Consider the following 72,089-nt stretch of genomic DNA (forward strand, 5'->3'; position numbering starts at 1 on the left):
GTCATACCAATACAAAAGTCAGGCCTTTGTGAATAGTTTTACCAAGAACATAAACAAGTCATGAGCAGTTATACTAATCATACATATTGGTAGTTCAAAAGATATGCAATGAATAACAATACCAATAATGCATGGCGATTTCTCTTTCGATTCACAAAACAAGTTCATGAATTTACTTCCTTAAAACAAATGTAAAACATTGTTTCCTAGGATGAAATCTTCACCTTATACCCATACATAATCACAATAGCATTCAAACGATTATGTCGATGTCTTATCTACAAAGTTGAATGGTTAAGCAATAAACCTCGTATTGTATTCCTTAATACTATGGCTAACTAGAGTATAATCATTCATGCTTCGCAGTTTTGTTTTCAATATGCACGACTTGAAAGATACGTTAGGGAATGAAATAATTCAAGTCAAATATCACTAACCTCAAGTGGAAGGATGATGTTGTCGTTGTAGCTCCTTACTTCTTCACTTCTTCAAGTCTTCGCAATACTTGTAATGTCCCATATCCTAATACTTTCAAGCTAACCTATACGAAGTTAACTCTATTACATAATCAAGCGACTCTTTAAATGAGTGTTGGCTCACTAAAATATGACAATCAAACTTGACATACCAACGCTTGGTGAGTTCAACCGAGCTATGCTCTAACAATCTCCCCCTTTGTCAATTTTAGTGACAAAACTCTTATATCATATGGATAACACAAATTACAAGAATTCATTACACATACGCTTGATTCCCGAATTCAACAACACAATAACCTGTATGCATTCAATCCTTAAATGCCGCTGTTGACATTCTATAACAAAGCTAATACTCCCCCTAAAGGTAAGATAGGTAGATTTTATCAATCTTCACGTCTTTGTAATTTCCTTTGTAGTCCACACAACTACAAGTATATGATATGTTACTCCCCCTTAGTCTATGCTTTTACTCTTTCGTTAGATAAACGTTTAAGCAGCAATGTCCTTTGCCTTAGTGATACCAATCAATACAAATCAATACCAATATCACTTGTTCCCCCTTTTTGTCACAAAATGACAAAGAAACGAGAAAATAAAGGACAAACCGAAAGGATCTTACAAATCTTAATAGACTTGCGACTTAAGCACGAGGGTTCCACACACCATTTTTGATAACAAATATCAAAACCGAAACTACACAGTAATTTTATTTTGATATGTTACCAAGAAAACAATTTCCCGAAGTATTTTCCCTGATAGTTTAGCGAACCAAAAATCAACTGAGCACCTTAGTTCCTTTGCTAAACCGATTGTACAAATACAATCGTTTGTTCGATAACACCAAAATAAAGGTAACTTTATTTTTCTCATCAGGTTCTAATTATCCGTATAACTTAGACCTTTAAATTTTAAACAAGACAGGTACTAGGTTAGTTAACTAGCATTTCTTGTTAAGGAATTCAGTTAGACTTGAATAACCGAAACCTCCTCTTTGATAAGTCCAACTAAGATCAGAATTAACTTAGTTTCTCTTATCCGGAATCGAATTGGACTAAAAAATTTATCCCGTAAACATTTTCTTTCGTTAACCCATAAACAATTCATACAAACCAAAGAAATCAACTTGCATAATTATTCACCTCAACCGGAAGCAATTTAAACAACATAGACATTGAAGCACCGCAATTGCACCGAAATTTTGTAAGCCTAAACAATTGATACCACACAATAAAGCAAGATAACAATAGGTTTTCTTAACCGAAACCAATTGAATCACACACACATCCATACACAAATACTGGAATAAAACATCAATTGTTCCGAAATTTTGTTAAGCAAAAGCAATATATATACGCAATGAAATCAGGCTTTTCTTATACAGGAAAACAAATAATTAACAAGATTGTTACCTCAAATTTCGCATCCACTTCTCCAATATGTTTGTATCTTCTTCCAGGGAGAATTGATATCGAAATATCATTATGTTGTTCATCCTTATGCAAAACAAAAGAATAACAACAACCAACATTTACCAGAGAAAGGTTGAAAACCGGTTTTTAACTATTGCAAGCAAAAGTTGAAAATCCCGAAACACATATGCTTTTATGCTAAACCAAACGATTCAACATATTGTGACTTTTTCACATATTGTTTCTATCAGAACCCCTCATGATCCTTTGATAAAGCCTACCAACATGGGCTAGAACTTAATCCTTCTAAACCAAAAAGTCACCCGAAACATAAGGGTTCACAACATTATGAGATCGAATATCAAGGTTAGAAAAACCGAAATCAAATATCCCATAAACATACATAGCAATAACATAAAGCATTCAAGCACATGCTATGTAAATCAAAAACTATCACAAGAAAAATTATAAATCAAATAATTTTATTCATAATAAGATAGTTTTATTCATGAAATAGACCTTACACAATTATTGAAAGAAATCAAACATTGATGTCTATTTTCCTTGATTAAGTATTATAGCATATAACTTAATCTCTAGTGGTGCTCTTGTTGTTCACTGAGGTTTCTTCAGTGTTCAAACTTTTAAAGCATGTCTCCAGAGACTTGTCTGCAACCACTTGTTGTTTCTCAAGCTTTTCAACTTGAATCTTCATATCAGCAATATCAGCTTTTGTTTCCTCAACCTTATCCTTGAGCAAGTCCTGATTTCGAACCGTTATTATGAGATTGGTTCTTAGTTCTTCAAAACCTTGGATATAATCAGACATGATTTTTGATATATTTTTCTTCTTCTTCTTTGTATTGATTCCTTGACAATCTTTAACCTTTTGAGCTTCCTCCTTATTATCCTTTGTGATACCGCGAGTTATTGGAGGCATGCTCGGTTATATAAATATGGATTGATCAGGGTTTCAATAATACAAGCAAGAGATAGTTTCCCTTTAAGAAGAGAGAACTCTCGGACCGAAAGTATCAGAAAATCCGAAAATATTACAGAAATATATTTCGTTTCCTTTGTCCGAACTTCTCATGCTGGAAGGTTTATTAAAATTCGAAAATTCTAAATAAAACCTATTTTTGGAAGAACATGATAACCATGAACATTTTTTCAGACAACCATGGATTCGCAGCTATCCATAAAGTGTCACAACTTTTCTGATAAACAGCTACACAAACAAATGTGCTCTAATTTTATTGTGCCTTTCCCATCCATGAAAAAGTGCACGAAAGAGGATGAGAGTGCACAATTTTGATACAACTAGGTTGCATCGGAGTAAGCTTTTTCTAGCTCATAGTGTATATCAGAAACATAGTTCATGTTTCTCTTCGGGAATTTCTGATCAAAATATTTCCTCCCAAGACGATAATATTTTTTAACTCTAGAGATATGATCATGTGGAGAAACTGTACTGACGTGAGAATTTTCTGAGATAGATAAATCTCTCTTAATTCTTTAATTGAGATTTTCATAAGCTTTCTCATTCTAAGGAAATCCTAATGATTCACATCAGTGTGATTATCTGAAACAATTATCAGAAATGACTGATTATTTCTTTTGGTAGAGATTCTCTTTTTGCCTTCTGTTAGAGCACTGCTCGGTCGAACTCGCATCCGTTGCTATCTCAAGCATGTTTGTCAATTTTAGTGATCAAAACTATAAGTCTTGATTTTTATTCTACTATATCTAAGTCTCGAAATAGGATAGAAAGTGTAGTTGAGCTCAAGAACTCCATGAAGATCATCATACAAGACGAAGAACTACTCAAGGAACTGGTGGAACTTCATCGACTAAATGGTATATGGAGACTTGAACTTATCTATCACTCAAAATTCTATCTACTCTATCACCTATCTTGAGACAAAAGTCGTTTTACTATATAGACTTTGATTATACACATTTGCTATTTAGAGCCGAGTTTATCTCGCCTATCTATTTCTCAAAATATGTATTGGTAAGCTTTCGCTTTGGCCAAGTTCATCTTTACCTAGTAACGAAAGTCATGTTAAGTTTCAATCACTTGAAAACGTTTTTGATGAAAAATGGTTTGTGAATAACAACTATATAACGTTCTCTAAGAATATTTCAATGATTGAAGTGAGAGTTTATAATATATAACCAATGTTGGATATAATCATTGTGTGGTAACACATATATGTATAAGTCCTTATTCCTTACCAAGGAATGCCATGTTATGTATACGGTGAGGGAAGCACGAAAATTGGGAAGCACAGATTATGTTTGGTAAGGCTGTAGAATTCAATTAGATTCATCTAAAAATGTATGTATATAAACTTGAGAAAGATTTGTGCTTTTATTTGCTTAGAGAACTTATAATGATTCACGTACATTTCTTATCGTTCTTTTCTACCTAACTTGATCTGTGTTTAAGGTTCTTCGCGATGTTTGGAATAAATGGTACACATACCAGGTATGCATATCATCATTTAAAATCAAAATCCAGGGGTTTAGGTACGCATACCCGTTTTCATACTGCTCCAGGATATGAAAATTCGTTTGCAAACTCGTATGCATACTTGACGTCGATATTCGGTAAATTTGTTTTGACCGTAACTTCTTCGTCCGAACTCGGAATGACCTCATTATTTTTGCATTCTATTCCTCTTTGAATTATCTTCAAAATGTTGATGATAAATCCTAAATGTGAATTAGTTGATGTTGGTTTTTGTCCCTATCTTGTTTTTGAGTGTTTTGCTATGTTTCGTCGCACTTGTTCTACTGGACTTGGGCACTTGGAATCTTGGAGTAATTATCTTCTAAGATCAATTGTAGCTTTTATAAGAATGATGTTGGTGAATCACAAAGAAGGAAATTCAAGAATGGGCAGTAGTACGCATTGCTCTGGGGATCTTGAATGTTCACAATCATATCATATGAACTATGATGCATGGTCTCTAATGACTTTGTATGTTCTTCTTTGTTAAGAAAATATTTTTATACGCTTTTGGTAACCACTCTTGGTGTAAATCCGTGCGAAAAAGATTGATTCTACCTTCTAAGGACAAAGATTGATTTTTGCAGTATTAATCTTTATGGTTTTGTATATTGCAATATGTTATGGGATATGTGTGTTTGCGTCCGTGAACTTTTATTGTCCCATACCTTGTCAAATTTTAGTCTTTCATAAGCCGATATGCATGTATTGATAAAAATAAAGGATGAGTTTTTGACATCACAAAAGTTTGAAGCCTATTATGTCATTATTGATGGAAGATAGGATGAACTTTTGTTTACGAGGATTATGTCTATTGTATGTCATTGTGCAAATAGTGATGGAAAATAGAATGAATCCTTGTCTATTCCGCAGTATTGATCTTCCATGATCCATATTTTTATGTATATACTGTGCGGCTCCGTACGTTTTCTTATGTTGAGCATTTCCGATTTATTTAATCATGGGTTCTCTTGTGGGTAATTGAATTGAGTGTTAATTGGATTCAAATTCATATTCGTATGTGATTTGTTATGTCCAAAGAAATCCTTCTTTTCTTACGAAATTAAGGTAGCTCTTGTTGTTCTTTCGAGAATGACATATTATGGGGGAGAGTTCATAATTGAACTTGTGCTTAGTTGCCAAATCTTTATCGGGAGTGCGGCTGTGGAATATTATAGGGGTTATCTCGTATCTTTGTAAACTCCTTGATGAAAACATTTAGATTAGGCTATATGATTGCATCTAAATAAGTTGATATGTGCTTTCTTTTGGTCATGAAATGTCTCTATGGAAATTTTCATTAGGATCCCGTTCTTGTACCTTTGCCAATTTTATTCACAAAAAGGGGGAGTTGATATGTGCTTTCTTTTGGTCATGAAATGTCTCTATGAAAATTTTCATTAGGATCCCGTTCTTGTACCTTTGCCAATTTTATTGACAAAAAGGGGGAGAATTAATATGTAGTTCACACTACAAATACATATGGTTTTCGGATCATTATGTAAAGGGGAGTGGTTTCCATGTGAGATGGAGTATTGACTAAGGGGGAGTGATACATATCACCATAGTATTATTTCGAAGTTGTGATACAATTGAACTTTGATACTACATAATGATACTATGACACTGTATAACAATGATCGAGAATTCTGTTTTCTCATTGTTATAGCTACGGATTTTCAACAACGATGATGCTGAACTTACAACCTTTAGAATCATTGGAGTACTTGGAAGTGGCGAAGATTTCGAGTAATGTTGAAGATTAGGCATGTGTAATAGGAGCTACAAAAGTGTATTATTTATTTTTGTATTCCATATGTATTAATAGTTGTCACTAAAATTTACAAAGGGGGAGATTGTTAGAGCACTGCTCGGTCGAACTCGCATATGTTGATATCTCAAGCATGTTTGTCAATGTTAGTGATAAAAACTATAAGTCTTGATTTCCAGTCTACTATAGCTAAGTCTCAGACTAGGATATAAAGTGTAGTTGAGCTCAAGAACTCCATGTCGATCATCATACAATACGAAAAACTACTCAAGGAACTGGTGGAACTTCATCGACTAAAAGGTACGTGGAGACTTGAACTTATCTATCATTCAAATGTCTATATACTCTATCTCCTATCTTGAGACAAAAGTCTTTTTACTATGTAGACTTTATTTATACACATTTGCTATTTCGAGCCGAGTTTATCTCGCCTATCTATTTCTCGAAATATGTGTTGGTAAGCTTTCGCTTTGGCCAAGTTCATCTTTACCTAGTGACGAAAGTCATATTAAGTTTCAATCACTTGAAAATGGCTTTGGAGAAAAATGGTTTATGAATAACAACTATTTAACGTCCTCTAAGAATGTTTCAATGATTGAAATGAGAGTTTAGAATATATAACCAATGTTGGATATAAACATTGTGTGGTAACACATATATGAATAACTCCTTATTCCTTGAACAAAAGTATGCGTACTTTGTTGATCAGGAAAACCTGAAAACCAGTCAGTGAATTCAGTCCACGAATTGTCGGAGGTTCTCGACCCGAGAAAATCTGCTGGAGTTTGTAAACTCTTCCGGGAACTTAAGCCCGCGTACTTGAGTTGGTTATTTCTAAAAACGATTATTCGTGAACTTAAACTTATATAAACTAAGGAATGCAAGTTTGCGAACCGTGGGTATAAATTTCATGAATTGATTCGAGTGAATCAAATCGTTTTTTCTTTGGTTTTGTCTTGTATACTTCAATAAGATCTAAGCAATTGAACAACTCTCTAACTAGTTCATTTGAGTCATTTGAACTATTTATGGTAAAGAAGAATATGGTTAATATGAAAGTGAACATATGGCTAACCATTTAGTTAACTATTGTTGAACCAACGAATGTACATGTTTGGGTACAGTTACACAAACCTAAAATCGTACATTTCATTTGTGCGTAAAAATCTAGGTTTTCGATCTAACGGTTGAAAGATATTATCTTGAATCTAATCAGGTTTTCATCTAACGGTGAATATCGAATGCTTTGTTACCAAGCTAACATTGATTGCAAACCCTGATTTGAAAGACTATATAAGGGAGAACTCTAGCAACTGGGAAACCTAATCGCCACACCTTACGTGTGATTCTAGTTGTATTAGCTAGAGTCGATTCTCCTTTAACCTTAGGTTTCTTCTTGTAAACCAGGTTAACGACTTAAAGAATTCATTGGGATTGTGAAGCCAGACCGATACTACTTTCTCGTAGTTGTGTGATCTGATCTTGCATATTCTATCGTACGAGTACAATCATAAAGATTGGATTTATATTGATATCTCCGATAGGCATGATATAAAAGTAATCACAAACATCTTCGTCTCATCGTTTGTGATTCCAAAATATCTTCTTTCACCGTATAAATTAAGATTATTGTGAGGTGATTGATAATTTTAGGTTGTTCTTCGGGAATATAAGTCCGGGTTATCAATTGGTTCCTGTTCACCTTGATCTATCAAAAGACGGAACAAAAATCGTAGGTATTTCTGTGGGAGACAGATTTATCTATTACTGTAGACTTTTCTATGTGATACATATTTGTTTATTAAAGTCTTTGACTTTGGGTCGTAACAACTCTTAGTTGTGGGTGAGAACAGTTAAGGGAATCAAGTGCGTAGTATCCTGCTAGGATCAGAGACGTAAGGAGCGCAACTGTACCTTGGATTAGTGTGAGATTGATTGGGGTTCAACTACAGTCCAGACCGAAGTTAGTTTGTAGTAGGCTAGTGTCTGTAGCGAGTTAATACAGTCTGTGTTCAATCTGGAATAGGTCTCGGGGTTTTTATGCATTTGCGGTTTCCTCGTTAACAAAATTCTGGTGTCTGTGTTATTTATTTTCCGCATTATATTTTGTTATATAATGGAAATATCACAGGTTGTGCGTTAGTTCAATCAATTAGAATATCCAACCTTTGGTTGTTGATTTACATTGATTGACACTTGGATATTGGTCTTTGGTACCATCCAAGTTCTCTCTCACATATTTAATCAGACTCGCAGATTTCTATTTCTTGAGTAAGGATTAAATTGAGAGATTGAGATATTATAACTCTTTGATATACTTTGTTAAGATTGAGTCTGGTTGATTCTCTTGAAAGTATATTGTAGTTAGTCCATACAGATTGCTAAGAGAAATATTAGGTGTGGTTGTTAGTCCCCCGCATTTTCAATTGGTATCAGAGCAGGCAGACACGTTAAAGACCTTATAAGTCTGTGTTTGTAGCGATCTGATTATAGACGAGTCTATATCTAATAACGTACCAGTTCACAAATTACCAGATGATTCTAAAAGATTGGATTCACCTGAGAGAACTGTCACGTCTAAGTAAATATCTAAACATTCTCTTGAAGTAAAAACTATTGATTGGGAAACTCTCCTAGAAGAACAGTTGGATGAACTTTCTGATGAAGGTGATTCAGATATTGATAGAGATGTTGATGAGGAAGTCTCGGACTATGTTAAGTTTTTGGATTCATGGAATATGAAGAAGATTACAACTTATCATGCCTCACCTATTCTGGCTGCTCTCTGTCGAGAAAACAAGAAATTGAGAAGATGTTACGCAGGTGTTTATTTTTCGAATCGTTCCAACGAATCGATCCTCGAGGATTCTGGGGAAAACCTACGTAATGTGATAATCTTTATCAAAAGTACTTTTTGTTGGAAGAGAAACTTGCAGAATCTAAAGCAAGGTTTAACTCTCAAAAAACTAGTTTTGATGACAGAAAAAGTGCTTGTCTCGGTCGACAAAAATGCCTTGAGGCTGATTTAGCTGCTGCTCTTGATAAAATGAAGATGTTGGAAGATGACTTGAAAAAGTTGAATACTAGTTCAAGCAAATTAACCACTATACTAGGAGAAAGTAAAAATCATCGTGATACACGATGATTGGGCCATAAGGTAATAGATGCTCAAAGTATTAGCAAAGAGGTAAAATTTGTCAAGTCTAGTGATTCTTCTCAAAAAAAGGCTTCCACTTATTGCAAAAGTTAAATACCTTCACCGGCAATTAAGGTTCGAAATACCAAAGTATATCAACCTCCAAAGTCAGCACATACGGATCGAGCTAAGAACATTCCTTATGTTTTCCACTATTGCGGAAATAAAGGTCACCTAGAAAGGAGATGTCGTTTCCTTATAAGGAATGAGAAACTTCATGATGTTCTTGTTTGGGCATCACAAGAAGTTGTGAAACCAAGATCATATGTTAAGGCTAATCCCCTTAATGCTATAGGTTGTAACTGTCCAACCTTTAGGCAAAGGAATAAGTGTTGTGATAAACCTATTTTTTCCTATAAACGTCATACAAATCTTTTTCACAATCGTAATGGTTATGAAAAAGATAACTTCGTAAAGACGAAGACAAGATCCGATGTTCCCGGTTGGAGAAGACTAACTTGCAAAAGAATACTAAATCCAATCCTATTTCGAGAAATCTTGAAGAGAGTAACGGGAAGAAGGTTCTGGTTGTTTCTAAACTCACTCATAAGTGGGTTCCAAAGAAAGTCAATGACACTTTGAGTATGAAAAGGAATGATCTACCAGAAAATTCCATGACTATGGAGAAGGAAGTATCCATGATGTTGGAACTTAAAAAGTACTTTGGAAATATGGATTTGGATGTGAAAGGTTCTAAAAGTGATCTCTTTCGTGATAATCCAAAAGTCACTTGTGGTGAGCAAGACATTGTTCACCTCAACACAAATTGATTGTGTTAAGTGCATCCTCACCAAGGAATGCCCTGTTATGTATACGGTTAGGGAAGCACGAAAATTGGGGAGCACAGATTATGTTTGGTAAGGCTCTAGAATTCAATTGGATTCATCTAAAAATTTATGTCTATAAACTTGAGAAATATTTGTGCTTTTATTTTCTTAGAGAAATTATAATGATTCACGTACCTTTGTTATCGTTCTTTTCTACCTAACTTGATCTGTGTTTAAGGTTCTTAAATGTTTAGGTTTGAAAATAATAGTTCGCGATGTTTGGACTACATGGTACACATACCAGCTATGCATATCATCATTTAAAATCAAAATACATGGGTTTAGGTAAGCATACCCGTTTTCATACTGCTCCAGGATACGAAAATTCGTTTGCAAACTCGTATGCATACTTGACGTCGATATTCGATAAAAAAATTTTGGCCGTAACTTCTTCGTTTGAACTCGGAATGACCTCAATCTTTTTGAATTCTCTTTCTATTTGAATTATATTAAAAATGATGATGATAAATCCGAAATGTGAATGAGGTGAGGTTGTTTTTTGTCCCGTATCTTGTTTTTGAGTGTTTTGCTCTGTCTCGTCGCACTTGTTCTATTTGACTTGGGCACTTGGATTCTTGGAGTAATTCTCTTCTAAGCTCATTTGTAGCTTTTAGAAGAATGATGTTGGTGAATCACAAAGAAGGAAATTCAAGAATGGGCAGTAGTACGCATTGCTCTGGGGATCTTGAATGTTCACAATCATATTATGTGAACTATGATGCATGGTCTTTAATGACTTTGTATGTTCTTCTTTGTTAAGAAAATATTTTTATACGCTTTTGGTAACCACTCTTGGTGTAAATCCGTGCGAAAAAGATTGATTCTACCTTCTAAGGACAAAGATTGATTTTTGCTGTATTAATCTTTATGGTTTTATATATTGCAATATGTTATGTGATATGTGTGTTTGCGTCCATGAACTTTGATTGTCCCATACCTTGTCAAAAGTTAAGTCTTTCGTAAGTCGATATGCATGTATTGATAAAAGAATGAATGAGTTTTTGACATCACAAAAGTTTGAAGCCTATTATGTCATTATTTATGGAAAATAGGATGAAATTTTTTTTACGAGTATTATGTCTATTGTATGTCATTGTGCAAATACTGATGGAAAATATAATGAATCCTTGTGTATTCCGCAGTATTGATCTTCCCTGATCCATATTTTTACGTTTATATTGTGCGGCTCCGTAAGTTTTCTTCTGTTGAGCATTTACGATTTATTTAATCATGGGTTCTCTTGTAGTTAATTGAATTTAGTGTTAATTGGATTCAAATTCATATTCGTATGTGGTTTGTTATGTATAAAGAAATCCTTCTTTTCTTACGAAATTAAGGTCGCTCTTGTTGTTCTTTCGAGAATGACATATTATGGGGGAGAGTTCTTAATTGAACTTGTGCTTAATTGCCAAATCTTTGTGGGGAGTGCGGCTGTGGAATATTATAGGGGTTATCTTGTATCTTTATAAACTCCTTGATGAAAGCATTTAGCTTCGGCTATATGATTGCATCAAAATAAGTTGATATGTGCTTTATTTTGGTTATGAAATGTCTCTATGGAAATTTTCATTAGGATCCCATTCTTGTACCTTTGCCAATTTTATTGACAAAAAGGGGGAGAATTAATATATAGTTCACACTACAAATACATATGGTTTTTGGATCATTATGTAAAAGGGAGTGGTTTCCATGTGAGATGGAGTATTGACTAATGGGGAGTGATACATATCACCATATTATTATTGTCGAAGTTGTGATACAATTGAACTTTGATACTACATAATGATACTATGACACTGTATAACAAAAATCGAGAATTCTGTTTTCTCATTGTTATAACTACGGATTTTCAACAACGATGATGCTGAACTTACGACTTTTACAATCATTGGATTACTTGGAAGTGACGAAGATTTCGAGTAATGTTGAAGATTAGGCATGTGAAATAGGATCTACAAAAGTTTATTATTCATTTTTATATTCCATATGTATTAATAGTTTTGTCACTAAAATGGACAAAGGGGGAGATTGTTAGAGCACTGCTCAGTCGAACTCGCATGCGTTTCTATCTCACATGTTTGTCAATGTTAGTGATCAAAACTATAAGTCTTGATTTCTAGTCTAGTATAGCTAAGTCTCGGACTAGGATACAAAGTGTAGTTGAGCTCAAGAACTCCATGGAGATCATCATACAAGACGAATAATTACTCAAGGAACTGGTGGAACCTCATCGACTAAAAGGTATGTGGACACTTGAACTTATCTATCACTCAAAAGTATATCTACTCTATCTCTTATCTTGAGACAAAATTCTTTTTACTATATAGACTTTGATTATACACATTTGCTATTTCGAGCCGAGTTTATCTCGCCTATCTATTTCTCGAAATATGCGTTGGTAAGCTTTCGCTTTGGACAAGTTCATCTTTACATAGTGACGAAAGTCATGTTAAGTTTCAATCACTTGAAAATGGCTTTGACGAAAAATGGTTTTTGAATAACAACTATTTAACGTCCTCTAAGAATGTTCCAATGATTTAAATGGGAGTTTAGAATATATAACCAATGTTGGATATAAGCATTGTGTGGTAACAAATATATGTATAAGTCCTTATTATTTGAACCAAAGTATGCGTACTTTGTTGATCAGGAAAACCGGAAAACCAGTACGCGAACTGTCGGAGGTTCTCGACCCGAGAAAATCTGCTGGAGATTGTAAACTTTTCCGGGAACTTAAGTCCGCGTACTTGAGTTGGTTATTTCTAAAGACGATTACTCGTGAACTTAAACTTATATAAACTAAGGAATGCAAGTTTGCAAACCGTGGATATAAAGTTCGTGCAACGATTCGAGTGAATCAAATCGTTTTTGCTTGGATTGTATCTTGTATACTTATATAAGATCTAAGCAATTTTACAACTCTCTAACTAGTTCATTTGAGTCATTTGATCTAGTTATGGTAAAGAAGAATATGGTTAATATGAAAATGATCATATGGCTAACCATTTGGTTAACTATTGTTGAACCAACGAATGTACATGTTTGGGTACGGTTACACAAACCTAAAATCATACATTTCATTTTTGTGTAACAAGCTAGGTTTTCGATCTAACGGTTAAAAGATATTAACTTGAATCTAATCAGGTTTTCATCTAACAGTGAATATTGAATGCTTTGTTACCAAGCTAATATTGATTGCAAACCCTGATTTGAAAGACTATATAAGGGAGAACTCTAGCAAGTGGGAAACCTAATCCCCACACCTTACGTGTGATACTAGTTGTATTATCTAGAGTCGATTCTTCTTTAACCTTAGGTTTCTTCCTGGAAACCAGGTTAACGACTTAAAGACTTCATTGGTATTTTGAAGCCAGAACGATACTACTTTCTCGTAGTTGTGTGATCTGATCTTGCATATTCTATTATACGAGTAAAATCATAAATATTGGCTTGATATTGATATCTCCGATATGAAAGATATAAAAATAATCACAAACATCTTCGTCTCATCGTTTGTGATTCGACAATATCTTCTTTCGCCACGTCGATTAAGATTATTGTGAGGTGATTGATAATTCTAGGTTGTTCTTCGGGAATATAAGTCCGGGTTATCAATTGGTTCCTGTTCACCTTGATCTATCAAAACACGTAACAAAAATCGTAGGTATTTCTATGGGAGACAGATTTATCTATTATTGTAGACTTTTCTATGTCATACCGATTTGTTTATTAAAGTCTTCGACTTTGGGTCGTAACAAATCTTAGTTGTGTGTGAGATCAGCTAAGGGAATCAAGTGCGTAGTATCCTGCTGGGATCAGAGACGTAAGGAGCGCAACTATACTTTGGATTAGTGTGAGATTGATTGGGATTCAACTACAGTCAAAACCGAAGTTAGTTTGTAGTAGGCTAGTGTCTGTAGCGGCTTAATACAATGTGTGTTCAATCTGGACTAGGTCCCGGGGTTTTTCTGCATTTGCGGTTTCCTCGTTTACAAAATTTTGTTGTTTGTGTTATTTCTTTTCCGCATTATATTTTGTTATATAATTGAAATATCACAGGTTGTACGTTAGTTCAATCAATTACAATATCCAACCTTTGGTTATTGATTTACATTGATTGACACTTGGATATTGGTATTTGGTACCATCCAAGTTATATCTCTTATATTTAATCAGACTAGCAGGTTTCTATTTGCTTGAGTAAGGATTAAATTGAGAGTTCGAGATATTATAACTCTTTGGTATAGTTTGTTAAGATTGAGTCTGGTTGATTCTCTTGAAAGTATATTGGAGTTAGTCCATACAGATTGCTAAGTGAAATATTGGGTGTGATTGTTAGAACCCCGCATTTTCAATTGGTACCAGAGCAGGAAAACACGTCAAAGACCATATAAGTCTGTGTTTGTAGCGATCTGATTATGGACGAGTCTATCTCTAATAACGTACCAGTTCAGAAATTACCAGATGATTCTGAAAGCTTGGATTCACCTGAGAGAACTGTCAGATCTAAGTAAATATCTAAACATTCTCTTGATGTAAAAACTATTAATTGGGAAACTCTCCTAGAAGAACAGTTGGATGAACTTTCTGATGAAGGTGATTCAGATATTGATACAGATATTGATGAGGAAGTCTCAGACTATGTTAAGTTTTTGGATTCGTGGAATATGAAGAATATTACAACTTCTCATGTCTCACGTATTCTGACTCCTCTCTGTCGAGAAAACAAGAAATTGAGAAGATGTTACGCATGTGTTTATTTTTCGAATCGTTCCAACGAATCGATCCTCAAGGATTCTGAGGAAAACCTACGTAATGTGATAATCTTTATCAAAAGTACTTTTTGTTGGAAGAGAAACTTGCAGAATCTAAAGCAAGATTTAACTCTCAACAAACTAGTTTTGATGACAGAGAAAGTGCTTGTCTCGGCCGAGAAAAACGCCTTGAGGCTGATTTAGCCGCTTCTCTTGATAAAATCAAGATGTTGGAAGATGACTTGAAAAATATCAATACTAGTTCAAGCAAATTAACCACTATGCTAGGAGTAAGTAAAAATCATCGTGATACACGAGGATTGGGCTATAAGGGAATAGATGCTCCAAGTATTAGCAAAGAGGTAAAATTTGTCAAGGCTAGTGATTCTTCTCAACAAAAGGTTTTCACTGATAAAAAAAGTGAAATACCTTCAACGGAAATTAAGGATCGAAAGAGCAAAGTATATCAACCTCCAAAGTCAGCACATGCGGATCTAGGTAAGAACATTCCTTATGTTTGCCACTATTACGGAAATAAAGGTCACCTAGAAAGGAGATTTCGTTTCCGTATAAGGAATGAGAAACTTCATGATGTTCTTGTTTGGGAATCACAAGAAGTTGTGAAACCAAGATCATAGGTTAAGGCTAATCCCCTTAATGTTATAGGTTGTAACTGTCCAACCTTTAGGCAAAGGAATCGGTGTTGTGGTAAACCTATTTTTGCCTATAAACGTCATACGAATCCTTTTCACAATCGTATTGGTTATCAAAAGGATAACTTCATAAAGACGAAGACAAGATCCGATGTTCCCAGTTGCAGAAAGACTAACTTGCAAAAGAATACAAAATCCAATCATATTTCGAGAAATATTGAAGAGAGTAACGGGAAGAAGGTTCTGGTTGTTTCTAAACGCACTCATAAGTGGGTTCCAAATAAATTCAATGACACTTTGAGTGTGAAAAGGAATTATCTCCCACAAAATTCCATGACTATGGAGAAGGCAATATCCATGATGTTAGAACTTAAGAAGTTCTTTGGAAGGATGGATTTGGATGTGAAAGGTTCTAAAAGTGATCTCTTTCATGATAATCCAAAAGTCACTTGTGGTGAGCAAGACATTGTTCACCTCAACACCACTTGAGTGTGTTAAGTGCATCCTCACCAAGGAATGCCTTGTTATGTATAGGGTGAGGGAAGCACGAAAATTGGGGCGCACAGATTATGTTTGATAAGGTTATAGAATTCAATTGGATTCATCTAAAAGGTATGTCTATAGAATTGAGCAAGATTTGTGCTTTTATTTTCTTAGATAAATTATAATGATTCACGTACCTTTCTTATCGTTCTTTTCTACCTAACTTGATCTGTGTTTAAGGTTCTTAAATATTTAGGTTTGAAAATAATAGTTCGGGATGTTTGGACTACATGGTACACATACCAGGTATGCATATCATCATTTAAAATGAAAATCCAGGGGTTTAGTTATGCATACCCGTTTGCATACTGCTCCAGGATACGAAAATTCGTTTGAAAACTCGTATGCATACTTGACGTCGATATTCGGTAAACTTGTTTTGGCCGTAACTTCTTCGTCCGAACTCGGAATGACCTCATTCTTTTTGCATTCTCTTCCTCTTTGAATTATCTTCAAAATAATGATGATAAATTCTAAATGTGAATGAGTTGAGCTTGGTCTTTGTCCCGTATCTTGTTTTTGAGTGTTTTGCTCCATTTCATCGCACTTGTTCTACTGGACTTGGGCACTTGGATTCTTGGAGTAATTCTCTTCTAAGCTCATTTATAGCTTTTACGAGAACGATGTTGGTGAATCACAAAGAAGGAAATTCAAGAATGTGCAGTAGTACGCATTGCTATGGGATTCTTGAATGTTCACAATAATCTTATATGAACTATTATGCATGGTCTTTAATGACTTTGTATGTTCTTATTTGTTAAGAAAATATTTTATACGCTTTTGGTAACCACTATTGGTATAAATCCATGCGGAAAAGATTGATTCTACCTTCTAAGGACAAAGATTGATTTTAGCAGTATTAATCTTTATGGTTTTATATATTGCAATATGTTATGGGATATGTGTGTTTGCGTCCGTGAACTTTGATTGTCCCATACCTTTTCAAAAGTTAAGTCTTTCGTAAGTCGATATGCATGTATTGATAAAAGAATGAATGAGTTTTTGACATCACAAAAGTTTGAAGCTTATTATGTCATTATTGATGCAAGATAGGATGAACTTTTGTTTACGAGGATTATGTCTATTGTATGTCATTGTGCAAATAGTGATGGAAAATAGAATGAATCATTGTCTATTCCGCAGTATTGATCTTCCCTTATCCATATTTTTATGTATGTACTGTGCGGCTCCGTAAATTTTCTTATGTTGCGCATTTCCGATTTATTTAATCATGGGTTCTCTTGTGGTTAATTGAATTTAGTGTTAATTGGATTCAAATTCATATTCGTATGTGATTTGTTATGTCCAAAGAAATTCTTATTTTCTTACGAAATTAAGGTCGCTCTTGTTGTTCTTTCGAGAATGACATATTATGGGGGAGAGTTATTAATTGAACTTGTGCTTAATTTCCAAATCTTTGTGGGGAGTGCGGCTGTGGAATATTATAGGGGTTATCTTGTATCTTTATAAACTCCTTGATGAAAGCATTTAGCTTCGTCTATATGATTGCATCTAAATAAGTTGATATGTGATTTTTTTTGTTCATGAAATGTCTCTATGGAAATTTTCATTAGGATCCCCTTCTTGTACCTTTGAAAATTTTATTGACAAAAAGGGGGAGAATTAATATGTAGTTCACACTACAAATACATATGGTTTTCGGATCATTATGTAAAGGGGAGTGGTTTCCATGTGAGATGGGGTATTGACTAAGGGAGAGTGATACATATCACCATAGTATTATGGTCGAAGTTGTGATACAATTGAACTTTGATACTACATAATCATACTATGACACAATAAAACAATGATTGAGAATTTTGTTTTCTCATTGTTATAGCTACGTATTTTCAACAACGATGATGCTGAACTTACAACCTTTAGAATCATTGGAGTACTTGGAAATGACGAATATTTCGAGTAATGTTGAAGATTAGGCATGTGGAATGGGATCTACAAAAGTGTATTTTTTATTTTCGTATTCCATATGTATTAATAGTTTTGTCACTAAAATTGACAAAGGGGGAGATTGTTAGAGCATTGCTCGGTCGAACTCGCATGCGTTGCTATCTCAAGCATGTTTTTCAATGTTAGTGATCAAAACTATAAGTCTTGATTTCTATTCTACTATAGCTAAGTCCCGGACTAGGATATAAAGTGTAGTTGAGCTCAAGAACTCCATGGTGATCATCATACAAGATGAAGAACTACTCAATGAACTGGTGGAACTTGATCGACTAAAAGGTATGTGGAGACTTGAACTTATCTATCACTTAAAAGTCTATCTACTATATCTCCTATCTTGACACAAAAGTCATTTTACTATATAGACTTTGATTATACACATTTGCTATTTCGAGCCGAGTTTATCTCGCCTATCTTTTTCTCGAAATATGTGTTGGTAAGCTTTCTCTTTGGCCAAGTTCATCTTTACCTAGTGACGAAAAGTCATGTTAAGTTTCAATCACTTGAAAATGGCTTTGACGAAAAATGGTTTCTGAATAACAACTATATAACGTCCTCTAAGAATGTTTCAATGATTGAAATGAGAGTTTAGAATATATAACCAATGTTGGATATAAGCATTGTGTGGTAGCACATATATGTATAAGTCCTTATTCCTTGAACCAAAGTATGCGTACTTTGTTGATCAGGAAAACCGGAAAACCAGTCTGCGAACTCAGTCCGCAAATTGTCGGAGGTTCTCGACCCGAGAAAATTTGCTGGAATTTGTAAAATCTTCCGGGAACTTAAGTCCGCGAACTAAGTCCGCGTACTTGAGTTGGTTATTTCTAAAGACGATTATTCGTGAACTTAAACTTATATAAACTAAGGAATGCAAGTTTGCAAACCGTGGCTATAAAGTTCATGAATCGATTCGAGTGAATCAAATCGTATTTTCTTCGATTGTGTCTTGTATACTTCTATAATGTCTAAGAAATTGAACAACTCTCTAACTAGTTCATTTGAGTCATTTGAACTAGTTATGGTAAAGAAGAATATAGTTAATATGAAAGTGATCATATGGCTAACCATTTGGTTAACTATTGTTGAACCAACGTATGTACATGTTTGGGTACGGTTACACAAACCTAAAATCATACATTTCATTTGTGTGTGACAAGGTAGGTTTTCGATCTAACGGTTGAAAGATATTATCTTGAATCTAATCAGGTTTTCGTCTAACGGTGAATATTGAATGCTTTGTTACCAAACTAATATTGATTGCAAACCCTGATTTGAAAGTCTATATAAGGGAGAACTCTAGTAACTGGGAAACTTAATCCCCACACCTTACGTGTGATACTAGTTGTATTGGCTAGAGTCGATTCTCCTTTAACCTTAGATTTCTTCTTGTAAACCAGGTTAACGACTTAACGACTTCATTGGGATTGTGAAGCCAGACCGATACTACTTTCTCGTAGTTATGTAATCTTATCTTGCATATTTTATTGTACGATTACAATCGTAAAGTTTGTCTTGAGATTGATATCTCCTATAGGCAAGGTATAAAAGTAATCACAAACATCTTCGTATCATCGTTTATGATTCCACAATATCTTCTTTCGCCGCGTCGATTAAGATTATTGTGAGGTGATTGATAATTCTAGGGAACCCAAATATACCTCAATCTAAAAAAATTCCACCTATAAGTCCTTTCTCCGAAAGTGATTGTCTATGGACTGAGTCGAGACAATAAAACAAATCGGTTCACACTTCGTGTGATCGTCTATGGATACAAGATCGATATAATACAATAACGAAGTATGTTTACTTGTGTTCATGGGTGAAAACTGTTTCTGCTGGTTTTGGTAAATTTGGGTGTGTGAGGATGACAAACGAATCTAAACCCTAAACAAATGCACTGTACGGAAGTACTTTAGATTCGAGAGATCAATCTGTACAATTCTGGACTAAACCAAGAAATAGCCGTTCCAGACTTGCTTTGGTCACAAAGTGAAGGAGATTGTATTGATAATAGGATGGGAAGCGAAGAAGGTGTTGAGATTGTGAAGGTGTTGGTTTTTTATGACTTGTATCAGAATGTTGAATTGGCTTGCATAATGTAAGCTATCGGTTCTGGGTGTTTCTGGATACGGTGTTAACAACAACTTGGTTTATCGTGTTGTTTGGAAATAGGTCGAAGAACCTATTTATACAAGTCATTTGAGCGCAATCCTCATCTCGTAGGAAGTGTAGGAAGTTAAGTGATGGAGTAGTGGGGTCACGTAGGGATGTTGATTGTCACACGATCACACCTTTGCCCACTTCCCTCATCATTGTTAACCGTACATCATTTCCTGACATGTTCTCGTAATGAGCGCGTTGCGCGCCGCACGCTGTAAACCGCTAGACCAATACAACAGTATGTATCCCGTCTTTATAAATTGTGCGGCCGTGATCGTTTCTAAGACTGATATGGACAGTCAAGATTTCCCTTATGGAAATTAAACATGTTCGATCGAGTTGTCTTTAATCAAAAGTGCGTCGATACGAGACTCTCTTTTTCAGAGAGTGATGTAGTCTGTGTGGGTATTTCATGCGTATCTCAATATGGCACTTCGGGAGATTCATGCTACTCTGCTGAGAGTGAACACTTAATCGTCATGCCATGTCAATGATGAGAGTTCGGCTGAGAACATAGCACGGAAAATACTAGGGAAATCATGCATTAATTGATAATGCTAATAAAACATAGAATTTCACAGAATATTTGGGATTGCCGTTGCACGCACCATTCTGAGTGAATTTCATGTATATATTCATATTGAATTGCTTCAATCAAATCGAAGAGGTTTTTTGCACTCATCACTTCTTAAACGGATTTACCCTTTGCAGGGTGACAACGCATTCAATACAGGTTTTATAATTTTATCCCTGAACTAAAATTCACCATCAACATTAAGTACCCTGCTTAGCACGTAATAGTTACACTATTACGGGGTAAGCACTAGATGGTGACAAATAAAGATAAAACTTATGAGACAAAGTTAGATGTTACTAGGAGAGATGGGTCGTCCTGTCCTTGGAACATGTCACGTTCAAGAGGCGTCCAGGTGAGTGTTCCTCTAGCATGATGTCGGTTGGCCCCAGGTAGATTAGGCATATAGCTAGTTGGGATCAAACCATTCATGACGATGTCGTAATCCTCGACTCTGATGTGGACGAGCCCTATCATGAGGAAGTACGATCCCTATCATGAGGAATATCCTAAAAAGGCTGCTGAAGCAATTTCTGAAAAAGATTTTGAAGCAGCTCCCAAAGAGAACGTTTATATAGCTTCCGGAAAGCGTGTTGAAGCGGCTCGAGGGGATGTTGAAGCGGCTTCCGAAGAGGACGTCGAAGCAGCTTCTGGAGAGGACTCTAGTGAAGGCGCCATTGGCCTTTATTCATGTTGCCTTTGTCACTGAGTACTGCGCCACCGTCTCAATGTTGAAGCAGGCTGCTTTTAGGATATCTTCAAGGACTTCGTTCCAAGAGACATCATTTGATGGCGTGGCTGGATATGTGAAAATATCTCCAACTTGTACTTTTGGAGTCTTTGATGCACATGTACGTCTCTATCTTAGAAATTTCTGCGGCTCGTAAAGCTTCAACAGTGATGATGCTGATATTAGAAATAAACCGGTTGAGGGACGTGAAGGTATCATGTGATGGTAGTCCCCAGGTGTAATTATCCCGAGCTTATTTTCTTTTGAAAGATGTACTTCCACTGTATTTTCCTGTAAGGTAGATGACGAATTGATGAAGGCGGCAGCCTTTTGGATTCGTCATTTGTTGACCAATAGGCGGGAGTCGCTCTTGATAGATCTGTATTGTATCTAAACTTTTGGCATCCCATGTATCCCTCTCAGAGGAAATTGTAAATCTAGAAACATCGAATCTGACTTTGTCGGCTGGTTGTTGATGTGCAGCTTCGTGCTGGCCTTGGTTAGGCGTCACTGAGTTCTAAGTAGGTGATGTGGTCGACCTCATGCGGTTGGTCTGTGTGGCTCGCTGAGTTATTGAAGCGGCTTCTGGGGCAAACGTTGAAGCGGATCCTCGAGAGAGCGTTGAGGGCGCTGAAGCGGATTCTTCTGGAGAGCGTCGAAGCGGCTTCTTACGCCGAGCGTCGAAGTGGCTTCTTCTGGAGAGAGCGTTGAAGCGGCTTCTTCTGGCGAGCGTTGAAGCGGCTTCTTCTGGAGATAGAGTTGAAGCGGCTTCTTCTGGTGACTGTTGAAGCAGCTTCTTCTGGAGAGAGCATTGAAGTGGCTTCTTCTGGCGAGCGTTGAAGCGGCTTCTTCTGGAGAGAGCGTTGAAGCAGCTTCTTCTGGCGAGCGTTGTAGCAGTTTCTTTTGGCGAGCGTTGAAGCGGCTTCTTTTGGAGAGAATGTTGAAGCGGCTTCTTCTAGCGAGCGTTGAAGCGGCTTCTTCTGGAGAGAGCGTTGAAGCGGCTTCTTCTGGCGAGCGTTGAAGAAGCTTCTTCTGGAGAGAGCGTTGAAGCGGCTTCTTCTTCAATTTAATTTTCCTTGCGAATTACATGCTCCTTGATTGACCATCTCTCTTGTGTTGAAGAAGTCCTTAACTGATGGCGAAGAAATTTCATGCTGAGCCTCAGTCCCCAAGTGTGATTTATATGGTTTTATCTTGTATGGTCAGTGGGTTTACCATAATAAAGATATCTCCATATCGCTTCCGTGACTCTATTATTTCTCCATGGGAAAATAAAATATGCAGAAGTTCGGATTACCTCTGTCCGTAGTGGTTGTTTCTACGGTGAAGCTCGGGCTGGTATCAAAAAATGAGCAACAACGATTCTTGGCAGTAGCTGTGATCAGAAGAGACTGGAAGGGAGAGGCATGATAGCTACGGGCACGAATTTGGCAGTCTTCATATAGTGGTAGAGCTTGTCTCATTATTAGAGGGAGAAGCTAATGATGGAGCCGATAACTTCCTTGATGTTGCCTCATGGAAAATAGGGAGACAGTCCCCTGCCCACGAGTATCCATTGAGACTTCGACTTGATAGATATTTCCACGCTGGGCTCATGAGGCCGTCTTTACGTCTCCGTTGTGTTTCATAGATGTACAGGAATATCGCTGGTCTTTGACAATACGCCTGCTCTCTTGAGTATAGCCTCGTCTTTGGACATCTTGGAATCATAATGATAGCGTGCTTGCATCTCTCTAAATTCAACATCTTTGAGATGGGCAGTGCTAAGCAGTCCCCAGTCATACTCCTTTGCCATTATCATCTTTGGATTGTGTCTTTGAGGAGTAGGGAAGTTCCTTCATGCGAATAACTTAACTAATAGGCTCTGCAAATATGATGAATCTCTTGACATGGATAATCTGTATGTAACTCTTGAGTCCCAGGTGCAATCTCCTTTGGTAACGCAACTACTTCTTCTACGGGAGACGAAATTCTGAAAGCGTCTCTCATTGATGTTGCTGCCGTCGAGCCAGATATGGGATGTTGTTTCATCATTGTGGCAGTCGTGCATGCGGTACTGGAGAGTTGGAGATTTTGGACGCGCAGGATGTTGTATCTCGGTGGTTTTCCTCTTGTTGCTTCAGCGAAACTTCTTACAGAAGGCTGAAGGTTGTATTGCCTGTTGGTGAGATGTATGCTTCCACGAACATCGTGAGCCTCTTCATTACTGGCAGGCTTGTTCTTTCTAGCGGGGCATGTGTTGTCGCAACTGAGCGTTTAGTAGCTTCACGGAGTTCAGAGGATGTCTGAAAGCGCAGATTCTTCGACAAAGCACGATTGACAGGTACCATCCTATTGACGCATAATTACACCACTTGTTGTTCAGTCACATTTGGATCGTGACCCTCCAGTTCCTGAATTCGGGACCTCTTGACATAATCATTTGGATGTTCGCTGTTTCGCTAAAGCATTCCTCTTAAGTCTGACAGAGTGATTATCCCAAGCTGCGGATTCTTTCTCGACATGATGATGCGGACATCGCTATCTTCTTGAGGATGCTTCCTTGAAGTGTCGGCACCAGTAGATCTGAAGATGTCCCGGGCTCGTTTTCGTCCGGGCTGACAAAATAGGCGAACCCTTTATGATGATTTGGAGATGTGTCAAGCCTCCATTGTTATTGTAGATGTACAAATTCTCGAAATTACGCCATGTTCTGGATCTACACATTTTGTTGATGAAGTGATAGCGGATACTCCCGACCTTAAACTGGTAGTAGTGGTGGAATAGAGATAGACCTTTTCTTTTGTGACCTCTGCAGGTGCCTCCCTAGGACTCCACTGGTGTTGAATTTTTTGTCGACTATCTCCATACTGGAACGGCTACGCGAACCTTCACTTCGTCTTCATGGGTGTGGACCCTTTGAGGCATTTCTGGCTTGCTCCATACAAAACTTGTGGTATTGTAGAAAAGGCGGTTGCTCCATCCGGATCTCGAGAGAAGCTGCTGCGTTCCTCTAAGTAGTAGTCACGTCTTGTGTCTCCATGCGGCTTTCTGGTCGTTTCATATGGGAGATTTACTGGTGCTCAACTATCCAAGGCAATGCTTGAAAGATCATTTTCGTGAAGCGCGAATGGAACACCGGAATTGAAATTGGTTGTTTAACCTAAATTGATTTTAATGATTGAATTGGATCTTAGATCTACTCTTTCGAAATTGAGAAAACTGGAATGAATATTGAGAAACTGTGTATGGGTGAAAACTGTTTCTGCTGGTTTTGGTAAATTTGGGTGTGTATGGATGAGAAACGAATCTAAACCCTAAAAAAATGCACTGCACGGGAGTACTTTAGATTCGAGAGATCAATCTGTACAATTCTGGCCTAAACCAAGAAATGGCCGTTCCAGACTTGCTTCGGTCACAAAGTGAAAGAGATGAGATTGATCTTAGGGAGGGAAGCGAAGAAGGTGTTGAGATTGTGAAGGTGTTGGTTGTTTATAACTTGTATCAGAATGTTGAACTGGCTTGCATAATGTAAGCTATCAGTTCTGGGTGTTTCTGGATACGGTGTTAACAACAACTTGGTTTCTCGTGTTGTTTGGAAATAGGTCGAAGAACCTATTTATACAAGTCATTTGAGCGCAATCCTCATCTCGTAGTAAGTTTAGGAAGTTAAGTGATGGAGTAGTGGGGTCATGTAGGGATGGTGATTGTCACACGATCACACCTTTGCCCCCTTCCCTCATCACTGTTAACCGTCCGTCATTTCCTGACACGTTCTCGTAATGAGCGCGTTGCGCGCCGTACGCTGTAAACCTCCAGACCAATACCCAAGTAAGTATCCCCCAGTTTGTGACATGTTTGATGTCTCGAGTGAGCGGGTCAAGTCATGGGACTTTCCGCAAAAAATAACATACGATGCTAAGTTAAATAACTAAGTTATTTATGGAATTGATATTCATAAAATATCATACATGCTCGATGCATGTGATGCATCGCTTTTAAGCAAGCAGCTCAAAACAATCGATATGCATGAAGCATTGTTGTTTTAAAACTTGATTGGATAAGTCGCGGATTGAGCGTCTTAAAAAGGAAGCATGCCAGACTACCTTTGGGTGATCATTTGAAAGTTGTGTAAACAAGCCATCACTTGGTCGATTACTCTTTGTGGAAGAGAGGTGGCCGGTGGTTGTCATGCTGCTTTGCAGGTTTGCTGGAAATAAATCTACATCATCAAATTATGCATGCAAAGTTGGATGGACAAGATGATTTACGGCAGTTATGCATTGTCGTTGATGAAATTTAGGGTTTAGGGACCATGCGTCGTCCCTACTTTGGCCAACTGAATCCTAAGCACTGATTGCTAATCCACACGGGCCGATCAGGCATGCATGGAGGCATGCTGCCGGCGTTCATGTCTACACCTCTTGGTTCATCAAAATCAGATCTAGGCCACTCAATTCGACTGGCGAAGATGAATGGTCACGATGAATTTGAGACAGAAATACATTACCGCAAAGCACAAATTAGGGTTTGAAGGCCGTGTGACCTATCACCCTTTGGGAGTGCGTTTCGAGGTATCTGGCCCTGGTTTTCACAGGATGGCCGGTCACATGTAAAGGTGGGCCAATGGTGGACATGTTAACACCTTTGTTACCACTTGAATCTATATCTACACCATCCGTTTAGGCTGGCGAAGATGGATGGTCGTAATCAATTTACGACAGAAGCACGTTGTCGTAAACCCTAATTAGGGTTTTGATACAGCCACGTCCACGCGAGTTTGACCAAGAGGTTTGGCATGCCGTTGACTTCCCTTGAGGAAATCTATCACGTGGGGACAATATTGGGTTGGTGGTGAACTTATGTGCACCTTCCTGATGGTCCAAAATACGATCTAAACCATCCAAATAGGCTGGATAAGTTGGATGGTTGTGATCGATTTAAGACCCTAGCGTACTTCCGCGACCCAAAATTAGGGTTTAAAAGCATCGCGCATGCTATAGTTTGGGAAAGAGTTTTCTTTCCCTATAGCCTTGTCGTGGGAAAACCGATCAAGTGAGGGAAAAGTGGGGCCGCCGGTGTGCGTTCTAGCACTTCCCTAATCACTTGGGAAGCAATCTAAGCCGTCCAACCAGGCTGGCAAAGTTGGACGGTTGCGATTTTTTTAAGACTGTTTTGGACAGTCCATGCTCGATCGAGCTTCTCCAAACAGCGCGACCACCCTGCATAGGGTTGGCGTTTGACAACGTCGGGAGACGTATGGGTGAGGGCCGGTCGGTCAGGGTATTAGTGGGCCCGACGGTGGTCATCACGATGATTACCTATTCCTTCCAAGGTTTGGCTAGGCTTGTTAGATTGTGCGGCCAAATTGTGTGGCCGTGATCGTTTCTAAGACTGATATGGACAGTCAAGATTTCCCTTAAGGAAATTAAACATGTTCGATCGAGCTGTCTTTAATCAAAAGTGCGTCAATACGAGACTCTCTTTGTCAGAGAGTGATGTAGTCTTTGTGGGTATTTCATGCGTATCTTAATATTGGCACTTCGGGAGATTCATGCTACTCTGCTGAGAGTGAACACTTAATCGTCATGCCATGTCAATGATGAGAGTTCGGCTGAGAACATAGCACGGAAAATACTAGGAAAATCATGCATTAATTGATAATGCTAATAAAACATAGAATTTCACAGAATATTTGGGATTTCCATTGCACCCACCATTCTGAGTGAATTTCATGTATATATTCATATTGAATTGCTTCAATCAAAGCGAAGAGGTTTTTTGCACTCATCACTTCTTAAACGGATTTACCCTTTGCAGGGTGACAGCGCATTAAATACATGTTTTATAATTTTAGCCCTGAACTAAAATCCACCATCCACAACTTGATAAAAGGTTCGGACTTAACCAAACACAATAGGATTACTTATCAAGTAAATAGGAATTAATGTTTGTGTAATTTACTTTAAATTATAATAATAACAATTATAATTGCGGAAAGTAAAAGTAAATGACACAGCAAGATTTTGCTAACGAGGAAACCGCAAATGCAGAAAAACCCTGGGACCTTGTCCATAATTGAATACTCTCATGATTAAGCCGCTATACAAATTCAAACCAACTTCGTATAGTTGAGACCAAGCAACTAAACCTATAGTTCACCTAGTTCCGTCTTTATTCCAACGCCTTCGACCTGTAATAAGTCACGTACTTGGAACAATTCCTTTGGTTCGTATTCCAAACAGTAAAGGAACAACAAATCTGTTTGGTATCAACTCTTTTCAACCAAGTGATGTGAGTTCGACAAAGGCTCTTCTGTTTATCTCAATAAACTCCTTCGTTAGGTTCTTAGATCTATCTTATTATCAACTACCGAAGTAATTGTTAAGATTTGCAATCAATACTTTTAATCACAAAGAATTGTATTGATGCCGATATACACAACTAATCAATCTAATCAACCAAAAGGATTAACCGATTATAGTTGGATCCTCTTTTACCGAAACAAGTATTGTGCACACCAAAGATTATGAATCCCAAATCATAAATCTTCAAAGTCTTCTTTGTCTTCAAATCTTCTTAGATCTTCAATAAACACCTGTACACAATCAAATTGAATCTCTTGTGATGAATCACGCACAGAACGTAGTCTGTTAACAATGCATTATCACAAGACGTCTTTAGATCTACAAACAGTCTAAAGATACCCGTCGAAACTTCGATCTAGTTTGAGTGAATCATATATCAGAAGAGAGGATTCTCAAGCATAAAAAACTAGGTGCAATCAAAGTGCAACCACCGTTAGTAAATCAAATCAATCGAAAACAAAAGATAAACTACAATTATCTAGTTTCCCACCAAAGATACCAATAGAGCTTCTCAATCCCACTGAGCGGCCGTAAGAGATTTCGCCTAATTAGGTTACTCTCCTCTCCGAATAGGCGGCTTACCAATAGCAGCACAACTGAGATAGTTCTTGCTGTACGAGGATTAGTTTGCTCGAAATGCAAACTTTCGTATTTATAGAGTAAAGAAGTTCGGACACAAAGGAATTTCCAAAACCGAAAATATTCTCAGATATGCAATATATTCCAGATTCTGTTTCCATAATTCCTGGAAATGCTTTGTCCAAAATAATGACTGAACATATCTTAGAAAATCTCCAACTAGCAAATACACATTACTTTTCATTTTCCAAAAATAAAATTAAAAACCTTAAATAAAAGATTCTCAATTTATTTTATTCGATCCGGGATTTTCTTCCTTTAGCTATTAAGGAATAACTTTGAATAATTAAAGATAAACGTTACTGCACATGTTCAAAGTATGTCGACATCTTTACTTTGTAAGTCCTCTTTCATACTTACAATCTTGAAACTGATTTTCCACACTTCCAAACAAGTTTAGAATTGGTTCATCTGACTTTCAAGAACTATGTGATTGATCAAGAACACTCAATCACAAATCATGGGTTTCACGGTTCTACCAAAACAAGTTTCGGTTATACCTTCATGTGAGTATTGTGCATAGTCACACTAGCTTTCCAAAATTCGGTTAACTAGGTACTAGGATCGGTTCCCCATATATATATATGGTATCTAACTTGTACTTGCTGCACATGTCCATAGGATCGGTTCCCCTTTCTGCTAAAAAAGTTGTTGCACCTCATACAAGGATCGATTCCCCTTTGTGATAGGTTGCACCTCTTACTAGGATCGATTCCCCTTTACCCAGAGTTGGTCATACCAATAACACTAAATCGATCATACCATCTCAGGTGATTACTTAAGATCAGTTTCACTAATAAAAGTCATACCAATACAAAAGTCGGGCCTTTGTGAATAGTTCTACCAAGAACATAAATAAGTCATGAGCGGTCATACTAATCACACATATTGGTAGTTCATAATATATGCAATGAATAACAATACCAATAATGCCTGATGATTTCTATTTTGATTCACAAAACAAGTTCATGAATTTACTTCCTTAAAACAAATGTAAAACATTGTTTCCTAGGATGAAATCTTCACCTTATACCCATACATAATCATAATAGCATTCAAACGATTATGACGATGTCTTATCTACAAAGTTTAATGGTTAAACAATAAACCTCGTATTGTATTCCTTAATACTATGTCTAACTAGAGTATAATCATTCATGCTTCACAGTTTTGTTTTCAATATGCACGACTTGAAAGATACGTTAGGGAATGAAACAATTCAAGTTAAATATCACTAACCTCAAGTGGGAGGATGATGTTGTCGTTGTAGATCCTTAATTCTTCACTTCTTTAAGTCTTCGCAATACTTGTAATGTCTCATATCCTAATACTTTCAAGCTAACCTATATGAAATTGACTCTAGTACATAATCAAGCGACTCTTTAAATGAGTTTTGGCTCACTAAAATATGACAACCAAACTTGACATACCAACGCTTGGTGAGTTCAACCGAGCTATGATCTAACAAAACTGGCTCCACAACAACTACTTCAAGATTGATAGAGGACATGCTTTAGCTGATGCAAGGAAACAACTCAAATCTTGGCATGACATAAAGGAAATTTTTTGGAAAACCACAAGTAGAGATCAACTAATAAATATAGGAGATCAAAATACAAACTAATTTCACAGAGCTACCAAAATTAGAGTTAGAAGAAACAAGATTGATTCAATAAAAGATGAAAAAGGAGAATGGATCACTGACTATCAAAAAATCAAGAACTGTTTCACTACACACTTCTCCACCATGGCTACTGCTGAAACCATAAACATCTCACCAGAAATCATCAATCTCATACCCACCATCATAACTTCTGCTGATAACAGTATGCTCAACAGACAACCTGATCACAATGAAATAAAGTCCATCCTCTTCAGTATAGCCAGTGACAAAGCCCCAGGTCCTGATGGGTTTCCACCAAACTTCTTCAAATCCAACTGGGAAATAGTAGGAAATGACGTTGTCAAAATGGTACAACACTTCTTCACCTCTGGCCACTCACTCAAAGAAATGAACTCTACCTTCATATCCCTCATCCCCAAAATTGACAATCCTACCTCTCCAAGCCACTTTAGACCCATAAGCCTTTGTAACACAACCTATAAAATCATATCAAAACTCAAAGCCCAGAGAATGAAACTTCATCTCAACAAAATCATACCCCCACCAAATTCTGGGATTAGAAACAGAAGTGATCCGTTACTAAAAGGGGTTATAACGGCTCTCGCCTGTTTCAAAAGGGGTGTTGCATTTATTTTGTACCGGCAATGCGGCCGTTACAGATTTCGGGTTGTAAAGGACTTTGTAACAGGCAGCAGCCGTTACTACGTGGCGAGTCGTAACAGGCGTCAGCCGTTACGAAATTTTGTAAATTGTCAGTCGTAACACGTGCAACCCGTTACGAACTTTTTTGTAACAGCCAAAAATTACTGCTAGTTAACATTGACCTGGTCAAAATCAGTCAATACGACCAATTTTGACCTAGTCAATATTAACCGGAAGTTCATTTTCAGCCGGATATACACCGGAATTCCAATAACTTGCCTTCCCTTTTCATTCCATCACAGTCGCGTCACATTCATATAATCAGACTCGGTTAATTACTTAATCCATATAACTTTCAATCAAGGAACATAAATTCTTCCAAGTACCAAAATTCTTGGAAGTATCAAATATTAAGTTAAAAAATTTGCTGAGTTCATAGAAACATCCTACATTGTAACTTATAAAACTTACAGCATTGAAAAGCAACAATCAGATGCCAATCAGTTCATATATAGTTCATAAGCCAAGGCGACTTCCATGCCATAGGAGATTCAAACCCTTTCGTGATAGAGAAGGTATCCCACCAAACCTGCAATCAAGATATGTGAATTAGATGAGGCAAAGCAAAGGATATCGGTACTATAAACAAGATGTTATCAAGAACCACATAGTTAAGTATGATGTAAATATGTCAGTAGCGTCAATCCACGCCCACAAGAGTATATAGTTAAGTATGATATAATCATAAAGGACTTACAAGCTGATATTCTCAGTGTCACCATCGATCCCAGCTTTATCCCACACATCAGATTAGTGTTATGCTTCACTCCGTTAATGTTGTAATTCCATGACCCACTATAGGGAACCTGAAAATATAAAGCACCAGTTAGCCTCTAGGTCATATACAAAACACCACAAGGAAAACAACTACCATATAAATCAGTTCAAGACACTTCGCAACCCATCTGTCATACGAAAAATCCAATCTCAATAACGGGCATCAGAAGTTCTATAAAAATCTAAAGAGCATGTGCAAAAGATTATTACCATGTTGAAGATAAATGACATTCGACCAGGAAGAAACATCTTATTCAACTTGACAGTAGTCCGTGGCTTGACAATCCATTGATACACTGACTGCACAACCAGGAAATCAATATCAGAAACCAAATAAATACAACTCCTTCCCATCCTAAGCTACCGTAACTATAAAACCAATACAAACAAAAAGTTCATCACATCCTATGCAGGACAAACACACCTTTGCAGTCGCGGTACGAATAGTCACAGCATGCTCTTCCTTCGCAAATCTGGACACCACCAACAACAAACTCAGTAAAACACCCCACCCGATAAAAGCAAGCACAACATCAGCCTACACACACAAACAGAATAATTACAGAAGAGCATCAAATTTTTCTATCTGTAACGTTCATGTACCTTTCTGAAACTTTCATCTCCACACTTCCTAGATACCCTAAATAATTGTACTATATCAACAGTGTAATATGAATGTTTTTTTGTATGAGTAGTCAAGAAATACCATGTCCTGTAAAAAAGTGTAGCCACATTATGAAATGATGATAGAAAATTTGGAATACAAAAGCGTCAAATTTTGGAACATAAAACCATATATTGCAGTATGTAACTTGTAAAATTATCTGGTTAAAGAGATAGGAAAAAAAGGTTACATGTAAAAAGAAAATGCAATTCTGGCCAAAACGAAACTTACACATCTTTTTGAAACCAAAGTCATGAGGGATAACAGAGTAGAAAGCTCTGCAATGAAACAACAGAGAATAATGAAAAGTAAAAGATTAACAATAAGTCAATACTGAAACTATTATTTTAAAAGTAAACGTTATTCAGCAAATACACATTCAGAACCTTACCCAGTCAATTGCTCAAGTGTTTTCCTATCACGCTTGGCACTGATGCATTATATCCCTGCAAGAGTTCAAATCGAGATGGTTAAACGAGCTCAAATTCGAGATGGTTAAACAAAAGAAGGAAAAAAAACAGGCAAACATGTGAGATCATAATTTGATTTAGGCAACTTTTTTTGTATATTGTTCAGTGACTAATCAAACGGCATACCTTAAAAATGGTTGATTTGCTTAGCTTACCAAGAGGCAACTTTTCAGCGTCGTATCCTGAAAAGTTACGAAAGTTGGTACAAATTCGCACAGGAAAACAATGACTATAAGCACTAACAAGGTGGACAAGCAGAACATAAGGCGTATATCATGATATGATAGTATAATTGGTTTATGAGCTGGTTGTTTAGAGGTAAACACTACTAACCTATTTCAATCATCCGTTGCTGCATCATACTGAGATAAACTTACAACTGATTCACTTTCGGTTTCTTCGTAATCCATTTCCAACCAAGTGTAAGGTTTCGGCTGACAAACAAAATTCTTGCGCTCAGACCACAGATTTTGTCTTTGCATAAAATCTTTCTTCAAATTCCTGAATAGCTTCATCTCTGGAGGTGAAAGGTCCCTGTAACTTGTTCTGTCCTTTAACTCCAACTCGACCCCATCTAGTGAAAACTATGAAATCTCCACCACCGTCTGATTCTGCATTAGTTTATAATAGCACAGATAAAGTTAGGGAAAAGATTTATACCACATTCACGAGACTTGATTCTGCCCAGTACACAAGAACCATACATTTGAAAGACGGGAACTAGAACAACAGAAATAAACGAGGATGAAGGAGAAGAAGAAACTATGCCAAGAGCTTGAGTCACATAGAACTTACTATTATTGTCTGAGAGATTTGTTTGGTTCAGCATTGCATCATAGATTTCACCTCCCTGTATAAATATGAAGCAAAACAATTTGAAGCCATAAGTAAATAAGAACCTAGTCTTTCCATCAGTTTCCTCTCACGCTTATGGTTTCTTAATCTCACTACGCACCTTGTTAAGTAACGCATAATCCAATCCCTTCACCAAATGTGTATGTTACACATCACCTACAAACCATAAACAACCACCACTCAATACAAATTGGGCATACAATTAACCATCTCTCCAACACCTATAGCTACGAATTTCACACAATCTCGCCGCTCATTGCACAGGATTAGAATCTAACTGACAATAATCAAAAACACGAATTACCTCCGAGATACTTCGAATTCTCGATCGATATCTTCATAGCATCTTCATGTCTAAGATCAACAGCATCAGGAGGAGCAACAACACGAAAGGAACCCAATTCAGATGCTTCATAATCAGGATTCTGATCTTCTCTTCCTTCTTTAGCTCTGTCTTGGTATTTCGGCAATTCAGGCTGTTCTGGTTTCTCTTCACCTCCTCTATCTTTCTCCCTATCAAATTTCAAACAAATTCAATCATAAAAAAAACCCTAATTCTCAATTTCATCAATAAAACCCAGAACAGAAAAAGATGGGAAAAAAAGGGATTTCTTACTTTTTGCGATTCATCATCTTCTCTTTGTAATGGTTCTTCTTTGATGAAGACATCTTTGATTGGAATTTTTCTTCCTTCTCGGCTACGAAATTGCAGGTAATTTTTGGTTTTCTAGGGTTTATGGCGGAGAGGGAGCTCTGTGTGTGTGTTTGTGGAAGGTGAAGGTGATTTTAGCCGAAGCAAATTAGTAGATGTCTTCAATGAATGGAGTACTAGACAGTAATCAGAACCCTCGATTAAACATTCAAAACACTTTTATCGCTAACAGAAACCCTAGATCCAAGTTTTTCTGCTGATTTTAAAATCTTTCTAGAACAATCTCTCCATCACTTACATACTTCGACGCCAATACTCGATTTGCTGGAGAAAAATCAGAGTTGGTAAAGAAAACTTGCTGTCGCTCTAGGGTTTGGGAGGGAGGAGAGGAGAAATGAAGAAGAAAAGGAATGGTCGATATGGAAGACCAAATAATACCTAAGTAGGGGGAAGAAATATCCTCTACTTGAACCAATATTGGGCGGAAAAAGTAAGCCACACATGTGAATAACACACGCGCAAATACACATGTTACGACCTAGGTTGACGAAGCGTGTGGCTGGCACGCCTATGAAAAAAATTCGTAACGACTGGTCTCTGTTACTATTTTTTTTAAATTTCGTAACGACCAAAGCCTGTTACAACTTTTCAAAACGGGAATTTCGTAAAGGTCAGTAAGCCGTTACGAATTTATGTTACTAATCCTAGAATTTGGTGTAGTGATACCAATCAGCCTTTATCCCTGGAACACAAATATCTAACAACATAGCTATTGCTCATGAAATAATACACAACATGAGATCCAAAAGAGGGAAAAAAGGAGACTCTGGAAGTATGAGTATCAAAATTGATATGGCAAAAGCTTTTGATGGAGTGGACTGGACCTTTATTCTATCTATAATGCAAAAAATTGGTTTTAATGAGCAATGGTGCGACAAGATAAAGCAATGCATTTCAACATCAACTTCTGTTGTTCTCATAAATGGATCACTTGACAAATTTTTCAAACCCTCCAGAGGAATAAGACAAGGTGACCCACTCTCACCTTATCTCTTTCTTTTCTGCGTGGAAGCTTTATCCAGAACTCTTATCTATGCTGAGGAATTGGGACTTATACATGGCATAAAGATCTGCAAAGCTGCTCCATCAATCAACCATCTTCTCTTTGCTGATGACTGCATGATCTTCTAGAAATCCAACTTGATTGAAGCTCAAATATAATGGATATCTTATAGATTTTTGGAAGCTCCTCTGGGAAACTCATTAATTATACTAAATCTGGAGTCTTCTTCAGCAAAAACACAAATCCAAACCTTATACCTCAAATCAGTAGCACTATGGGTGTTAGAATTCTTCAGCTGGATGATAAACATCTAGGTGCACCCATTTTCACACATAGAAGCAAAATCATTTCCTTTAAGCCTGGAGTGGAAAAACTTAAGCTGAGATTGTCTAGATGGAAAAATGTTCCCCTAAACCGTGCAGGGAGGGAGGTTCTTATCAAATTTGTCACTTCTTCTGCTTGTATCTATCAAATGAACTGTTTCAAGATCCCAAAGCAAAACTGCAAAGACATCAAAAAACTTCAAAGACATTTATTCTGGGGTAAAAACATTGAAAATCCAACAGGTTACTTCCCTAAAGCTTGGAAAGCAGTCTGCAAACCTAAAGAGCTAGGAGGATTGGGCTTCTTGAATATGGAACTTTTTAACAGTTCTATGATCACAAAAATTGGCTGGAGGTTAGAACAAGATAAAGACTCTCTTTGGTATAAACTTATGGATGTAAAGTACCTAATGGGCAAGAATGTTCTCAACATGAATATAAAATCAAAAGATGGTGATTCATGGATACGGAAAGAAATTCTAGAAGACATCAGCAACATTCAACAATAATGTATCTGGAGAATTGGCAATGGGAGAAGAATTAAACTTTGGGAAGATATTTGGATCCCAAACACAACAACAAGACTTCTTAAACCTCTAAATTTTCATCACCATATGGAAACTTTGGAGACTCTCCTTCTTCCTAATGGATCCTGGAATGAAACTCTAGTGCAAGCTCTCTTCTGTCACTCTGTTTCTCAAGAAATTATTACCCTGAAGACCCATCCAAATGAAGAAGACAACATAACATGGAAACTAGATGACACAGGAAAATTCTCAGTCAAGGCTCCATATAAAGCAAAGATCCAATCTTTACAGAAATGATATAATGGCAGGAAACTGGGAGGAAATTTGGAACATGAATGTGGCTCCAGTCATAAAATTTTCATCTGGAAATGTGCTCATGGAATTCTCCCCACTAATGCTAAAACAGCCAGTATACTGCATTACATTGATCCCTTATGCACCATTTGCAACAGTGGGGATAAGGACACCATGACATATATGTTTCTAAACTGCCCTGCTGCAACTTTAGTTTGGCAGGACATCATTGGCTCCCATAATTCTCAGTTTGATAACAATACTATCTTCATAGAATGGCTAAATTCCTGGTTTCAAAATGGGGTGACCAGCCAAGACTGCAGCATTTATGCTGGTACATCTGGAAAGCTAGATGATGCGTGTCGTAAGTGCAACAAATAATTCGATATATTTCCCACTAATTAACTAGTAATACAACGGTAGTAAGGATCGTTCCCACAGAGGGCTGTGTAATTGATAGGTTATTTGATAAGCAAAATTGTAATAAAAGAATAACACAAAAAGGAGGGATTGTTTGATTAAAGTAAAATAAAAAAAATAACAAAGAAAGCAAAGATGATTAAGGAATCATTCGCCGCCATTGAACATAAAATACTCGTTTATTCCTTGTTAATTTTCTATTATCACCAAACGTAGAATAGCAATAAGCTCTGCTATCCCCGGAATTCCTGTTGTCACTGGATACCGAAGCGCTCGACTACCAGATTCTATCCATCTGAGCCACCATGAATATGCTCTCAAGGTGTAACCCATCGAATGCATTACGTTTTGTGAATTAGGTTGATCCTAGCATCATACGCATCAGCTCGGTCTGCTTACTAGTCTGATCTCTATACACAATTGCTTAACAAAATCCCTCTGTCAGCTTTTACGATGTACTACTTGTATATGAAATTGAGTGACTATTACACGTATCACCAATCCCAATACTAGTAGAAGAATTACCGTTAGGTTAATTAAAATGGTCAGTTGAATAACACAGTAATAATCTTAGACAATAAAAACAATATAGATAATCGACAATAAAAAAATCAACTTAAACTAAACTTGTAAAAAGAATCAGAATTCCATTATGAAAAATCAGGAATTTGAAATCATCCCTAATCAAAAAAATAATTAATTAAACATATTACAAAAGAGAGAAGAAAATCTTGGTTTCCCCTAAAGGGATAAACCCTAAAATATAAAATTGAAAAAACTTTTCTCTCCTTCCCTCTGTATTTTTCCCACTCTCCAAAGTTGTGTTTTTAAACTTGGCCATCCGTAGGCTTTATATAGGCAAGGAAATAAATCTTGCGCCCACGCAATATCCTCGTCGGATAAGGAACCAAAGTCGGTTAGCAGAGTTTTGAAACTATGGAAAACATGTGCTTCGGTTTCGGTGTAACCAGGAACATCATAGTTGTGTAAGCACAGCTTATGATTGGTCTGTAATTCAATAGAAACTCTATAGGCTGACGTGTCTTCTTTTGATACTAGCTATGCATCCAACTCGTTGTAAGGGAATACAGCAAATCGCCACTATTCACCGCATAAGACAACTCCTCCTACGGATAAACTCTCCCTAGCTCCATGTTCCTTGTTTTTCTTAAACTCTCTCTATCGACTGAACTCTCGGCCAAGTACTGGTTCTGAACCAAATCCATTTTTCCTTGCCGGTGTCGAAAACATCTCCTAGCATCTTCCTATACGCCTCATACACGGCCACAAGAGCCATGGTTAACTTGGCAAGACTTGGTCCCTGGTTTATCGAGCTCTTCTTCATTAACCAGCCTCCACCGTCAGTAACTCTCCATCCAAACACGAGACTGCAGCTTCATCTCAGATCATCTCTGTTTCACAGCTGCTCCCTGAACTTTCTCAAACTCCCCCGAGTTCCATCTTCACTGCCAAGCTCATCTTCTCAGTTACCGAGTATCTATACCATATCTTATATCACCAACAGCAAAGCTCGAGTCTCAACACTATCATTCTTCGTCACCGATGAGCAGAAGGATCATTGGTTTACCACCCATACATACTCGAGCTCCATTCATCGATAATAGAAACCATCAGTTCATCTTCGTCGTCTGTTCTCCATCATGATCATCACTATCACTGCCATTAATGGCAGCAGTCCCTTAAACTCGAACTCTTCCCTCTCTCGCTGCTACATCAAGTTCTTTTTCTCTTCATGAGCCATCCCTTCTCATCACTGCCAATGGCATAAACTCCTATCCATCAACAATGGCAGCAGCCATCATTACCGAGTACCGTTATCCCTTTCTCCTCTGTCCATTTCTTCAACTCTGTTCCATTATCACCATCGTGATCATTGCCAGCAACAACCAGATCGAGCTAAACTTCATCACTGCCAACATGAGCTCAAAACCCATCTCCTTTAGTCTCTGATCAACTCCATCGATCACCATTCCCTGTTAATCTCCAAACTCCATCTTCATCGACAATGGTTCCTGGAAACCAAACCTCCGTCGACTTCTTCTTTTTAGGGAAGAAGACCAGAGTGCCCCTGAGTAAAATGGCTGGTGTCATTAACACTATTTAAATCAGTGGCATCCCCTTAGTAATTGACTTGACTGATTTTATTAGTTCCTTTGAAACAGTCCACCCCTTAACAGGATGACTGCCCCTTAACGTACAAGGAGGTTCCGATAGCACTTTTCCATTGAAATGAACGTTTTGCCCTTCTAGTCTTCCAAGTCTTTGTTTTGCTCATAACTTCTTCGTACGAACTCAGAATGACTTCGTTCTTTCGCCATTGACTTCGTCTTCTCTCCATCTACAAAATGATAACTAGAAATCCTCCATTTGAACGAGTTCCACTGGGTCTTTGGACCTTCTTCACTTGTGATTTCACTTTTGTAGCTATTTTCACTTTTTTTTTTTTGATGATTCACCTAATGAAAGACAAATACAAGAAAACAAGCGTAATATACAATAATTCACCAGAAAGATAGCAATTACTAGCATGGAATTGACACCAAATATATGTGAAATATGCACTTATCACTAGATATGATCTGATATTCAGAAAAATTCAACCTAATGCGGCTATCACTTCAATGCGCATTAAACAACATCTTTGCAACTACAACAGAATTCACAACATGCCAGAGCATATTATGAATGATTTCTCTCTTTTACCCGAGGAAATAGATTCTAATATGCCACACAATATCATTCCCTACAATCGGAATCAGAATGTCCCATTGGACTATGGGAAGATCATCAAAATATGTACTCTGCAAGATCCTGAAACCTTGATTTACTATACTGCTCTGACTATGATGGATTTTGCAGGAAACATCAATGATACCATAGGACATCCAGGACACTTTGGAGCTGGGGGAGCAACAGGAGGTGCATACCTAGCTTTCCAATGGGCCAAAGAAATATAGCACACAAATATGGAGATACATGTTGAATCCATGGAGACTCTAATTCGGTTCAAACTTCTCTACCATAAAGTTGTCAAAGGAAGATTCCATCTAAGCTTCTATGAATGTAGTAACAATGGAGAGGAAGAAAGTTATTCGGAAATTAACCCAATATCTTTTGTTTTAGTTAATGTTAAGCTCATCCATAGACTTCAAAATATGGATGCCTTTAATGTAGCTCTCTTTTGTAAGAACAATGCTGGAAGGATGGACAGTCATTCTAACAACAATTATATGTATCAGCCTTATGTGTTTTTTTCGGCACTCTAAATTTTCCTATAAAAAAAAAGAAAAGAAATGAAAATCGTGGATGAAATTAACTACTTCCGACGACCGTTAGTTGTAATAAATCTATGCAACCTGATAAGGACTAAAAAATAAAGTTGTAATTCAAACATGTTTTTAATTATTTGAATTGTTTTTTCATTTCTATTTTCGTGAATTTTTCCTTTTCAAAAATAAATGTTAGTTGAATACCCCTCCATTTATGATGTGGTCGGACCTCGTACATTTAATTTAAAAATCTGCCCCCTCCAAATCTCGTTAAATGCTTTACTTTTGAGGAAAAACAAAAAGTTCACAAATAGAAAAAAGATGTTAGGTTATAAAATTTTCGGTTGGGATACGTGAACAAAATGCTTTGACAAACCATGTTAACAAAATTTCTAACCATCAGATGTTATCCATCCAATGGATAATAATTTCAAATGACATGGCACCCAACTAACGTTATTCTCTGTTTGGTATTAATATCTATCCCAAAAGGAAAGAGCTTCTAGGAAATAATGAAGGAGGAAATTCAAGGAAAAATTTCTCGCAACATTTTTTTTAGTATGCTTTTATATTTTGATCTTCACGTGATTAACTATGATCCTTATTAAATTTCATTCCCGATTTCATTTTTTACGGATACGAAATATGTTAAGAATTTTACCATGCTTGATTTGATGATACGAAGGGAAACTCGTGAGTGCTATATATCGAAGACAAAAATCAAGGAAATTGGATAAAGGAATGAAGACGAAAGGCTATTATATATACTTGACTTACAGACGACTTCAATTGTAATACTCCAACAACCAATCAGTATAAAATTATTATTGTAGAAGAACAGGCGCGGTCCTGCTTTTCTAGTGGCCTAAAGCCAATTTCTTTTTTGTGGCACCACGGTAAGCAAAAAAAAGAAAAACCATTATAAATACAAAAGTCAAAATATCACTTCTCTTTTCCCCAGAAATCAGTTCTTTTAATTAGTAACCCCTTACAAATATATTTTTTTAATTATGCCATACATATGTTATCAGTTTTACATGAAATCCTTATTTTATTATTTGAAACCGAGAAGGAATTTTTCAGTTTTGTGGTCATTTTCTTTGTGTGGCCTCAAGCAAGGATTTTGTTGGATGTATGGCAGGACCGGCCTTGATGAGTATAAAAAACTTAATTGATTGGATGATTGAATTTCTACGTGTAATAAACAGAGACATTCATAGGTTGAGTTTTGAATTGATAAGTTAATAGGAACCATTGTTTTCATAAAGAGTTAATTAGTATTTGGGTCGTAAGTTTTGGTAAGTCTTTGCGTTTGGGTCCTAAATTTGTCCATTTTAGGATTTGGGTCGTTGATCCGTTAGTCCAACAAAGTCAACTGACGATTTTGTCACACCGTTGGTTAAAATTAACTCTGGGAAAAATAAACAATGGAGGAACGAAAAAACCCACATCCATGCCTTCTTCCTCTTCTACTCCACCTAAATTCTTCCTCCCAGTTACCGACTCCACCATATACCTACATCACTCAAACCCGTACTTATTAGATATATCCCAAACACTTGAAAAGAATAATACATAAGTAAATTGATGGATAAATAAACTGTTACACCCACCTCTTGATAAATTCAAATAGAAATTAAAGCTTCACAATTAATAGAGTGTTTAAATGGAGTGGATTATATGGGAAACTACATCTCTCGGTGAACGATTTTCTCGAGCAGCTTGTGTGCAATTGATATCTCTATTTTCTGCAATTTCGAAATAGATGCAAACCCATATTTTCTAATCCCAATAAAACTCTGAATAGCTCTAAATCGGCTACCATTAATCTTTAACATTAACGGCAGCAACAACAACATATTTCTGGGCAAAGATAGTTTGTACGAATCCTTTATTACTTTGAATTACAGTTTCATATCCTACTCAACTTAATCTCTCCAACCCACCTCATATATAACCCATCCAACCAAGGTAAAGCAGCGAGTGAACCATATCCATCGGCGATTCTCGAGTGCAGATCCTTTACTGATGATGATGATAATATAAATGAAAATTGTAAAAGACTACCACCACTTTCATCAAAAATGAAACAACTTATGATGGGGTTTTGTATTCCGATTTTCATAAAGCGTATGTTAGTTTGCCCCTGTGTAAATCAGTTTCGGAAACTGATTACAACTTGATTATTAAAAGGATGATATCATAGTGAGATAAAAGTTACAGATCAATGGTAGGGATGGAAACGACGATGGCAAAGATGTAACATTATTACTAATGGATGTTAACTCTGTTAACGGTTGACCAGTTGACTAACGAGTCAACGACCCAAACACTAAAACGGACAAACTTAGGATCCAAACACAAAGACGTACCAAAACATATGACCCAGAAATCAGTTCTTTTAATTAGTAACCCCTTACAAATATAATTTTTTAATTATGCCATACATATGTTATCAGTTTTACATGAAATCCTTATTTTATTATTTGAAACCGAGAAGGAATTTTTCAGTTTTGTGGCCATTTTCTTTGTGTGGCCTCAAGCAAGGATTTTGTTGGATGTATGGCAGGATCGGCCTTGATGAGTATAAAAAACTTAATTGATTGGATGATTGAATTTCTACGTGTAATAAACTGAGACATTCATAAGTTGAGTTTTGAATTGATAAGTTAATAGGAACCATTGTTTTCATAAATTTTTAGAAAAAAAAAATTTATCATTAGAAAAGAAGAGAGAAAATCATCTTTTGATTTGGATTTTCGTTTCAAATATTATCCCTAATTTCTCCATTAATCCAAACACAAAATAAAATTAACTACACTGCCACATAAGCAATGGTGTGAACCATTAGATATAGAAAATCCAATATATAGGGTTTGTTAAAATAGTTTTTCAAACCATTTTGTTCAGGGGTTCCGACCGTAAATTTGTCTTGGAATTCTGTTTTTACTTTATAAGACGTGACAACATATAAAAAATATGTGGCCCGATCCATTGTAGCCGCGCCGGTCGGATACATATCCAAACCCTAATCCTCACTAAATGTATCCTGGAAAATTGTAATGTATCTGTCATCCGTAATGTCATGTACCCAACTGATTAGGGCTAGCAAGTCTGTTTTTGGGGCATCACAAGACTGTTGGGTGTCGTTATCAGTTAATTAGGGTTAGTTAATTAATTATGATTAGTAGTTAGTTAAATGTATTTAGCCGTTATGGTTGTGGATGCGCCACGTAGCTTTTCTTGTATTAAGGTTTAGTCTCTTTTTATTATCCTGTGAACTGTAAGAGAAGGAAGTCACGAGAATTGTAAAAGAAAGAGGCTGTATCAGTGCATACAGAAGGGTTTTCATTATCTTTTGTACTAAGAATAATACAATTGGTATCGAGAGAAGGTTACGATGACAGGAACAACAGGAGTAACACTAATGAAGGACGTGGACGCAACAACCAAGGATCTGAAACAGAAAATCAGTGAGTTGAGTGAGACCTTAGATAAAAATTCACAGGAAAGCAATAACTTCCTCCGACAACTCGTACGCTCTGCTGATGAGAGTAAAGTTGTGGCTGAGAAAACTATGACTACATTGACTCAAAATACTGAAGCTATAACTCAATTACTCAAGCTTTTAGTGGTGAGAGAAAATCCAGAAGATAACGTTATAGAGTCCGGCTCAAAACCACCTGAGAAATCACCAGAAGTGATAGATCCATATTCAAGACGGCGAGAAAAATTTCCAGAGATGACGGATCCACATGACTAGCACGGTGAATCGTCTAGATCTAACTACGGAAGAAACCCAAAGTTGGATTTCCCCAGATTTGATGGAGACAATCCTAGAAGTTAGATCAGAAAGTGTGAGCGTTACTTCCAGATCTGCAACACTGATGATACTTAGAAGGTAAGTATTACTTCTTTATATCTAGATGGTAAAGCTGATTCATGGTTCTTAGATTATCACATTAGTAGAAGATATATTAGCTGGAGAGAACTAGTAGAAGCAATCTGTTTGAGGTTTGAGGACCTTGCAAATAATAACTTTGTGGGATGTTTCAACAAGTTATTTCAAGTTTCTACAGTAGAAGAATATTATACTAAGTTTGAGACACTTAAAGCCTTGATGCTTAGTAAGAATCACTGCATGACTGAAGACTATTTCATTCTTAGCTTCATCAGTGGTCTAAAGCCTGAAATCAAGAGTGCAGTAAAAATTTTCAAACCCAATACACTATCGCAAGCTTTTTATTTATCCAGAATGCAAGAACTCATTGTGGGTACTGGCCAAAAAGCTGTTAAACCCCAACTTAAGATCAATCCCACCACTGCATACCCTTCTAGATCTTTTGCACCACCATCATTTTCACCAATAGTTCCCTCACCAAACACCAATACTCAAAAACCTACTGTCACTCCTAAATCCCAACTTTCATCTTCAAACTTCAGAAGTAACAGATTCCCACCCATTAAAAGGCTCACCCCAGAACAGACGGACTAAAGGCGTGCAAGGGTACTCTGCTACAATTGTGATAAACCATATAAGACTGGACATAGGTACAAGAGCCAGCAGCTATTTATGTTAGCTACTGAGGAAGTAGAAGAAGAAGAAGCTGAGGAGGAACTGTCTTTAGAAGAAAAGAATACAAACCCTATGGAGTCAGATATGGAGATATCCCTCCATGCTCTAACTGGTGGAACAAATGGTGAGACAATCAGAATACCAGGTATCTTGAAGAAACAATCTATAACCATCCTCATTGACACTGGGAGTACTAATAACTTCATTGACACTGATCTAGCTCAAAACATGTCATTCCTAGTATAACCCACAACTCATATTTTAGTGACAGTGCCTAATGGGGAGAAGACAATAAGCACAGGGGTTTGCACGAAGTTGAAATGGGAGATGCAGGGACATACTTTTGTTGAAGATTTGAGGTTACTTCCTCTGGTACGGTGTGATATGGTGCTTGGGGATGACTGGCTGAGGAATTTGGGTGATGTAATGTTTAACTTTGCCAAGCTGAGTATTACCTTCAAACACAAAGGGAGAAATATCACCTTAACTGGGAGCTCTGAAAAACCACTTTAATGCAGATAAGTTCCAGTGCAGTGAAAAATTTCCTTAGAAAGAACACTCATGGGTTGGTAGGGCACTTATTCTCTATTTCAACTACCCAACTACCCACAACTTCCACACACCCCAATATTCAAAACATGCTAACCATTTATGATGATGTTTTCAAACAACCAACCCAGCTACCTCCTGTTAGAGTACTAGATCATCAAATACCATTGAAACCTAACTCACAACCCACCAATCATAGACCCTACAAGTGCCCATATGTTCAAAAGTCTGTGGTGGAGAAGATAGTCCAAGAAATTCTAGAAAATGGTATTATACAACCAAGTCACAGCCCATTTGCCTCTCCAATACTACTAGTAAAGAAGAAGGATGGAACTTGGAGATTTTGTGTTGATTATAGACAACTTAATGAACTCACCATCAAGGAAAAGTATCACATTCCAGTCACAGATAAGCTACTAGATGAATTGCATGGAGCTAGGGTGTTCACCAAGATTGACTTAAGGTCAGGGTATCACCAAATAAGAGTCTATGAGCAAGACATTCCCAAGACTGCTTTCAGAACACATCAAGGGCATTATGTGTTCAAAGTGATGACCTTTGGACTCACCAATGATCCAGCCACCTTCCAAGCCTTGATGAATGATGTATTCAAGATGATAAGACGAGGGTGCCCAAATATACCTCAATCTAAAACTTTTCCTACCTATAAGTACTTTATACGAAAGTGATTGTCTATGGACTGATTCGAGACAATACAACTAACCGGTTCATACTTCGTGTGACCATCTATGGATACGAGATCAAGACAATACAACAACGAAGTATGTTTACTTGATAAAAAGGTTCGGACTTAACCAAACACAGTAGGATTCACTTATCAAGTAAATAGGAATTAACGTTTGTGTGATTTACTTTAAATTATGATAAAGACAACTATAATTACGGAAAATAAAATTAAATGACACATCAAGATTTTGTTAACGAGGAAAACCGCAAATGCATAAAAACACTGGGACCTAGTCCAGAATTGAATACTCCCAGGATTAAGTTGCTACAAAAAATTACACCAACTTCGTATAGTTGAAACCAATCAACTAAACCTATAATTCACCTAGTTCCATCCGTATTCCCACGCCTCCAACTTATAAATAAGTCATGTACTTGGATCAATTCCTTTGGTTCACGTTCCAAACAGTAAAAGAACAACAAATATGTTTGGTATCAACTCTCTTCAACCAAGTGATATGAGTCGGACAAAGACTCTTCTGTTTATCTTAACAAAAACTCCTTCATTAGGTCCTTAGATCTATCTTATGTTCAATTACCAAAGTAATCGTTAAAATTTTGCAATCAACACTCTTTATCCAAAGAATTGTGTTGATGCCGATCTACTCAATTAATCAATCCAATTCTATCACAAGGATAAAACCGATTATTAATTGGATCCTCTTTACCGAAAAAAGTATTGTGTACACCAAAGATTATGAACTCACAAATCAGAAATCTTCAATATCTTCTTCGTATTCAAATCTTCTTAGATCTTCAATAAACACCTGCACACAATCATTTGAATCTCTTGTGATCAATCACGCACAGAATAGAGTCTGTTAACAATGGATTATCACAAGATCGTCTTTAGAACTAACAACAGTCTAAAGATCCCTGTCGAAAATCTGAACTAGTTTGAGTGAATCTTATATCATAAGAGAAGATTCTCAAGCATAAACAAACTAGGTGCAACTAAAGTTCAACCACCGTTAGTCAATCAAATCAAAGAAAACAAAATATAAACCGTAGTTATCTAGTTTCCCACCAACGGTACTGACTAGAGCTTCTCAATCCCAAAGAAGACTTTAAACCGAGCGGCCGTAAGAGATTTCGCCTAATTAGGTTACTCTCCTCTCCGAATAGGCGGCTTCACCAGTAGCAGCACAACAAGAGGTAGTTTGTTGTTACGAAGGATTAGTTTGCTAGAAATGCAAACTTCAGTATTTATAGACTAGGAAGTTTGAACACCAAGGAATTTCCAAAGCCGAAAATATTCTCAAGATATTCATTAAAGCACAAATTCGGTTTTCATAATTCTTGGAAATGCTCTATGCAAAAATAATGATCGAAATCTCTCGAAAAATCTCTAATTAGTAAATGCACATTACTAATTGTTATTTCTCTGCAAAATGAAATTAATAACCTTAAATAAAAGATTCTTAACTTATTTATGTTTCGATCCTGGGATTTTCTTACCTTGGCTATTAAGGAATAACTTTGAACAATTAAATAATAAACATTCACAGCACGTGTTCAAAGTATGTCAACATCCTAACTTTGTAAGTTCTCTTTCATACTTACAACCTTGAAACCGATTTTCCACACTTCCAAACAAGTTTATAATTGGTTCATCTGACTTTCAAGAACTATGTGATTGATCAAATTATATTCAATCACAATCATGGGTTTAACGGTTCTACCAAAACAAGTTTCGATTCTACCTCCATGTGAGTACTGTGCATAGTCACACTAGATTTAGAAAATTCGGTTGACTAGGTACTAGGATCGGTTCCCCACATATATATGGTATCTAAATTGAATGTGTTGCACATGTCCATAGGATGGGTTCCCCTTTGCCTAAAAACGTGTTGCACATGTCCATAGGATCGGTTCCCCTTTCTTCTATAAACCTTGCTACACCTCATACAAGGATCGGTTCCCCTTTGTGATGTACTGCACCTCATACTAGGATCGGTTCCCCTTTTCCCAGTTTTGGTCAGACATAAAATCACAAACCCGATCATACCATCTCAGGTTATTACTTAAGATTGGTTTCACTAATAAAAGTCATACTAATACATAAGTCAGGCCTTTGTGAATAGTTATACCAAGAACACAAACAAGTTGTGAGCGGTTATACTCAATCACACATATTGGTTGTTCATAAGATAAACAATGAATAACAAAACCAATAACACCTGACAATTTCCTTTTCGGTTCACAAAACAAGTTCATGAATTTACTTCCTTAGAACACATGTAAACATTATTCTCTAGGATGAAATCCTCACCTCATACCCATACATAATCACAATAGCATTCAAATGATTATGGCGATGTCTTATCTACAAAGTTTAATGGTTAAGCAATAAACCTCGTATTGTATTCCTTAATAATATGTCTATCTAGAGTTCAAATATGCTTCGCAGTTTTATTTACAATATACACGAATTGAAAGATATGTTAGGGAATGAAACAGTTCAAGTCAAATATCACTAACCTCGAGTGGAAGGATGATTGTTGTCGTTGTAGCTCCTTGCTTCTTCACATCTTCAAGTCTTCGCAATACTTGTAATGTCTCATATCCTAATACTTTCAAGCTAACCTATAAGAAGTTGACTCTAGTACATAATCAAGCGACTCTTAACATGAGTTTTGATTCACTAAAATATGACAACCAAACTTGACATACCAACGCTTGGTGGGTTCAACAGAGCTATGCTCTAACAATCTCCCCCTTTGTCAATTTTAGTGACAAAAATCTTACAACATATGGATAAACAAATTACAAAAATTCATTACACATGCGCTTGATTCCCGAATTCAACAGCACAGTAAACTGCATACATTCAATCCTCAAAAGTGTCGTTGTGGACATTATAATAACAAAGATATACTCCCCCTAAGAGCGTCCACAGTGGGAGAGTAAACCCAAATATTTGGTCTTTTGAACAGACATAGTGGAACGTACTATCGATCAAATTTTGATCAACGACTAAAACCCAGAGTATATTTGGTCTGGGACCAAGACTAAACCCAGATATAGTCGAGCGTTGATATACTTCACGCCCCACCACCAGGCGGACATATAGTGCACGTCCCACATCAGGCGTTGGTATAGTCTACGCCCCACACCAGGCGTTGGTATAGTTTACGCTCCACATGGGGCGTACGTAAAGTCTACGCCCCATTTTTTTTTTTAATTATTTTGTATGGGGCGGGCATTATACCCCCGCCCCATTCTTTGTTTTCAAAATCAATTTAGTGGGGCGGGCTTTATACCTCCGCCCCACTTCTTTCATTTTTTTTTTTTTAGTGCACGTCACAATCAGGCGTTGGTATAGTCTATGCCCCACACCAGGCGAACGTATAATGTACGTCTGACCAAATTTAGTCTTTCCACCGTAGCGTCACACACCATACTAAACCCAAAATTTGATCTTTTTTTCCATCTTTGGTCTTTGGTTATACTCGCACCACTGCAGTTGCTCTAAGGAATATAGGTAGATATTCAATCCGCACGTCTTTGTTATACCACTTAATATGATATGTTACTCCCCCTTAGTCTGTGCATTCACTCTTTCGTTGTCATCAGCTCATGGATCTTATGCAACCTTTAACAGAGAGAATCTGTTTTCTTAGAGAATCTTGAAAGTTATCACGAAGAGAAACATCATGAGTTTCAGTCATAACTGATGCACAGAGTGCTAAATCATCAAGAGATGACCCTTCGTTTACCAATTTCTTCATTGAAATAAGATACTTCTTTCGGACAAGAAGAAGATATATAAGATAAGAGAAAATCAAGGAATAATTTGGTTTATGGAAACCGAAACCATTTTTCCCAAAAATAAAATATATCTAATATTTTTCACTTAAGAAACAACCATGAACAAATTTCCCAGATTTATGCTTCCTCACAATCAAAAATTTTGGCAATAAGTGAGGATGCATTATTCAACACAATCAATTTGTGTTGAGGTGAGAATTACTCTCACCATAGGTAACAAAGACATCCTTTGGATGACTTATAAGCACAATAGACTGTCCTTCCTTGCATTCTTTCTTTCTCTTGTGATTGCATGATTTTGCAATTTCCTTTTGAGATCTAATAAACTTATCAGCCTTCAAAAACTTTATCCCCTTAAGAAGAGTCTTGATAAATTTATTTTGATGGAGGTTTCCACGAGAGATTGTGGTGTGGTTATTTCCTCCATTTAAAGAACGTGATGTCCTATTATCAGAAGTACTATTTTCTGATTCTTTTGGTATTTCACCAAATTTTTCTTTTTCAGATTCTATCATACAGGTTTTATCTGAAAGGAACTTCAAAAGGTTTTCAAGTACCAGGCTTAACCTTTCATTTTCCTTAGTTTCCAACTCACGTTTTTCTAGGAGTTGATTAGACTCACTAGAATCATCACAGTTAGAGTTGACAAGAAGCACATTGCAATTAATTAGATATTTTTTCATTGAATTCTTCCTCCGGAATATCATCAAGGGTGGAGACATATGCCCTATTGCACTTTCTAGTTCTTCTGCTGGAACAGTGTTTTGCCATATGTCTGAATCTATGACACTTAAAGCATTGAACTTCATCATTACCCTTTTTATGGCAAACCGATAATGTATCAGGAACACGTTTATCAATAGATAAAATGTTCTTAATTCGTTGCGCTAAAAGCATAATAGTTGAGTCAAGCTCCTTTTCAACGGGTGCCTTAACCTCTTGGCAAAGTTTCTCAGTTTGATTCTTCAGCAGAATTTCTCTATCAAAAATCTTTAGCTTTCCTACAAGGGAGCTTCGAGAAAGTGTAGAAAGATCATTTCCTTCTATTATGGCATGTTTCTTAGACTCGTATCTGGATGGTAACGATCTGAGACTTTTGCATACTATTTCCTTTTCAGGTATTGTCTTTCCAAGGAAAAAAGATGCGTTAACAATCTCAGAAAATTTAGAGTTAAACTCCTCGAAAGTGTCGTTATCATCCATATTGGGATGTTTCCATTCAGATGAAAGGGAAAGTGTTAGAGCATTGCTCGGTCGAACTCGGATGCATTGCTATCTCAAGCATGTTTGTCAATGTTAGTGATCAAAACTATAAGTCTTGATTTCTAGTCTACTGTAGCTAAGGTCTCGGACTAGGATAAAAAGTGTAGTTGAGCTCAAGAACTCCACGACAATCATCATACAAGACGAAGGACTACTCAAGGAACCGGTGGATCTTCATCGACTAAAAGGTATGTGGAGACTTGAACTTATCTATCAATCAAAAGTCTATTTATCTCCTATCTTGAGACAAAAGTCATTTTGCTATATAGACTTAGATTATACACATTTGGTATTTCGAGCTGAGTTTACCTCGCCTATCTATTTCTCGAAATATGTGTTGGTAAGGCTTTCTCTTTATCCAAGTTCATCTTTACCTAGTGACGAAAGTCATGTTATGTTTCAATTACTTTGAAAATTGCTCTGACGAAAAATGGTTTGTGAATAACAACTATATAACGTCCTCTGAGAATGTTTCAATGATTGAAATGAGAGTTTAGACTATATAACCATTTGGAGGATATAAGCATTGTTGTGGAAACACATATATGTATAAGTCCTTATTGCTTGAACCGAAGTTTGCGAAATTTGTTGATCAAGTGAACCGGAGAAGTGCGTGAGCTAAGTCCGCGAACTCAGTCCGCGAACCCAGTCCACGAACTTGAGTAGGTTATGTCTAAAAACGATGTTTAGTGAACTTATCTTTATAAACTAGGGAATGGAATTTCAAACCGTGGCTATAGAGTTCATGAACCGATTCATGTGAATCAAATCGTTTCTGCTTTAATTGTGTCTTGTGTAGTACATGAGATTTTCTTGCAATTGAACAACTCTCTAACTAGTTCATTTGAGTAATTTGAACTAGTTATGGTAAAGAAGAATATGGTTTATATGAAAGTGATCATATGGCTAACCATTTGGTTAACTATTGTTGAACCAACTAATTTACAAGTTTGGGTACGGTTACACAAGACCAGGAACGTGCGTTTCATTTGTGTATAACAAGCTATATTTTCGATCTAACGGTTGATAAATATTAACTTGAATCTAAATCAGGTTTTCATCTAACGGTGAATATTGAATGCTTTGTTACCAAGCTAAGATTGATTGCAAACCCTGATTTGAAAGACTATATAAGGGAGAACTCTAGCAACTGGGAAAACTAATCCCCACATATTTTGTGTGATACTAGTGGTGCTAAGCTAGATTCGATTCTCCTTTAACCTTTGGTTTCTTCTTCTAAACCAGGTTAACGAATTAAAGACTTCTTTGGGATTGTGAAGCCAGACCGATACTACTTTTCTTGTAGTTGTGTGATCTGATCTTGTTGTTTCTATCGTACGAGTACAATTGTAATAATTTTCTTGAGATTTTTATCTTTGATAGGCAAGATATAAAGTAATCACAAACATCTTCGTCTCATCGTTTGTGATTCCACAATATCTTTTTTTGTTGCGTCGATTAAGACTATTGTGAGGTGATTGATAATACTAGGCTTTTCTTCGGGAATATAAGTCCGATTTATTAATTGGTTCCTGTTCACCTTGATTTATCAAAAGACGGAACAAAACTCGTAGGTATATTCGTGGAAGACGGATTTATCTATTATCGTAGACTTTTCTGTGTGATACAGATTTGTTTATTAAAGTCTTCGACTTTGGGTCGTAACACCTCTTAGTTGTGGGTGAGATCAGCTAAGGGAATCAAGGACGTAGTATCCTGATGGGATCAGAGACGTAGGAGCATAACTGTACCTTGGATTAGTGTGAGATTGGTTTGGGTTCAACTACAGTCCAGACCGAAGTTAGTTTGGAGTAGTCTAGTGTCTGTAGAGGCTTAATACAGTGTGTGTTCAATATGGACTAGGTCCCGGGGGTTTTCTTCATTTGCAGTTTCCTCGTTAACAAAATTTCTGGTGTCTGTGTTATTTCTTTTCCGCATTATATTTATTTATATAATTGAAATAATACAGGTTGTGTGTTGTTCGATCAGTTAGAATATCCGACCTTTTGGTTATTAATTTAAATTGATTGACACTTGGATATTCGTCTTTGGTACCATCCAAGTTTATCTCTCTTGTATTTAAATTGAGACTCGCAGTTTGCTTGGGTAAGATTTAATTCGAGAGATTGAGATATAAACTCTTTTATATGCTTTTTTGTCTAGATTGAGTCTGACTATCTAGTTGATTCTCTAGAAAGTATATTGGAGTTTGTCCATATATATTGTTAAGCGAAATATTGGGTGTGGTTGTTAGACCCCCGCTTTATCAATTGGTATCAGAGCAGGCAAACAATGTTTAAGACCTTACAAGTCTGTATTTGTAGCGATCTGACTCTATGGACAGAAGTGCTATCTCAATATATGCACCATCAGATCCAGGGATTTCAGAATTCTCTTCCATGACTGATTTAATTAAACTGTAGAAGAAATTCTATCTAAACCGCCACCAGGCTTAAAATCCCTTGAAGTGTTTGCAGGACTTGAAAGCGTTTCTTCTGATGTTGATTTATTTCTTCTGAAAGAACAAGTGTCTCTTGACAGGCTAAATCAAGTCATGATGAATAATTTTCATGTTGAGGTTGATATCGAGTTGCTAATCAGTGAATGTAATACTCCTCCTCTGTGCAATCCTCTTGTTTTTAATATATTACAAAAGGATTTTGAATCTCAGTTATCTGAGCACATCACTACAAAATATGAATCATGTCATTTTGCGAATCCTGACACCTTCAGTCATGATAATGGTATTATCTTTGTTAAATAAATTAGGAAATCCTTTTTTAAAAGAGTCTCCCGGTGCAATACCAAAAGATACCTGCAAAAACTGTTCATTGTAAGATGTAAAATCAGAAATAAGAAACATATTCCTTTCTGTGTTCTCTATAAGATTTTTGAAAATCTTATAGAAACAATTCCTTGGGTCTCTCTCAATACTATGAGTTGTAAAAACTCTTGGAAAGAAGCTATTTTTTGGTTTCATGCTGTGCAAGAATAATTTCTGTTCTACAAAAATTATTAACCATTGAATATTGAGCCCTTGCTCCATGGTTGTTCCAAACGAACCCTTAGCTTGAACGTGTGTAGTTCACACACTCTAACCAACACCGATTCATGAGCTAATCCAATTCTCGAACGTGTCAACTTGGTTCGCTCGACCCATAAAAGAGACAAATAATCACTTCGATTCTTTTACCCTTCTTCCTCACCTCTTCAGTTCGCGAACGAAGAGGAAACTCAATTGTTCCATCTTTGACTCCGTCGATTCTTCAATCCTTAACCAAATTGATTTTGGTTTGCTTCATTGTTATCAGGAGAAGCTCGCATACTTTGGGTTACAATTGGTTTTTGTAGCTGTCAACACTTTGCATCTCTGCCATTGGAAACAATTCACAAACCAAGTAAGTGTTACAATTCCTTCTTGCAACGTTTTCAAATCATGAGTAAAAGAAGAACTAGGGAACTAGGAAGCTCGAGTCATCAAACTAGAGATGAATCCCTTCTTGATTATAGTACTGGTGCTAGGTTTGTTAACTCTACTGCCCGCGAACGGTACCGAGTGTTAAAAAACAAGACACCCATTCGTGAACGGTTCTATGATGCAGCTAATATATATGTTCCAGGATTGGCTGGGTTCTTTAATAAGCATGTTTGGGGAATTATTCATAGACCTTTAGGGAGTGTTCGTATTGATATGGTTGCTCAGTTTTATACTAACATTCATGATGAAAACACTGCTCTATGTTCCTTCAAAACCATAATAGGAGGAAGCATTATTTCTATGAATCGTTCTGTTATCTCCTATCTTCTTGATGTGCCCATTGGAGGTGAAATATATCCTCCTCCTGAGTTTGGTAGACTTCCACTAGAAGTATTGTCAACAGGTTGTTTGACAAGGACCTAACTCGCAATGATGGTAAGGTCTATGTGAGAGGAGCAGGATTGTTTCTCAAAGTTGCTGCTAAACTTATTGTTGCAAATATGATGCCCAACACTTGTGACAACAATTCATGGACTAGAAGACTTACTAAGTTCATATAATACATTGTTGAAGATAGAAATGTCGACTTCTGTGGAATTATCTTTGATCAAATGATAAGTGTCAGACACAATGCAGGAAAGACATCAGATTTTCCTTGTCTCATCTCAAGAATTTGTGGTTGTTTTAATATTCCTGTTTTTGGCTCTGATCTTGGAGGACCAGCTGTGCTGAGCATGTCTAGCATTGAGAAAATGAGGCCCTCTACAATCAATGTCAACCCAAGATCCCAGAGTACTCCAGCAGCTGAAGAACTATCTCGTCTTCGAGGAGAACTTGCTAAACTTCGGGAGGAAAATATGGTTCTCAGAGAGCAGGTGGACTTTGCGGGAAATGTTGTTCCACAGTTATTAGAGAAGTTCTATGAGATTGAAAGAGATCACTATGGTTGGAGTGATTAACTTGTATGTTTAGTTTACTGCTTGTTGCTTTTTTTTTTAACTTATCTTGATACTTTATGGTATGACTAACTCTTATTTTTAGCTTTGAATGGTTATCTTTCAAATTAAGACTTGCTACATAAATTGTCCCATACCTTGTCAAAAGTAAAGTCGTTCGTGAGTTGATGAAAGAATGAATTGACTTTTGACAAATACAAAAGTTAAGCCTATTATGTCAATTTTTGGTGAAAGATAGGTTAGAATCTTTTGGTTACAAGGATTATGTCTATTGAATGTCGTTATGCAAATAGTGATGTAAAATAGAATGAGTCCTTGTGTATACCGCAGTATTGATCTTCCCTGATCCATATTTTTGTGTACATACTGTGTTGTTCCATAAGGTGTCTTACGTTGAGCTCTATCGACTGAGTCATTGTCTTAGCATAGTTGTTGTTCCATGAGATACTTTCTGTCGAGCATGACCAATTAAATTGATTACTTTTGTGATTAGTTTAGTTGCGTATTTCGATTAGATTAATTATGGGATTTTTTGTGATTAATCTAATTGAGTGTTTTTAAGTCTCCATAAGTTTACTTATGTTGAGCATGTTTGATTAAATTAATAATGGGTTCTCTTATGGTTAATTTAATTGAATATTTTAGATTCAAATTGATACTTGTATGTGATTTGTTATGTCCAAAGAAATCCTTCTTTTCTTTTTGAAATTAAGGTCGCTCTTGTTGTTCTTTCAGGAATGACATTTTATGGGGGAGAGTTCTTAATTGAACTTGTGCTTAATTGCCAAATCTTTGTGGGGAGTACGACTGTGGAATATTATAGGGGTTATCTTGTATCTTTATAGACTCCTTGATGAATGCATTTAGCTTCGGCTTTATGATTGCATCTAAATAAGATGGTATATGCTTTCTTTTGGTCATGAAATGTCTCTTTTAGAAATTTCATTAGGATCCCGTTCTTGTATCTTTGCCAATTTTATTGACAAAAAGGGGGAGAATAATATGTAGTTCACACTACAAATACATATGGTTTTCGGATCATTATGTAAGGGGGAGTGGTTTCCATGTGAGATGGAGTATTGACTAAGGGGGAGTGACATATCATTATAGTATTGTTGTTAAAGTTTTGACACAACTGAACTTTGACGCTGTGTAATGATACTATGACACTGTATAACAATGATTGAGAACTCTTGTTTTTGTCGTTATTATAGATACGGATTTTCAACAACGATGATGCTAAACTTACAACCTTTGGGATAAATGGAGTACTTGGAAGTGACGAAGATTTCAAGTAATGTTGAAGATTAGGCATGTGGAATAGGAGCTACACAAGTTTTTTTATATATTTTTTGTATTCCATATGTATTGATAATTTTGTCACTAAAATTGACAAAGGGGGAGATTGTAAGAGCATTGCTCGGTCTAACTCGCATGCGTTGCTATCTCAAGCATGTTTGTCAATGTTAGTTATCAAAACTATAAGTCTTGATTTCTAGTATACTATAGCTAAGATCTCGGACTAGGATAGAAAGTGTAGTTGAGCTCAAGAACTCCATGGAAATCATCATACAAGATGAAGGACTACTCAAGGAACTGGTGGATCTTCATCGACTAAAAGGTATGTGGAGACTTGAACTTATCTATCACTCAAAAGTATATATATCTCCTATCTTGAGACAAAAGTCGTTTTGCTATATAGAATTAGATTATACACATTTGGTATCTCGAGCCGAGTTTACCTCGCCTATCTATTTCTCGAAATATGTGTTGGTAAAGCTTTCGCTTTAGCCAAGTTCATCTTTACCTAGTGACGAAAGCCATGTTATGTTTCAATCACTTTGAAAATTGATCCGACGAAAAATGGTTTGTGAATAACAACTATATAACGTCCTCTAAGAATGTTTCAATGATTTAAATAAGAGTTTAGACTATATAACTATTTGGAGAATATAAGCATTGTTGTGGAAACACATATATGTAAAAGTCCTTATTGCTTGAACCGAAGTTTGTGAACTTTGTTGATCAACTGAACTGGAGAAGTGCGTGAGCTAAGTCCGCGAGCTAGCGAAGTTCTCAAACCCGAGAATTTCTGCTGGAGTTTGTAAACTCCATCCGGGAACTTAAGTCCGCTCACCCAGTCCGCGAACTTGAGTAGGTTATGTCTAAAAATGATGTTTAGTGAACTAATATTTATAAACTAAGGAATGGAATTGCAAACCGTGGCTATAGAGTTCATGAACTGATTCATGTGAATAAAATTGTTTTTGCTTAAATTGTGTCTTGTGTAGTACATCAGATTTCCTTGCAATTGAACAACTCTCTAACTAGTTCATTTGAACTAGTTATGGTGAAGAAGAATATGGTTGATATGAAAGTGATCATATGGTTAACCATTTGGTTAACTATTGTTGAATCAACTAATGTACAAGTTTGGGTACGGTTACACAAGCCCAGGAACGTGCATTTAATTTGTGTATAACAAGCTATGTTTTCGATCTAACGGTTGATAAATATTAGCTTGAATCTAAATCAGGTTTTCATCTAACAGTGAATATTGAATGCTTTGTTACCAAGCTAATATTGATTGCAAACCCTGATTTGAAAGACTATATAAGGGAGAACTCTAGCAACTCGGAAAACTAATCCCCACATATTATGTGTGATACTAGTTGTGTTAAGCTAGAGTCGATTCTCCTTTAACCTTTGGTTTCTTCTTCTAAACCAGGTTAATGACTTAAAGACTTCATTGGGATTGTGAAGCCAGACCGATACTACTTTTCTTGTAGTTGTGTGATCTGATCTTGTTTTTTCTATCGTACGAGTACAATTGTAATAATTGGCTTGAGATTTCTATCTCTGATAGGCAAGATAAAAAGTAATCACAAACATCTTCGTCTCATCGTTTGTGATTCCACAATATATTTTTTCGCTACGTCGATTAAGACTATTGTGAGGTGATTGGTAATACTAGGCTGTTCTTCGGGAATATAAGTCCGGTTTATGAATTGGTTCCTGTTCACCTTAATTTATCCAAAGACGGAACAAAACTCGTAGGTATATTTGTGGGAGACGGATTTATTTATTATCGTAGACTTTTCTGTGTGATACAAATTTGTTTATTCAAGTCTTCGACTTTGGGTCATAGCACCTCTTAGTTGTGGTTGAGCTCATCTAAGGGAATCAAGTACGTAGCATCCTGCTGGGATCAGAGACGTAGGAGCATAACTGTACCTTGGATCAGTGTGACACTGGCTGGGGTTCAACTACAGTACAGACCGAAGTTAGTTTGGAGTAGTCTAGTGTCTGTAGAGGCTTAATACAGTGTGTGTTCAATCCGGACTAGGTCCCGGGGTTTTTCTTCATTTGCGGTTTCCTCGTTAACAAAATTTCTGGTGTCTCTGTTATTTCTTTTCCGCATTATATTTGTTTATATAATTGAAATAATACAGGTTGTGCGTTGTTCAATCAATTAGAATATCCGACCTTTTGGTTGTTGATTTAAATTGATTGACACTTGGATATTGGTCGTTGGTACCATCCAAGTTTATCTCTCTTGTATTTAAACTGAGACTCGCAGATTGGTTGAGTAAGATTTAAATCGAGAGATTGAGATATAAACTCTTTGATATACTTTTTTGTCTAGATTGAGTCTGACTGTCTAGTTGATTCTCTAGAAAGTATATTGGAGTTTGTCCATACAGATTGCTAAGCGAAATATTGGGTGTGGTTGTTAGACCCCCGCTTTTTCAATTGGTATCAGAGCAGGCAAACACGTTTAAGACCTTACAAGTCCGTGTTTGTAGCGATCTGACTCTATGGGCAGAAGTGTTATCTCAATATATGCACAATCAGATCTAGGGATTTCAGAATTCTCTTCCATGACTGATTTAATGTGATTTTTTATGTCCAAAGAAATCCTTCTTTTCTTTTTGAAATTAAGGTCGCTCTTGTTGTTCTTTCAGGAATGACATTTTATGGGGGAGAGTTCTTAATTGAACTTGTGCTTAATTGCCAAATCTTTGTGAGGAGTGCGGATGTGGAATATTATGGGGGTTATCTTGTATCTTTATAGACTCCTTGATGAATGCATTTAGCTTCGGCTTTATGATTGCATCTAAATAAGATGATATATGCTTTCTTTTGGTCATGAAATGTCTCTTTTTAAAATTTCATTGGATCCGATTCTTGTACCTTTGCCAATTTTATTGACAAAAAGGGGGAGAATTAATATGTAGTTCACACTAAAAATACATATGGTTTTCGGATCATTATGTAAGGGGGAGGGGTTTCCATGTGAGATGGAGTATTGACTAAAGGGGAGTGACATATCACCATAGTATTGTTGTTAAAGTTGTGATACAATTGAACTTTGACGTTGTGTAATGATACTATGACACTATATAAAAATATTAAGAACTCTTGTTTTATCTCGTTATTATAGCTACGGATTCTCAACAACGATGATGCTAAACTTACAACCTTTGGGATCATTGGAGTACTTGGAAGTGACAAAGATTTCAATTAATGTTTAAGATTATGCATGTTGAATAGGAGCTACAAAAGTTTTTTTAAATATTTTTTGTATTCCATATGTATTGATAGTTTTGTCACAAAAATTGACAAAGGGGGAGATTGTTAGAGCTTGGTCGGTCGAACTCGCATGCGTTGCTATCTCAAGCATGTTTGTCAATGTTAGTGATAAAAACTATAAGTCTTGATTTCTAGTCTACTATAGCTAAGGTCTCGGACTAGGATAGAAAGTGTAGTTGAGCTCAAGAACTCCATGGCAATCATCATACAAGACGAAGGAATACCCAAGGAACTGGTGGATCTTCATCGACTAAAAGGTATGTGGAGACTTGAACTTATCTATAACTCAAAAGTCTATTTATCTCCTATTTTGATACAAAAGTCGTTTTGCTATATAGACTTGGATTATACACATTTGGTATTTCGAGACGAGTTTACCTCGCCTATCTAATTCTCGAAATATGTGTTGGTAAAGCTTTCTCTTTAGCCAAGTTCATCTTTACCTAGTGAAGAAAGTCATATTATGTTTCAATCACTTTGAAAATTTCTCTGACGAAAAATGGTTTCTGAATAACAATTATATAACGTCCTCTGAGAATGTTTCAATGATTGAAATGAGAGTTTAGACTATATAACCATTTGGAGGATATAAGCATTGTTGTGGAAACACATATATGTATAAGTCCTTATTGCTTGAACCGAAGTTTGCGAACTTTGTTGATCAAGTGAACCGGAGAAGTGCGTGAGCTAAGTCCACGAACTCAGTCTGCGAACCCAGTCCGCGAACTGGCGAAGTTCTCAAACCCGAGAATTTCTGATGGACTTTGTGAACTCCATCCGGGAACTTAAGTCCGCGAACCCAGTCCGCAAGATTGATTAGGTTATGTCTAAAAACGATGTTTAGTGAACCTATCCTTATAAACTAAGGAATGGAATTGCAAACCGTGGCTATGGAGTTCATGAACCGATTCGTGTGAATCAAATCGTTTTTGCTTCAATTGTATCTTGTGTAGTACATAATATTTCCTTGCAATTGAACAACTCTCTAACTAGTTCATTTGAGTCATTTGAACTAGTTATGGTGAAGAAAAATATGGTTGATATGAAATTGATCATATGGATAACCATTTGGTTAACTATTGTTGAACCAATTAATGTACAAGTTTGGGAATGGTTACACAAGCCCAGTAACGTGCGTTTCATTTGTGAATAACAAGCTATGTTTTCGATCTAACGGTTGATAAATATTAGCTTGAATCTAAATCAGGTTTTCATCCAACGGTGAATATTGAATTCTTTGTTTCCAAGCTAACATTTATTGCAAAACCCTGATTTGAAAGACTATATAAGGGAGAACTCTAGCAACTGGGAAAAATAATCCCCACACATTATGTGTGATACTAGTTGTGCTAAGCTAGAGTCGATTCTCCTTTAACCTTTGGTTTCTTCTTCTAAACCAGGTTAACGACTTAAAAACTTCATTGGGATTGTGAAGTCAAACTGATACTACTTTTCTTGTAGTTGTGTGGTATGATCTTGCTGTTTCTATCGTACGAGTACAATTGTAATAATTGGATTGAGATTTCTATCTCCGATAGGCAAGATAAAAATTAATCACAAACATCTTCGTCTCATCGTTTGTGATTCCACAATGTCTTTTTTCGCTGCGTCGATTAAGACTATTGTGAGGTGATTGATAATACTAGGTTGTTCTTCGGGAATATAAGTCCGGTTTATCAATTAGTTCCTGTTCACCCTGATTTATCAAAATACGGAACAAAACTCGTAGGTATATTCGTGGGAGACGAATTTATCTATTATCGTAGACTTTTCTGTGTGATACAGATTTCTTTATTAAAGTCTTCGACTTTGGGTCGTAGAACCTCTTAGTTGTGGGTGAGATCAGCTAAGGGAATCAAGTACGCAGTATCCTGTTGGGATCATAGCTGTAGGAGCATAACTGTACCTTGGATCAATGTGAGAATTCTTGGGGTTCAACTACAGTCCAGACGGAAGTTAGTTTTGAGAAGGCTAGTGTCTGTAGCGGCTTAATACAGTGTGTGTTCAATCTGGACTAGGTCCCTGGGTTTTTCTGCATTTGCGGTTTCCTTGTTAACAAAATTTCTGGTGTCTGTGTTATTTCTTTTCCGCATTATATTTGTTTATATAATTGAAATAATACAGGTTCTGCGTTGTTCAATCAATTAGAATGTCCGACCTTTTGGTTGTTGGTTTAAATTGATTGACACTTGGATATTGGTCTTTGGTACCATCCAAGTTTATCTCTCTTGTATTTAAATTGAGAATTGCAGTTTGCTTGAGTAAGATTTAAATCGAGAGATTGAGATATAAACTCTTTGATATACTTTTTATCTTGATTGAGTCTGACTGTCTAGTTGATTCTCTAGAAAGTATATTGGAGTTTGTCCATACAGATTGCTAAGAGAAATAATAGATGTGGTTGTTAGACCCCCGCTTTTTCATAAAGAAGTCTAGCTTATTTTTTTCAGATTCATCTCTCGAATACAGTCTCAAGAATATCCCATGCTTCTTTGGAAGTTCTAAAAGTCAGTACATAATGTAGAAGATCATGACTAACTGCATGAATGATAGCATTCAAACCATCAGAATTATGCTTTGCAAGAATCCTTTCTTCAAGAGTATAAGACGCTAAGCGTTTAAACTCTGACTCCGAATAATCTATCGGACGTTGGTATCCGTCTTAGATTAATAACCATGTATTAAAATCTCGGGATTGAAGAAAAACTTTCATAGCCGATTTCCATAATGGGTAATTTGTCTCATTAAATCTTGGTGGTACGTTAACTGAATCACTCATTAGTTTCATTTCTTATAGGTTGGATCGCACCAAACACAGATTGTTAGATATTTTCGTGTTTGCCTGCTCTGATACCAATTGAAAAGACGAGGGTACCCAAATATACCTCAATCTAAAAATTTTCCTACCTATAAGTCCTTTCTCCGTAAGTGATTGTCTATGGACTGAGTCGAGACAATACAACTAATCGGTTCACACTTCGTGTGATCGTCTATGGATATGAGATCGAGACAATACAACAACAAAGTATGTTTACTTGATAAAAAGGTTCAGACTTAACCAAACACATTAGGATTCACTTATCAAGTAAATAGGAATTAACGCTTGTGTGATTTACTTTAAATTATAATAAATACAATTATAATTGCGGAAAATAAAAGTAAATGACACAGCAAGATTTTGTTAACGAGGAAAACCGCAAATGCAGAAAAACCCTGGGACTTAGTCCAGAATTGAATACTATCAGGATTAGCTGCTACACAAAATTACACCAACTTCGTATAGTTGAGACCAAGAAACTAAACCTGTAGTTCCTTTAGTTCCGTCTGTATTACCATGCCTCCAACTTATAAATAAGTCACGTACTTGGATCAATTCCTTTGGTTCGTATTCCAAACAGTAAAGGAACAACAAATCTGTTTGGTATCAACTCTCTTCAACCAAGTGATATGAGTCGGACAAAGGCTATTATGTTTATCTTAACATTAACTCCTTCGTCAGGTCCTTAGATCTATCTTATGTTCAATTACCAAAGTAATCGTTAAGATTTTGCAATCAACATTCTTAATCCAAAGAATTGTATTGATGTCTATCTACTCAATTAATCAATCCAATTCTACCACAAGGATAAAACCGATTATTAATTGGATCCTCTTTTTACTGAAACAAGTATTGTGCACACCAAAAATTATGAACGCACAAATCAGAAATATTCAATATCTTCTTCGTCTTCAAATCTTCTTAGATCTTCAATAAACACCTGCACACAATCACTTGAATCTCTTGTGATCATTCATGCACAGAACGGAGTCTGTTAACAATGGATTATCACAAGATCGTCTGTAGAACTAACAACAGTCTAAAGATCCTTTTCGAAACTCTGAAATAGTTTGAGTGAATCTTATATCAGAAGAGAAGATTCTCAAGCATAAACAAACTAGGTGCAATCAAAGTTTAACCACCGTTAGTCGATCACATCAATGAAAATAAAAGATAAACCGAAATTATCTAGTTTCCCACCAACGGTACTGACTAGAGCTTATCAATCCCAAAGAAGACTTTAAACCGAGTGGCCGTAAGAGATTTCGCCTAATTAGGTTACTCTCCTCTCCGAATAGGCGGATTCACCAAAAGCATCACAACAAGAGGTAGTTTGTTGTTACGAAGGATTAGTTTGCTAGAAATGCAAATTTCAGTATTTATAGACTAAGAAGTTTGGACACCAAGGAATTTCCAAAACCGAAAATATTCTCAACATATTCGTTAAAGCACAAATTCGGTTTCCATAATTCCTGGAAATGCTATATCCAAAGTAAAGATCGAAATCTCTCGGAAAATCTCTAATTAGTAAATGCACATTACTAATTCTTATTTCCCTACAAAATGAAATTAATAACCTTAATTAAAATATTCTTAACTTATTTATGTTTTGATCCTGAGATTCTCTTCCCTTAGCTACTAAGGAATAACTTTGAACAGTTAAATAATAAACATTCACAGCATGTGTTCAAAGTATGTCGACATCCTAACTTTGTAAGTTCTCTTTCATACTTACAACCTTGAAACCGATTTGCCTCACTTTCAAACAAGTTTAGAATTGGTTCATTTGACTTTCAATAACTATGCGATTGATCAAATAAATTCAATCACAATCATGGGTTTAACGGTTCTACCAAAACAAGTTTCGGTTCTACCTCCATGTGAGTACTGTGCATAGTCACACTAGCTTTCCAAAATTCGGTTGACTAGATACTAGGATCGGTTCCCCACATATATATGGTATCTAACTTGAATGTGTTGCACATGTCTGTAAGATGGGTTCCCCTTTGCCTAAAAACGTGTTGCACATGTCCATAGGATCGGTTCCCCTTTCTGCTATAAACCTTGATGCACCTCATACAAGGATCGGTTCCCCTTTGTGATGTACTACACCTCTTACTAGGATCGGTTCCCCTTTTCCCAGTTTTGGTCAGACATAAAATCACAAACCCGACCATACCATCTCAAGTGATTACTTAAGATCGTTTTCATTAATAAAAGTCATACCATTACATAAGTCAGGCCTTTGTGAATAGTTCTACCAAGAACACAAACAAGTTGTGAGCGGCTATACTTAATCACACATATTGGTTGTTCATAAGATAATCAATGAATAACAAAACCAATAACACCTGGCAATTTCATCTGCGGTTCACAAACAAGTTTATGAACTTACTTCCTTAGAACACATGTAAACATTGTTCCCTATGTCTATCTAGAGTTCAAATATGCTTCGCAGTTTTGTTTTCGATATGCACGACTTGAAAGATACGTTAGGGAATGAAACAGTTCAAGTCAAATATCACTAACCTCGAGTGAAAGGATGATTGTTGTCGTTGTAGCTCCTTGCTTCTTCACATCTTCAAGTCTTCACAATACTTGTAATATCTCATATCCTAATACTTTCAAGCTAACCTATACGAAGCTGACTCTAGTACATAATCAAGCGACTCTTAACATGAGTTTTGATTCACTAAAATATGACAACCAAACTTGACATATCAACACTTGGTGGGTTCAACCGAGCTATGATCTAACACAATCCATACTTAAGGAAATTTGTTTTGGTCTTCTTTGATGATATCCTGGTATAAGTCCCATCCATGAGGAGCATGAGCAACATTTATTGATTGTTCTTGAGTTACTCAGACAACATCAGTTATTTTCTAAGCAAACTAAGTGTTTTTTTTCCCAAGAAGAGCTGGAATATTTAGGGCATTTGATCACTGGACAAGGTGTGGCAGTTGACCCTAGCAAAATTTCAAGCATGAAGGAATGGCATGTTCCTAAGACTATTAAGGAGTTAAGAGGTTTCTTGGGCCTCACTGGCTATTACAGAAAGTTTGTGAAGGGTTATGGTAATATCAGCAAGCCTTTAACAGAGTTGCTAAAGAAGTATAACTTCAATTGGTCACAAGCTGCCACTGAAGCTTTCAATACTCTGAAAACAACCATGTGCAGCACTCCAGTTCTAGCTTTACAAGATTTAAACAAAGTTTTTGTGGTTGAAAAAGATGCTTGTGCAACAGGTATTGGGGAAGTCTTGATGCAGGAAGGTAGACCTACAACTTTTTATAGTAAAGCATTGGGCCTAAAATCCTTAGGTTTATCTACATATGAAAAAGAATTGATATCCATAGTCTCAGCTTTCACTAGATGGAGAGGATACCTAGCTGGGAACAAGTTCATCATCCATATAGATCAGCAATGCATCAAGTACTTCATGGAGCAAAGAATTACTACTGTCCTTCAACATAGATGGCTTATGAAGTTTCTGGGATTTGATTATGAGATCAAATACAAAAGGGGAATGGAGAATAAAGCTACAGATGCACTTTCTAGAGTGCCTGTGACATCTTATTGTAATGCCATATCTGTTACACAACCTATGTGGGCCCAAGAGTTAATTAACAGTTACAAGGATGATAAAGTTGCTGAAGAAATCATACCTAAGCTGATGATGTCCCCAACTGCTGTGCAGAATTATACTTATGAGGGGGGAATACTGAGGTACAAAAACATGTTGTATGTAGGGTGTGGGAATAATATGAGGAGTACCATCATAAACTCCATACACTCATCAATTGTAGGAGGGAATTCAGGTATTCAAGAAAGCTATGCTAGAGCTAAGAATTACTTCTACTAGAAGAACATGAAGAATAGATATTGATGTTTGTGGTTGCTTGTGATATTTGTCAAAGAAACAAAGGGGAGCACACTCATCCAGCTGGACTACTACAACCTCTACCTATTCAAGAGCATGCATGGCAACACATCACAATGGACTTTATTGAAGGATTGCCAAAGTCTGACAGAAAAGATGTGATCCTGGTGGTGGTGGATAAGCTCACTAAATATGGCTATTTTATAGCTCCTAGTCATCCCTACACTACAGCTACAGTGGCACAAGCTTTCCTAAATCATGTCTTCAAACTGCATGGGCTACCTACCTGAAAAAGCGGGGGTCTAACAACACCACCCAATATTTCGCTTAGCAATATGTATGGACTAACTCCGAAACACTTTCTAGAGAATCAACTAGACAGTCAGACTCAATCTAGGTAAAAGTATCTCAAGGAGTTAATATCTCTCTCTTGTTTTGATTTACTCGAGCTAATAGAAATCAGCGAGTCGTTAATCAAACACAAGGAATAACTTGGATGGTACCAAAGACCAATATCCAAGGATCAATCAATGACAATCAACAACCAAAGGTTGGATTATTCTAATTGATGATTTACAACGCACAACCTGTATTATTTCAATTATAAAGATAAACAATATAATGCGGAAATAGAAATAACACAGATACCAGAAATTTTGTTAACGAGGAAATCGCAAATGCAGAAAAACCCCGGGACCTAGTCCAGATTGAACACACACTGTATTAAGCCTCTATAGACACTAGCCTACTCCAACCTAACTTCGGACTAGATTGTAGTTGAACCCCAATCAGTCTCCCACTGATCCAAGGTACAATTTTACTCCCTATGCCTATGATCCCAGCAGGATACTGCGCACTTGATTCCCTTAGATGATCTCACCCACAACTAAGAGTTGCTACGACCCAAAATCGCAGGCTTTGACAATAAACAAATCTGTCTCACACAGACAAGTCTATCAAAGGATCAATCTGTCTCCCACAGATAAACCCTAAAAGGTTTTGTTCCGTCTTTTGATAATAATCAAGGTGAACATGAACCAATTGATAATCCGGTCTTATATTCCCGAAGAACATCCTAGAGTTATCAATCACCTCACAACAATCTAAATCGTATGGTAGCAAAACAAGATGTTGCGGAATAAAAAACAATGAGACGAAGATGTTTGTGACTACTTTTTGTATCTTTCCTATCGGAGATGTTAATCTCAAGCCAATCAATCTGATTGTACTCGTACGATAGAAGATGCAAGATCAGATTACACAACTACGATAAAAGTAGTATCGGTCTGGCTTCACAATCCCAATGAAGTCTTTAAGTTGTTAACATGGTTTTAGAAGAAGAAAACCATAGGTTAAAGGAGAATCGACTCTAGCACGCAAACTAGTATCACACGTAAGGTGTAGGGATTAGTTTTGCACAATACTAGATGTGTCCTTTATATAGTCTTTCAAATCAGGGTTTGCAATTAAGTTACCTTGGTAACAAAGCAATCAATATCCACCGTTAGATGAAAACCTGATTTAGATTCAAACTAATATTTATCAACCGTTAGATCGAAAACTTAGCTTGTTACACACACTTGACAATGCACGCTTCTAAGTTTGTTAACCGTACCCAAACGTATGCACTTGTTGGTTCAACAATAGTTAACCAAATGGTTAGCTGTATGAGCATTCCATATCAACCACGTACTTCTTCACCATAACTAGTTCAAATGACTTCAAATGAACTAGTTAGAGAGTTGTTCAATTTCAAGGAAATCTCATGTACTACACAAGAAAAAATTGAAGCAAAGATGATTTGACTCACTTGAATCGGTACATGAAGTTTTATATCCACGGTTTGCAAACTGCATTCCTTAGTCTTTTTAAGTTTAAGTTCAGAAATCATCTTCAGATATATAACCTTCTCAAGTTCGCAGACTAGGTTCGCGGACTTAAGTTACCGGGCAGAGTTTACAAACTCCAACAGAAATTCTCGGGTATGAGAACTTCGCCGGTTCGCGGACTGGGTTCGTGGACTGAGTTTCATGGAAGTAGTTTGTCAACTCCAGCAGAATTTCTCGGGTTTGAGAACTTCGGCAGTTCGTGGACTTGGCACACGAAATTCTTCCGGTTCTCTTGATCAACAAAGTTCTCAAACTTTGGTTCAAGGAATAGGACTTATACATAAATGTGTTTCCACAACAATGCTTATGTCCATAATTGGTTATGTAATCTGAACTCTCATTTCAACCATTGAAACATTCTTAGAGGACATTATATAGTTGTTACACCATTTCTCGTCAAAGCAATTTTCAAGATGATTGAAACATATCATCACTTTTGTCACATGGTAAAGATAAACTTGGTTAAATCTAAAAGCTTACTAACTCATATTTCGAGATATAGATAGGCTAGGTATACTCGTCTCGAAATACCAAATGTGTATAATCAAAGTCTATATATATTGCATACGACTTCTTGTCTCAAAGAGTAGGAGATAGAGTAGATAGACTTTTGAGTGATAGATAAGTTCAAGTCTCCACATACCTTTTTGTCGAGAAGTTCCACCGGTTCCTTGAGTAGTTCTTCTACTTGTATGATGAATCGCCATGAAGTCCTTGAGCTCAACCACACTTTCTATCCTAGTCCGAGACTTAGCTATAATAGACTAGAAATCAAGACTTATAGTTTTGATCACTAACATTGACAAACATGCTTGAGATAGCAACGCATGCGAGTTCGACCGAGCAATGCTCTAACAATCTCCCCCTTTGTCAATTTTAGTGACAAAACTATCAATACATATGGAATACAAAAAAGATAAAGAAACTTTAGTAGCTCCTATTCCACATGTCTAATCTTCAACATTCCTCGAAATCTTCGTCACTTCCAAGTACTCCAATGATCCCTAAGGTTGTAAGTTTAGCATCACCGCTGTTAAAGATACGTATCTATAACAATGAGAAAACATAGTTCTCGATCATTGTTATACATTGTCATAGTATTATTACACATCGTCAAAGTTCAATTGTATCACAACTTCAACAATAATATTATGGGATATGTATCACTCCCCCTTAGTCAATACTCCATCTCACATGGAAACCACCCCCCTTACACAATGATCCGAAAACCATATGTATTTGTAGTGTGAACTACATATTAATTCTCCCCCTTTTTGTCAATAAAATTGGCAAAGGTACAAGAACGGGATCATAATAAAATTTCCGAGAGAGACATTTCATGACAAAAGGAAAAATAAAATACATACCAACTAATTTAGATGCAATCATAAAGCCGAAGCTAAATGCATTTATCAAGGAGTTTAAAGATACAAGATAACCCCTCTAAAATTCCACAGCCGCACACCCCTCAAGATATGACCATTAAGCACAAGTTCAATACTCCATCTCACATGGAAACCACCCCCCTTACACAATGATCCGAAAACCATATGTATTTGTAGTGTGAACTACATATTAATTCTCCCCCTTTTTGTCAATAAAATTGGCAAAGGTACAAGAACGGGATCATAATAAAATTTCCGAGAGAGACATTTCATGACAAAAGGAAAAATAAAATACATACCAACTAATTTAGATGCAATCATAAAGCCGAAGCTAAATGCATTTATCAAGGAGTTTAAAGATACAAGATAACCCCTCTAAAATTCCACAGCCGCACACCCCTCAAGATATGACCATTAAGCACAAGTTCAAAAGAAAGAACAACAAGAGCGACCTTAATTTAGAAAAAAGAAGGATTTTTATTGGACACAAAAAACCATGAGAATGATTTCCTATATCCAAAAACTCAATCAAAATAATCAAAAGTAAACCCATGATTAATTTAATCGGAATACGCAATCAAATTAAACACAAAAAGTGATCAATTCAATTGATTATGCTCAACATAAGAGAACTCATGGAGACACGAAAATACTCAACTAGATTAATTACAAGAGAACCCATAATTAATCTAATTGGAATACACAACCAAACTAATCACAAAAGTAATCAATTTAATTGTCATTTTTTTTGCTTGACTTAAGAAAACTTACAGAGCAATAACTAAATAACCAAACAAGATGATTAATTTAGTTCAGCATGCTCGACATAACATATCCCACGGAACAACAACTAAGCTAAAAAACCAACTTGGTTGTATAGTGCTCAATATAAGATACATTACGGAGCCTCACAGTAATACATAAAATATGGATCAGGGATGATCAATACTGCGAAATACACAAGGATTCATTCTATTTTCCTCCACTATTTGCATAACGATATTAATAGACATAATCCTTGAAAACAAAATATTTTAGCCTATCTTCCATCAAATATTTGACAATATAGGCTTAACTTTTGTATTTGTCAAAAGTCCATTCATTCTTTTACTAGTACGTGAATACCAATCACGAACGACTTTACTTTTGAAAAAGTATGGGACAAACATAGTTCACGGACGTAAACACCAATATCACATATCAAATTGCAATATAAGAAATCATAAATACTGCAAAACATCATCTTCCATATAGTTTTTAGAATTTAAACAAATAAACCTGAAAAAGAACAAGAAGATGAAAAATAATAGCTATGTGTAGTCACAATCATTGCTATTCAAAGCACTAGTTATTCTTCCAACTAAATTAAAAAGAAGATATACTAGGAAAATAAAAATAAACTCAGTTTTCCTTGATGATTTCATACCTCTGGAATGGTCCATCGAAATAGGATTCACTGATATCCCTGATCTTGTTGACCGTAGAGACACCATGTTCATGAGTTAGAACGTTAGTTTTTCAATCAACAATGCGAGCAAAATGTTGAGTCTTAGCGCAGTCAAGAATAACTTTCTTCTGATTCCTGATCAAGATATTCTGAGTACCAAGGATTTTTTCATGTCCATCAATAAGCTGGTTGATCTGCAGTTGAAGGTTAGCAAGTTCGTTCTTTACTTCATTCTGAACGAGAATTAAATCCTTGACAGATTCTCCAATCCAAGAGTTATACTCTTTTCTTTCAAGCATCTTTTTCAGAACAAACTCTCTATCCGGATCACATCCTTTGAGGTCTTCCTCCATAGTAGGGTTAGCTTCTTCTTTGGGAACAGTTTCTATATGACTCCTTTATGAAGATTAATAAATGCATATATGAGATACATATATATTCAAGAGTACACCCTAAATAGAAACCCTAGAGTTCCTTGAGGAGAAACGGACGTTCATGGACTAAGCCA

The 72,089-nt window shown here is 36.5% G+C and overlaps 1 protein-coding gene across 3 annotated transcripts; it reads right to left on the minus strand.

Moving 5' to 3' along the window:
- Positions 1–31,096: 31,096 nt before the first annotated feature.
- LOC113301633 (suppressor of mec-8 and unc-52 protein homolog 2-like) lies at positions 31,097–34,669 on the minus strand. Of its 3 annotated transcripts, XR_003336397.1 has the most exons (11): positions 34,274–34,669; positions 33,962–34,170; positions 33,758–33,813; positions 33,598–33,652; positions 33,136–33,413; positions 32,929–32,984; positions 32,724–32,778; positions 32,093–32,206; positions 31,879–31,968; positions 31,589–31,697; positions 31,097–31,420 (listed from the first exon to the last, which is right to left on the minus strand). XR_003336397.1 is itself a non-coding variant. In XM_026550419.1 (6 exons), exons 2-6 carry the CDS (start codon positions 32,286–32,288, stop codon positions 31,383–31,385), a joined length of 303 nt encoding a protein of 100 aa, XP_026406204.1. In that variant the 5' UTR covers positions 32,289–32,380; positions 32,523–32,549; the 3' UTR covers positions 31,097–31,382. The 3 variants fall into 3 exon arrangements, 1 of the variants encoding a protein (XP_026406204.1); XR_003336398.1 differs by lacking the exon at positions 32,929–32,984; XM_026550419.1 differs by lacking the exons at positions 32,724–32,778; positions 32,929–32,984; positions 33,136–33,413; ... (2 more) ...; positions 33,962–34,170; positions 34,274–34,669 and adding exons at positions 32,272–32,380; positions 32,523–32,549 and having other exon boundaries at positions 32,093–32,141.
- Between the last annotated feature and the right edge of the window lie 37,420 nt (positions 34,670–72,089).

The sequence above is a fragment of the Papaver somniferum genome, chromosome 8 (genome assembly GCF_003573695.1).
Source record: "Papaver somniferum cultivar HN1 chromosome 8, ASM357369v1, whole genome shotgun sequence".
NCBI classification, from domain to species: Eukaryota; Viridiplantae; Streptophyta; class Magnoliopsida; order Ranunculales; family Papaveraceae; genus Papaver; species Papaver somniferum.

What these genes read in the sequence shown, in the direction of transcription:
- LOC113301633 (XM_026550419.1), bottom strand. An exon ending in TGTCATTTATCTTCAACATG is followed by an intron (nt 31,698 to 31,878) that starts GTAATAATCTTT and finishes TTATATTTTCAG; the next exon opens with GTTCCCTATAGTGGGTCATG. An exon ending in GACACTGAGAATATCAGCTT is followed by an intron (nt 31,421 to 31,588) that starts GTAAGTCCTTTA and finishes TCTTGATTGCAG; the next exon opens with GTTTGGTGGGATACCTTCTC.